This window comes from Nicotiana tomentosiformis, chromosome 11, assembly GCF_000390325.3.
Source record: "Nicotiana tomentosiformis chromosome 11, ASM39032v3, whole genome shotgun sequence".
Lineage (NCBI taxonomy): Eukaryota > Viridiplantae > Streptophyta > Magnoliopsida > Solanales > Solanaceae > Nicotiana > Nicotiana tomentosiformis.
Window position 1 is genome coordinate 56,501,051 of NC_090822.1, and position 72,089 is coordinate 56,573,139.

General features: G+C 39.3%; 3 protein-coding genes across 3 annotated transcripts; 1 reads left to right on the forward strand and 2 right to left on the reverse strand.

Moving 5' to 3' along the window:
• Nucleotides 1-13,114: 13,114 nt before the first annotated feature.
• On the reverse strand, nt 13,115-13,636 carry LOC138901490 (uncharacterized). The gene has a single exon (XM_070189260.1). The coding sequence runs from the start codon at nt 13,634-13,636 to the stop codon at nt 13,115-13,117; it is 522 nt and encodes a 173-aa protein (XP_070045361.1).
• Nucleotides 13,637-14,305: 669 nt separating this feature from the next.
• Nucleotides 14,306-14,665, reverse strand: LOC138901491 (uncharacterized). Its single transcript, XM_070189261.1, has one exon. It carries the CDS (start codon nt 14,663-14,665, stop codon nt 14,306-14,308), a length of 360 nt encoding a protein of 119 aa, XP_070045362.1.
• A 21,089-nt stretch (nt 14,666-35,754) lies between these two features.
• LOC138901492 (uncharacterized) lies at nt 35,755-36,171 on the forward strand. The gene has a single exon (XM_070189262.1). It carries the CDS (start codon nt 35,755-35,757, stop codon nt 36,169-36,171), a length of 417 nt encoding a protein of 138 aa, XP_070045363.1.
• The last annotated feature ends 35,918 nt before the right edge of the window (nt 36,172-72,089 follow it).

A 72,089-nucleotide genomic window follows, 5' to 3' on the forward strand; every position in this document is an offset into this window, starting at 1 on the left:
GGAAGAAGTTTCATTGGACTGACTGTGGCATTATGGCAATAAGAGAGTATTGGTATTGTGATTTATGGAATGTTTTAATCTATGGCTTTGAGCCAAGTGGGAGAGTCTGCTATTGACAATTTGATTTCATGGTTAGGTGTTAAATTTTAATTTTGGTCTGAGGCATACTTGTGGGTTAGCTATGATTTGCAGAAGTTGAGATCGAGGATGGCTCGAATAAGGAAATTCCTGGATAAGGATTATATTGAACGTATGAGTAAATGAAATTCGCGGGATAAGTAAGTTGTTATTGGGGAATGATGTAGTGTGCACGGAGTATGAATTTGATATGTGGTGTTAAAGTAGAGTTACTTCTTTGAGTGTTGTGGTGCTAATGGGGCACGTGTCTTTTGGCCCATTTGGGCGGTGCAATTAGATTTGAGCAAAGTGGGTGAATCCCGAGAAACATTTCAGTGGGTTGAGAATTATATATAGCAATTGAGAATATTTCTGGACTTGTGTATGGATAAAATCCGAGATTTGCGTTTGATTGTGCCTGGACTTGCAAAAATTCTATATGACTAAGGATTCTACATTTTTGTATAAGGAAGGTAAGAAGAACAATTTCAAATTCACATAAGGTATTCTAAGAGTGAGTGTTATAATTGTGGTATTTTTGAAGGTGCTTAAGAAAAATACAGTTGCTTATGGGCCGTAGGGCATTGTGGTTATTTGCTAAGGTTTGTAGGGTGAGTTGTGGTTAAAGATCATGGTATTTTAGCAAGAAGAAGTATCAATCTGAAGACAAATTTGGAAGGGACTTGGAGAAAATAGGACAACTGGGTAGTAGGTTTGATCAGTATGGTAATGGATATGATCGGTTCTTTGGGTGTTTATGATGTGGGGTTTTCTACAGGTTCTTTGTGGAAATACACCTGGACTTGGCGACCTGCGTGGCTTGGTCAAGTTAGAGGAATTTAGTTTTAAGGGCTTGATTCTGTGCAAATGGATTCCAAAGTATTCTTGATGGCTTCTACCTGTGTGGAGGACGTGTTATGTATTGTGATTAGCTCCTGGAAAGAAGCAAGAGAAAGGTTTATAACTAAAAGGGTATGTAAATTATTGGTGACTCAAAGTTGATAATAAGATTCTTGTGCTTTTCACATGATGGCAATATAGATGTTATGTGTTGTACGAAAGCTAGATTTTCATGTACAAGGTGGCAGTACAGTCTTGAAGAGAAGGTAACGAATGTTGGACAACATGGACGGTTTCAAATAACTAGATGAATACTATTACTACTTGGTGTTGTATGAGAAAGGGGCGGACTTCAGAAGGCGCGTTGTATTTTGACTTACGGATGTATAAATTAGTATTGTGGTACTCACATGGTTGATAGACTGCTGATATTCAAATTTTGTCAATTGGCACGAAAGAACTTTCAAAGTATTTCTCGTGGGATGATCGTGTATGAGCGATGTGTTAGACATTCGAGCGGTGGAGATGGAATCAAATATGGTGATTCACGTGTTCTATGGATTTGGAGATTGGGAGTTCCCAGGAGCAGATTGTTTCATAATTGTGGACTGTGAAGTTGTGGCCGGAGCTAGCCAGATGATAGAATGTGTTATGATTCAGTCATTATGGAGTTTCGAAAGAACTTTTATCTATTTGTGGGTAACCCGAGTTGATTTGGCGGTCCATTAGTAGGCCCAATTAAGATGTGTATTCTACACCAAGCCGGAATGGTTGACTTTATATTGCTATTGTTGAGGGATGTGTCATTCGGTTGATGTTGATCTTATTCGTGTTCTGCGATGATCTATGAGTTGCTCCTTTATGCTACGAGGAGTTGTGATTCATTGGTTATGTGCACAGATGGTGCGGTCCTATTTGACCTTTATAGCGTAATTTGAGTGTGATGAGTATTTGGGTATTGCATGATCGATAGCGTAATGGTTATGTCCTTTCAGGTTTTGTGTGGTATTTTTTTTCAATTGCCTCTTCGTCGTTATTACTTTGGAGTAGGGTGGCTCTGGGTATATAATATGAACCTTGTGTTAGAATCGGGTGATGGTTCTACGGTGTATGATGAATTTTCAGTATTTCGTTGTGGCGATACTTATTAATATTGCGGGGTAGTTCTCTCATTTGAGTCATTTTTCATGACTGAGTACATTTGAATTGTTGCGTATTGGTGCACAGATGGCACGGGTTGTGGCTCTGAGTTATATTGGTGCGGCATGTCTGTGGAAATAGTTGTGTTTAGTAATATAAGGTCATTGGACCTCGAATGTTTACTATCATGTTTGATTACGGTATGTTAGGGAGGATAATATTGAAAGTCGGCTCAAAAAGCGATTATGGTTCTGGTAGGGGCGAGAGAGCTCCGTGACTTGTTTATTTCGCGTGTTTCTTTTATTATCAATAGTGTACGAAGGTTTTGGGATGAGGTTTGGTTCGATATGGGTTTAATACTAGTATGCAGTTGGTTTTGGCGTAGTCACTGCGATCGGGAATGGTGCTACGAGCAAGCGAGTTGTGTGATATGTTGGTTGATTATATCCGTGGTGATAGTTATGGCTTGATACAGCTTGTTCAAACTCATAAAGTGTATAAATGTAAGATTCGCATCTTGAAAGAAATTCTAAAGGTTGGAAATTAAATTCCAAGGTTTATGGGTTAGAGTTAAATTAATGAATTCAGTTGGATTGTGTTGTCAAGCCTATATGGAATAGGGTGACGTGGGTTCAACCCCGGGTACGTGTGTGGTAAGATGGAACAGTGATTTGATGGCTTGGAAACAACTCTTGGCACGTTCGAGGACGAACGTATGTTTAAGTGGGGGAGAATGTAACGACCTGGCTGGTCGTTTCAAGTATTACAACCCCGTTTCCCCATTTAATTCTCAAATTGTACTTTATAGTTGTTGTTTGAATTGCCAGGGTAATTGGTTCGGGTCCAGTGAGATTTTGGAATGAATTGGAACATCTAGTTCCAAGGTTTAAAGCTTAAGTTAAAATAGTGATCGGATGTCGACTTATGTGTAAACGACCTCAGAATTTAATTCTGATGATTCCAACAGCTCCGTATGGTGATTTTGGACTTAGGAGCATGTCCGAAAATGTTTTTTTGGAGGTCCGTAGTGGAATTAGGCTTGAAATGCCAAAAGTTAAATTTTAGGGAAGGTTGCCCGGGGTTTGACTTTTTAATATCGAGGTCGGAATCATATTTTTGAAATTGGAATAGCTTTGTTATGCCATTTATGATTTGTACACAAAATTGGAGTTCATTCCGGATTGATTTGCTATGTTTAGGCATTTAACCTAGAATGTTCGATGTCATTCTTAAAGAATATGTGGTATCACCTTAAGCAAATGAGCTCCAAATTCAGTTTTGATTGAAGTATTAGATCCGTATTGAAATTACGGAGCCATATCAAAAAGAATCGTTGAATTCGGACATCGTATGAGAGAGTTATGCCTATTTTCATGTCTGGAATGATTTTTCATCGCCGCGAGCGCCTAGGGTAGCATGGGGCGCTAGCCCTGGCGCTGGGAATTTTGGGATGCTGGATACTGCGCCACAGGCAGTGCCCCACGCTACCTGTGAAGCCCGAAACAGCTGAGGGTCTATAAAACGGGGTTCTTGCCCATTTTTTTTACTCATTTTTGAGTTTATGGAGCTCGGTTTAGGCAATGTTTGGGCGATTTTCACGGGAAAACATTGGGGTAAGTGTTTCTTATCCTATATTGATTATATTTCATGATTCCATATTCATTTACATCATGAATCCGTGAATTTATGGAAGAAAATCAGATTTTTATAAAATCTTCCAAAAATATAAAATCAAGATTTGAAGGTCAATACGATGTCGGAATTTGATAATTTTTGTATGGTTGGACTCATATCGGAACGGGTGTTCTGATTTTGTAACTTTTGTCGTGTTCCAATATGTGGGCCCCACGGGCAATTTTTGAACTAAATTTTAGATTTTTATGGAAAATTAGCATTTTCATATGGAATTGATTCCTATACCTCGTGTTGATTGTATAGAATTATTTTGACTAAGATTCGAGGCGTTCGGAGGCCGAATCAAGAGGAAAAGGTTTATTGGAATAAAGAATTTGCTTGGATTGAGGTAAGTAACTCTTCTAATCTTGGAGTTGAGGGTATGAACCCTGAATATATGTATTTTGTGAATTGTTGGGAGGTGACGCACATGCTAGGTGACGAGCGTGTGGGCGTGCACTATAGTAACTGTGACATAATTGTTTATGTGGAATGTTATAGTTAAATAACCTTGATATTTTCCATGCGGTTTTATGTGTTAAAGAAATTGAGCTGAACAACATATTACAAATCATGCTAAGGCTATGTGCCAGTATTATTGGGACCCACAGAGGTCATATTGCTGTGAATTATTGTGTTAAATTAAAAGTTCATATTCAGTCATATTCATTTCATTGCATATCATAACTCAGTTTTATGACTCTATTTTGATGCATAAAAATGTTTTGGGCCGAATGCCCTGTTTTACTGAGATGCCCGAGTGGCTTGAGAGGTTTATGACTGAGTGAGGCTGAGAGCCTGATTTTATGTTGCATATTTATGGGATCGGGCCGCATGCCGCAGCATGTTGCATATTTATGGGATCGGGCTGCACGCCGCAGCATGTTGCATATTTATGGGATCGGGCTGCACGCCGCAACATGTTTGATATCGACCGAGGGCTTGATTGTGAGGATGGGTGTGGATCGGGGCTACCCACCTGCAGCATACTTTATTATTATCGCACGTGAGTTGTCCATGCAGATTATAGCGCTTGGGATGAAGGATCCCCTCCGGAGTCTGTACACACCCCCAATGAGCGCAGGTACCTACTGAGTGCGAGTGTCGAGTGACGAGTGCCGAGTGTTGAGTGACTGTGAGGCATGAGTGATTGTGAGGTATGCCCGAGTGGCAAGAGTGATTGTGAGGTATGCCCGAGTGGTAAGAGTGATTGTGAGGTATGCCCGAGTGGCACGATTGACTGTGAGGTTTGCCCGAGGGGCTGTATATGAGTGATGTTCTACCCGAGGGGCTGTTTATGATTTTATCACTGAATTGCATCGCATTGGCATGCACACATGACATACAAGCATAGAGATGTATTTTTCTTCATGCTGTACAACATCACATCATTCATGATTTCTCACACATTTTTGACAGATGGCATAGTGATGCATTTGTTTTACACGGGTTATCCAGAAGGAAAATGAAATATATTATTAATTATTGAGAATATTTTTGGAGAAATTTATTGTTTTCAAACTATTCATATTATTGGCAACTTCGGCAAACGATTTGGGTTTTTACTGATGTATTTGAAAGAAAGAACTACTATTTTTGAAATCATTATCTGGCTGAGTATTTTATCCCTGAGTTACTTCTGGTATTATTTGCTTTATGTTGTTATGGATTATTGTGTACTATTGGTTGTGGACCCGACTTTGGTAGAAGCTCGTTACTACTTTCAACCTATGGCTAGGTTTGTTACTTACTCAGTACATGGGGTCGGTTGTACTGATACTACACTTCTGCACATTGCGTGCAGATGTTGGTTGTTGTTGTTGCTGTGCTCGATGGTTGCGGGATTTGAAGATGTACTTGCGTTCCTATTGTAGCTGCCTTTTGTTCAGGGTAGCCTTAGATTTATAAAAGCTCTGTTTATGTATTATTCAAACAGACTATGTATTTATTTCATTTCCGCTTTGTATACTCTATTCTTAGAAGCTCATAATTTGTACTACCAGTTCTTGGGGAGATGTATCGGTTTTAGATATTTTCTTTTAATTAATTTCATTGGAATTGGATAGTTGGAAATTGGCTTACCTAACGGGTTGGGTTCGGTGCCATCACGACTAGTGGGATTTTGGGTCGTGACATTGTTCTTGCGTGGTTTCCATTGGTTAGCTATGAGACTAGGGTTGATCTTCTGTTCCTTACTATGGTGGACTTTAATATGATTTTGGATATGGATTTGTTATCTCTGTACCATGCTATTCTTGATTGTCACGCTAAGACCAAGACGCTGGCTGTGCTGGGGTTTCTAGGGTTAGAATGGAGAGGTTCTTTGGGTCATACCCCAAGTAGAGTGGTAACCTTTCTGAAGGATCAACGGATGGTTGAGAAGGGATGTTTGGTGTACTTAGCCATTGTTAGAGATGTCGGTGCTGATACTGATGGCGCGCCCCATTTTCTTGCAAAAGCGGGTTTCGACCTGTGACAACTCTTTTAAGTGAGTATTAAAAGAGAACAGTCGCCACCTAAAAATTTTATAGGTGCGTTAGGGCACATGTTTTCAAATAATTTTGTTTAACTAATATACATCACCAAAGATCGGGCAAGGGCTCAAATTACCTCAAGGAGAAGGTCTTAGGCAGGCACTCTTCGAGGTCCACAACTGTGGGTCCCGACCAAAGTTTTCGCTATGTGGGATTGTCGGATTATAATTGTCCTAAGTGGTCATATAAGTGAGGGAAGATAAGGAATTTAAAGGTTTTATTATAAACCGGTGTAGAGAAAATCGGACAACAGTTAAACTATATAGATAATCAGTATAAGTCTTTATAGGTTACAAGGTACAACGTTATTATTCTAAATTCAACGATTAGGTGTGAACAATAAACATATAAAGGAGGGTGGTCCTAAGTTTTTTAGCCTAAAGGATCACCCCGTGCAACATAAATAATATTCCGCAACTCCCTTAGGATAGGGGTTGCTCATATTATTCAGCGGGTACAGACTATCATCTCTTGCTACCCAATTACTATGTCAAAGTTGTTTACCTGAAGCATTCTAATTTAATTCTAAACCGTGTTTTATGCATGCACTACCTGTACCATGCCTATGGTCCAGGATGCTTTGGACCTAATATTTGGGTGGTTCAGGACTTCACGTAGGGTGCTCAAAATGATAAAACCTAGGCGCACATTCAAAACACATAAGACTTCACATAAAGAAAGTAAAGGACTCAAGTTAGCTTCCACACATAAACAATAAATGCACGCTGGCAGATTAGGCAGTAGACAGTTTCAGACGCATTAGAGTCATTAAGTCCTATAGACATGGTTTCTATATGATTCTGATTTCTAGTATTGTAGAGGTAGTACTGCAGCTTTAGATGAATTAATTTGCAGATTATAGGTATTGCAAACTATATAGGCATGTTTTCTAAACGATTTGTGCAACGAGATAGTGAAACAGTTCAATAATTTAGAATTACCATCGCTGATTTTATAGACATGCTTTCTAGGAGAGCGAGAGCATCCTATAGGCAGGATTTCTAACAGTTGGCATTCTGACTTGATTTTATAATCATTTATCCCTATAGGCATGTCATCTAGGTAGGGCAATATAATGAAAGTAACAGAAGCAACTGATTAATTAGTTAAAATCCTATAGTCATGGTATCTAGATTAGCATTAGCAAATGCATATCATTACATCCTATAGGCATGCTGTCTAATAATTAAACAAGTAATTATTGGCGTTTGATTCCTGTATACTTGATGTCTAATAGTGCACAACAGTAGGCATGGAAATAGGTATGACAATTACTCAAACCAACATACTTTGAACAGTGTACATGTATTTAGACAAGTTAAGTGAAGTGTGTGATTTCCTATAGGCGTGATTTCTACCAGTGTACAGAAATAAAGCATATCGAACAAAGTAGCAAACAAAGAAGGTAGATCCTATAGGCATGCTCTCTACCCATTTATGCAAAAATTAGGATACCCAACCCCCTTTTCACTAATTACCCCATCATTTGTTTACAAATTATTATAGGCCCAAAGATAAAAGAAGAAACAAACACAAATATTACAAAATCGAGGTGACTACAAGCCCAATAAATAGGTCAGACCCAAGAAGAAATAACCCAGCACTGCCTGGGCCTTCAACAGGCTCGTTCCTCACACAGGTAGCAAACCTAGAACCAAACTCAGCTCAAACATTGGATTGTATCGATTGCACAACCTAGGCCCACACTTGGACACATTTAAAACCGAGATGAAGTCCCACTTACCAAGCAATTGTGAGTTAACAACTTAACCAAACAAACCACACATTGCAATCACTTAAAGGATTCTGGGGCCTACTAATAGCGACTAGATGACAAAATTTACAGAAAAGTGTATTTGCATAGAAGCAAGCGTAACAGGGTTGATTAAACAAAAGAGCATGAAAACTAGGAGAATCAATAAGACTTAGCTTAAACATGGCAAGTTGATATAGCAAACTGACATTACTGGTTCAATCACTTAGCAGGGGATAACATGTTGAGCATGAACAACACATTGAGAGAGAGTTAGGGGAAAAAGGTCATTTGGGGGTTACAGGGTAAACATATACAATATGCACATGCCAAATGATTTTAGAATAGAGCATTAGCCTAAAAGGATTTTAAACCCTAAGAGTCTAAGTCATGAATGGTCAGGTAGAGTCATAGTCAGGGAATGACAATTATACATAACAAACAGGCAAGCAAGAAGTCAATAAGAAACCTAGTCATGTTGAGTATAACACAAAGATATGGTAGGAAGACATATTATCTTAAAGTTAAATAGAACATATAAACTTAGAACATAAGCCAATTGACCATGCATGAGCATGGAACCTAAGTGTATTGGGATTCAACTAAAACACAAGTGATACCAATGAATGCAGGGATGATCAAACACCAGAACTAAGCAACATGCTTGGTTAAAACATTGCGATATCAAATATGATTCATGTAGGCAGGTGAAAACAAGATCCACATAAAGGAATTATCAGTAAAAGTTCATTAAGGCAAACTCTGGGTGTGAATTAGCTCATCCCAAGAATATAAGGCATAGACTCGTAACAAGCAACAGGTGTAAGTAATTAGCTATACATAAACATAATGATCATACATCAATCAGGTTAGACACATATAATGGGCATGAATTAGAACTAGCAGTGGCAAGAGAACATATTAGGCTTAACATTCAGATAGTATTGTCACATAATTTACAGAGAAACAGCAGGTTATGCATAATGGATTTAGCAGGAAGAAAACAATTCTGAGCAATGACATAGTTTCCTAGAAATCAAACAAGGTGTGACAAACATCAAATAGGTTTAATTAAGAACCAAGTAAATGTCATGAATCAACTTTGCTAACTATACGAAAATCAGGACTTGAATAGATTTAAAACTACAGGATGGCAGTAAGACAAGCAGGCTTGTACACGAAGTGTCATAATATCAAAATTAGGCTAACTCAAAGAAATCCAAGTAACACTAGTGCACATGACATAAACACAATCAGAATGAAATAGAATTGAGAGAGCATAAAATACTAACAAGTTACGAACAATGCAAACAAAGAATGGGAAACTCAAAATCTCAGGGATAGCGACAATTGCTGGAGAACGATGAAACCCCAAATCCCTAGTGCTTTAGAGATCACAATAGCCTCAAAGTGTTCTTCCACCAGTGCTTGCACTGGAGGAGGCTAATGAGCAGATTACAATAGCCTTGGCTTTCAGCCGGCCAAAATCAAAGTCTTAGAACAATATAGAATGATTGAGAGTGGAAGAATAGTGGTAGTAACAGCAGTCAAGTGATAATCGTTGAGACCTAGAGGGGATCGGGAAATGGGGTTTATATAGTAGTATAAATTGAACGAACAAATAAGGAAATATATCAATTAAGCACAAATAAGGAAAGAAAATATCATATGCAAATTAGAATCAGTAGAGGAGATGGAGAATCACAAACCCTAGTTGGGTTCAATCGTCTGAAAATCGAACCAAAGGTGCAAATCGCTCCTTGTTGAGCGTATATAGAAGGAATACCGTCCAAAATCAAAATATTCGCGTTGTTCCAGTCCGATCTTGAAAGTGGTACTATCCACAGCTAGGCAAGTACCTAAGTAATGCCATAAACGAACGACCAATAATGGAGGAAGGCTAATAAGGTAAGTAGATCATAGATGGATTCCATTTCTAGGTCGGAATCAGAGAGAAATTAAGTAGTGGCTGCTAGGGTTTGCATAAGAGAGGAGAATGTTCGGGAGAGTGTAGAGGCGGCTAGTTGAGAGAAGTGGTCTCTAGGGTTAGGGTGAGGGGTTATAAGGAGAAAGGGCTGGTTTATTATGGGATGTTGATCATCTAAGATCAACGGCCAAGATCGAATAAGAAACAGAGCGGGTTAAACATAACGGGTTGCGATCGGCTTTTAAAAGGGGTCGTTTAGTTTGGGCTGCTGAAGAGTGAAATGGAATGCGCCAAAGGCTTTGGGCTTGGTTTTTTCCCGGAATTAGCCCTGTATTGGGATATAAATTAAATATGTAAAATTTATTTAAAATAATTTATAAAAAGTAATTAATAAATAATAAAAACATTATTTATGCATTAAAACACTTGAAAATAATAGCTTAATATTATAATAATATAAAAATTCTATTTTAGCACAAGTACTGTAATAAATATAATTATGTATTGAATATAGGCTATTATAGCAAAATTTGTGTAAATAACTCAAAAATACAAATATAATTATATGAAATGAAGCAAAATGTTATAAGACATACATATGGGTTTGAATAATAAATTTGGACGATTAAGTTATCACAAAATAATTTGAAAGGAAAATTAATAAATATTTGAGCAATTTAAATGCAAGAAAAATCAATTTTAATAATTTAAAAATTATGGAAAATTATAGAAAATACTTATATGATTCTTGTAAATTGAGTAATGATGCAAAATGATATTGTGAAAGTATATATAATATTTTTAAAAATATGAGGGCAAAGTTGGGTATTAACAACTGCCCCTCTTTACCCGGGAATGATGAAAGAGTTGTCGGATAAAGAAAATGATGATCAATTTTGTCCGAAATGAGTGAGGATGATGTATTTTTTGAAAATATGGGGGTCGAACCCTGGTTCTTGAATTGCCTATATATCCCTGGTGTTACGGGAATCAGGTCGCGTGTAGTTCTGGATCCAACGTCGAACGAAACCTGATGGAGTTATTATAAAAATGGTTATATGTTTCTAGGAAAGATATTTTGTATAGGATGGTGTTATGAGTAACGGATAATTTCTAGTGGAGCTATGAATGTGAACTTGAATGTTACAGATATTAGAGATAAACGTTTGGTCGGTTACAGGGCAAAGAGTAAACAATTACTGATTGTCGGTTACATTTGAGATAATCAAAGGATGTGAACGTTATGAACGGAAACCGGAGCAAGAATTGCTCCCGTTTGTATAATGGTTACCTCCCGAGTTACCTGCAAAACTTAAAATACGATGCACGCGAATATATGGGGTTATTGCGAAAATTTAAACATAATGCAAATTCCCTTGGGACCATGAGAGTTGTCTTTGGACGATGAGGATGATATCTTTCAACCATGATGTCCTGGGCCATGAAGCGTATAATAAGGAATTCGCAGGCCATGAAATGGTGTCCTCGGGCCATGAGTATGGTGCCTTTGGACTATGATGCCTTTGAATAATGATATGTAGTTTCGAGAGATCCTCAGGCCATGGAATGGTGTCTTCGGACTATGAGGATGATGACTTCAGACTATGACGCCTTCGGACAACGTGGCGATGTTCAACCCATGAAATGCAAAGATGTGGTGATATCGATCGTTTTATAGAGGGAACATGTGATGCTTAGTCATATGCGAGAACAAAACAACACCACGCTTAGACTTGTATGTGATGAGGGTAGTGCTTAGACCTATGCAAAGAAAGGCAATGTTTAGCCTTATGCAATATTGGCGACGGTGCTTAGCCTCATGCAAATATAATGGAGACAGTGCTTTCATGCAAATATAATGGAGACAGTGCTTAGTCTCATGCAAAGGAAGGTAGTGCTTAGCCTTATACGATAGTGGAGGAAATGCTTAGCCTCATGAAATGAATGAGGGTAGTGCTTAGCCCTATACAACAATAGAGGCAATGTTTAGCCTTATGCAATGATGAGGACAGTGCTTAACCCTATGGAAAGAATTAGGAAAGAGCTTAGCCCTATGCAATAATGGAGGCAATGTTTAGCCTCATGCAATGATGAGGGTAGTTCTTAGACCTTTACAAAGAATGAGGGCAGTGCATAGCCCTATTCAATAATGGAGGCAGTATTTAGCCTCATGCAATGACGAGGGCAGTGCTTAGACCTATGCAAAGAATGAGGGCAATGCTTAGACCTATACAATAATGGAGGCAGTGTTTAGCCTCATGCAATGATGAGGGTAGTTCTTAGACCTTTGCAAAGAATGAGGGCAGTGCATAGCCCTATTCAATAATGGAGGCAATGTTTAGCCTCATGCAATGACGAGGGCAGTGCTTAGCCCTATACAATAATGGAGGCAATGTTTATCCCCATACAGAGAAAGGCGAAGATTAAATTTGAGAAAGAAAGTGATTCTTAGCTTGACGCATTCGTGAAAGGAGATATATGTCGGTGAAGCTAATGGTCTTGTTGTATATTGTGGGCATGCTTGTCATGTCTGTTATGCCTGCATCCAAAGAAAAATCATGAGTTTTAGGGGAAAGGTTGGTCCGTGCCTTTGGTTCTTTATTTCGCCTTTGCTCCTTATCTTGATGCCTTGTTTGAGTCACCCTAGGTAACATATGGCTACTATAGAAAATGGAATTTTCAAAAATATGCATTTATGATAAATCATTTGTGATAAATGTAGTTGTTCAAAATCTGTGATGATACATAAAACAAATAATTTTGTTGAATCAGAGACTGTGACATATTTTGAGACATTGCAACCTACTCAGCTTGGAATTTTGAGGACCCTCCTCAAAATTCTGCCCCAGTCTCAATACATACTTCCGGTAATACACCTTTTGGCGATCTTTGATGTAATGAGATTGGCAAAACACGAAATCATGCCCCAGTTCCTGACTGTAGAGGGGAATGAAGATTGTATTATGATGTGACCGAACCCACATGGCAGCCTATGTATTCCCTCTTAAACGGAAATTGAGTCAAGCGTAGTTCATGTTACATCAAAAGAAAGTGCAAACATAATCTCAAACATAATATCTCTTCATTAGTTTTAATCAGGTCTACATTGATAGGTTTTGGCCATATTTCTCAATCCATTTCTGCGAGTATAAGCGCTCCTCCTATCAGTACTCGGTGAACCATGTAAGGTCCTTTCCAATTAGGTAAAAATTTCCCTTTTGCTTCATCCTGATGCGGGAAGATCCATTTCAAAACCAATTTCCCCGGTGTGAATTGCCTCGATCTGACCTTTTTGTTGAAAGCCCTTGCCATTCTATTCTGGTAGATTTGACTGTGACACATTGCATTCATCCTTATACCATCAATTAGAGCTAGTTTTTCATACCGGCTCCGTATCCATTCTGCATCACTGAGCTCGGCCTCCTGTATGATTCTTAGGGAAGGAATCTCCACCTCGGTGAGTATAACAACTTCAGTACCATAGACCAGTAGATAGGGGGTTTCCATAGTTGATGTACGAATTGTGGTGCGGTACCCGAGCAAAGCAAAGAGTATCTTCTCATGCAATTGTTTGTAGTTGTCCACCATCTTCCTTAATATCTTCTTGATATTCTTATTGGCGACTTCCACGGCTCCATTCATCTGCGTCATGTATTGTGTAGAATTTTGGTGCTTGATCTTGAATGTTTCACACATGGTTTTCATCAGGTCGCTATTGAGATTAGCGGCATTGTCGGTAATTATTGACTCAGGTACTCCAAATCGACAAATGATAGGATCCCGAACGAAATATGCTACGACCTTCTTAGTCACAGCTTTATATGAAGCGAATTCGACCCATTATGTGAAGTAATCTATAGCTACCAAAATGAACCTGTGTCCGTTCGAAGCAGCAGGTTCAATTGGTCTGATGACATCCATGCCCCAGGCAGAGAAGGGCCAGGGTGAACTCGTTGCATTGAGTTCGTTGGGTGACACCTGTATCATATCAGCATGTACCTGGCATTGGTGGCATTTCTGTGCATACTTGATGCAATTTGTCTTCATAGTCATCAAGAAATACCCTGCCCATAATCTTTTCCTGGCCAAAATGAATGTGTTCATGTGAGGTCCGCAGGTTCCGGTGTGTATTTATTCGAGCAATCTAGATGCCTCCTTGGCATCGACACATCTCAGCAATCCCAAGTTAGGAGTCCATCTATACATAATTACTTTGCTCTGAAAAATGTGATTGGCCAATCTTCTAAGCGTGCACTTCTGAGTGTGTGTGGAATTTTCTGGGCATTTTCCTTTCTCCAAATACTTCTTGATATCGTGGAACTATGGATTTCCGTCAAACTCTTCTTCAACATGAGCACAATAAGCTGGCTGCTTACGAATCTCTATCGGGATAGGATCAATGAAATTCTTGTCTGGATGTTGTATCATGGAAGACAAGGTAGCCAATGCAACTGCTAACTCATTCTGAATCCTCGAAACATGCTTGAATTCTATCTTCGTGAACCTATTGATTAACTCTTGCACACAATGTAGGTATGGTAATATTTTAGTGTTCTTAGTAGCCAATTCTCCTAGCACTTGGCATACCAATAGATCTGAATCTCCAATTACCAGCAACTCCTGAACATTCATGTCGATGTCCAATCTGAGTCCCAAGATACAAGCCTCATATTCTGCCATATTGTTGGTGCATGGGAACCTGAGCTCTGTGGATACCGTGATAGTATTGATCGGTTTCTGATACTAAAACAGCTCCGATGCCCACTCCCTTGAAGTTGGCTGCTCCATCAAAAAACATCCTTAACCGTCATATGTTTTGGCAATATCTTTCACCCACAAATGATACTTCCTCGTCGGGAAAATACATCTCCAATGGTTCGTATTCTCCGTCTACGGGATTCTCTGCCAAGTGATCAACAATTCTTGCACCTTGACCTCCTTTTGAGTCACATAGATAATGTCGAACACACTTAGTGATATCTGCCACTTTGTTAACTAACCCGTAGGCATGGATTTCAGGAAGATGTATTTTAGTGGATCCATCCTTGATATGAGGTACGTAGTGTATGCATAGAGGTAGTGTCTCAATTTCTGGGCTATCCATGTCAAAGCACAACAGGTGCACTCTAGCAAAGAGTAACGGGCTTCGTAAGGTGTGAACTTCTTACTCATATCATATATTGCTTGATTTTTCTCCCGGTTTCATCATGTTTTAACAGGACACAACCAAAGGCTCCATCCAACACGGATAGATACAGCAGCAAAGGTCTTCTTGGCTCTGGCAGGACCAACACGGGCGACTTAGACAAATACTCCTTCATTTTGTCAAAAGCCTTTTGACATTCTTCGGTCCAGCTCATCGCAACATCTTTCCTCAGCATTTTAAAGATCGGCTCCCATATCACCGTTGACTGTGCTATAAAACGGCTGATATAATTGAGGCATCCCAGAAAACTCATCACATCCTTGTTGTTCTTCGTCGTTGGCAAGTCCTAAATAGTTTTGATTTTTGATGGGTCTAGCTCAATAACGCAGCGACTGATGATGAAACCCATCAACTTCCCAGTAGGGACTCCAAACGCACACTTTTCCAAATTTAGCTTCAAATTGTACTTTCGAAGCCAGTTGAAAAACTTCCTCAGGTCTGTTATATGATCTGAACTCCTCTTTGACTTATTGATGACGTCGTCCATGTACACTTCTATTTCCTTATGTATCATGTCATGGAAAAGGGTAGTCATGGCCCTTATATAGGTGGCCCCAGCGTTCTTCAAATAGAATGGCATCATTTTGTAACAATATATCCCGCACGGCTTGATGAAAGCTGTCTTCTTAGCGTCTTCTTCGTCCATCCAAATCTGGTGATATCCTACGAAGCAATCCACGAAGTATTGAAGTTCATGCTTGGCACAGTTGTCAATTAGTATGTGTATGTTAGGTAATGGGAAATCATCCTTAGGAATTTCTCTATTCAGATCTCGATAGTTAACGCACACTCTGACTTTCCCATCCTTCTTTGGAACCGGCACAATGTTGGCTAGCCAGATTGGGTACTCGACCACTCGAAGGACCTTTGCTTTTATTTGATTGGTAACCTCTTTCTTTCTCTTCAGACTCATATCTTTCTTGAATTTCCTGAGCTTCGGCTTTACCGGTGGACACATGGGGTTGGTAGGTAGCTTGTGAGCTACTATGGATGTGCTTAACCCAGTCATGTCGTCGTATGACCATGCGAAAATATCCTCATATTCCTTTAGGAATATGATGTACTCCTCTTTTTCTGATGGTGATAGATGAATGTTTATGAAAGTTTCTTTGACTGTTTTAGAATCCTCTAAGTTAATTGCCTCAGTTTTTTCCAAATTGGACGTTGGTTTGTTCTCAAATTTTTCTTCTTCTTTGACAATTTCCTCAGGTATTACATCATCTTCCAAATATTCCAAATCACTTTCCTTATGTTGCGTTGTCTCTACATGTCACATTCATAGGTTCATCAGGATATATAATAATTACGCTGAAAAAGAATGTAGAAAGATAATATTAAATAAACAAAAAGTAATAATGTATTAATAAAACTTAAAATTGTCAACAGGTACGACTCGATGGCTCGATTAATTATTTCATAATAAAACTAAAAATGTCTTAAATGCCCAAAACCAATTTTAAAATAATTCATGTTAATTCTACCAAGGCTACCCAGGTACTCGACGAGCCCGGGATGGTGCAACAGTCTAGTTCTTGAGAACAACTCCTTCTCCCACTACCTGAATGGTAAGGTCTTCCTCCTCCTCCTCCTCTGAAATTGCACTACAGCCCATATCTTCCTCGTCCAGAAATAGCTTCCTTATACCGGCTAGAACCTCGTCTTCCTTAGGTCCCCAAATCACATCAGTCTGGTGGAATGTCTGGTGCAGTAGTGGTATGGGTTGTTCTAATGGATAGTAATCGACATGCCATGGCAGTGTCCAATCCTGATATTCTTTCACGGTATATTCATACCTGAGACCGAAGGTTGTGCCATGATATTGTGGTTGTATTGGTTTGGTAATCCCTTAAAGTTTTGGGCCAATACCCTTGCCTGATTCATACCCCAACCACAACAGTATGCTCTCTATCTTGTTACTCAACCATTGACCCTTCTCAATTGTGTTTACTCACTCAATGCGGTGGTATGTTTCTCCTGCCAATTTCCTCCTGTTTTTGATAACCGGCACAGTCTGGTTGGTATAGATAGGGTTACTTCCATCTCCGTGAATAATCACCTCTTGATGATTCCATTCGAACTTCACAACCTGATGCAGAGTATCTATGGTCATCCTAATAACAAGTTGTAGATGGCAGATATGTCTAGCACTTGGAATTTGACATCGAACCAGGTCGGGCCCATCTGCAGGTCAAGATTGATTTCTACAATAGTGGCTTGAGACCCATCGAACGCCTTCACACTCTTGCTTCCCATCCGTATCTCATGTAGGCCTTTACCCAGCATTTTCAAAGTGGTCAGCGGGCATATATTCAGACTCGAACCCCCATCTATCAAAACCCTGGCAATGAACTTGTATCCATATTGCACAGTGATGTGCAATGCTTTGTTATGACTGAACCCCTCTGGTGGTAGCTCATCTTCGTGGAAAGTAATCTTGTGGATCTCCAATACCTGTCCTACCATATTGGCCATCTCCCCACTAGTGATAACGGCAGGCACATGAGCTTCACTTAATACCTTCATCAAGGCATTCTTGTGCGCATCTGAATTTTGCAATAGCGATAGGATGGATATTTGGGCGGGAGTCTTATTCAGGTGATCAACAATAGAGTATTCCCTCGCCTATACCTTCCTCCAAAGATCACCAGTGCCTGTCTCCACGGCAGGTAGCTTAGATGTGGTCTCTTTGCTTGTTTCTCCAAGATTCTCAGGTGTATAAACTCTGCTAGTTCTGGTTATACCTTGCGCAACACCTGTCTCTTCCATCTTGGATTTTTCTTTTCTTATCACCTCTGCCATATAATCCCATGGAATAACATCAGACTTATAAGACGGCATTGGAGCTACTAGCATAGTGAAAGGTGTAGCTACCTCAACCTCAAACGGTGCCTGGGTTTTCACCACAATCAACGAGAGGGTGAAAAGAGATGTTTTAAGAGCATCCCCCTCTAGAATAATTCCGTTAGATCCCTTCTGATCCTATTCCTCATCAGTTTCTATCATATTCACTCTCTCGCCCCTATCATCAGGAAGAGGGTTATTATGGATATTTAACGTGACCTCTTTTGCTTGTTTAACTTTGGTGTCAATCAACGTCTGGATCTTGTACTTCAACATGCGGCATTCATAAATGGTATATCACCCTTTATGCCTGAATGGTAGGATGGTTTGTTGGGGTTAACCCATTGGGAAGGGTTTTCAACAACAGCAGGAATATGAGTGACATAACCAGCAGCCTTTAGTCTCTCATACAGTTGGGCTATGGGTTCAGCAATAAGGGTGTATTGTCTGGGAGTTCTGTGGTCAGAGTTTGGTCGTGGCTTCGGGTAGTTTTGGCAGGGTGGAGGAGGTGAATGGTAATATGCAATTTGGGTGTTATAGTCATGGTAGGTTGTGGCAGGGTATTGGTAATTTGGAAGTGAGGGTTGATATGTGGGTGGAGGTATTTGGTAGGTAAGAGGAGACTTAGGTCCCTAGGCTACCATTACGACACCCACTTCTTTCTTCTTCGAGATACCTCCTAATTACAAGGCTTTATTTGTGGCTTGTAGTGCCTCAAAATGGGTCACCATTCCGCTCTTGATTCCTTCTTCTATCCTTTCCCCCATGTTGATGATGTCTGAGAACTTGTGATTCTCTATAACTATCAATCTTTCATAATACTACGGATCCTGAGCTCTGACAAAGAACTTGTTCATTTGTTCTTCTTCAAGTGGTGGCCTCACCTTGGCGGCCTCAAATCTCCAACGAGTAGCATACTCGCGGAAGGTTTCGGTCGGCTTCTTATTGAGATTCTGGATATAGAAAACGCCGGGCACATTCTCTGTGTTGAATATGAATCTATCCATAAAATTAGATGCAATGCTCACCCAATTCTCCCACTTCTTCGGATTCTGGCTGATATACTATGATAATGCATCTCCTGTAAGACTTTGTATAAATAGTTTCATGAGAATTTGTTCATTCTTGCCTACTCCCACAAGTTTGTCACCGTAAGTTCTCATATGCACCTTAGGATCACTGGTGCCATCAAACATCTCAAACTTAGGAGGTTTGTAACCCTTTGATAGTTCTACATCTGGCTGGATACACAAATCTTCATAGTTCAAACCTTCAACACCCTTCCCGCCTTCAACACTCTAGACTCTCCATGTCAGTTTCTTGAGTTCCTCTGCCATGTTTCTAATGAGCTGGTCCTTCTCGGTCGGCACAAGTATGTATAGGGTTCATTGTGGGGTATGGAGTAAGTTTTCCACGTATATCGGGTTGCCTTGACAAGTTCTTGGAACTTGGGTATATGGGTGATCATTGATCGAAGTTTGAGGAGGATCGGAGGTGAGTTGTGGTGCGTTTTAAGGGGTGTGATAGGTGGTGGTTTGCGGATACTGGGTTGGATGATGGTGGTGTTGTTGAGAGGTTTGCGCAGGTGGTGGGTTAAAGTTTTTAGGAGGCGTGGGATTGTGATACCGGTGCATTGCGAGAGGGTTTTGTGGAGATATGGGTGGTGGATTTTGGTTTTAGGTGTTTTGCGGTGGTGTTTGGTTCTGAGTGGTTATGTTTTGCTAGTTGATGTCAGGAACATTTAGAGTAAGGGAGAGCTTTGCAAGATTTCGGACCTTCTCAGGCTCACCCTACAGCTCCAAGATTTTTTGTTCCAAACGTAGGACCAACTCACTCTGTCCTGGAGTACTTTTTTCGTCCGAGGTTTCAACATTTTCTGCCATGGTAGCATTGTCTTTTCGGTTACCACTTAGATCATCCATCTTCCCTTTTCCTTTGCCTTTGCCTTTGCTTTTCGGATCTCTAGGTAGAGGAGGAGGTGGAGGACCTCTAGATATGGTGTGGTATACTGATGAGGCCAGAATGCATGAACCAATCTTGGTGAATGGGAGTAATAAAAGGAAAGAAAAAGAAAACAAAAGGTAACTAAGTCAGTAAGATGAAGTAAAAGAGTGTTTGCAATATTTAAGTAGGTATCATGTAAGGTCATGCAATAATTCGCGTCCTAATTTGGGGACCTTATTGTGCCTGAGGTAGGCCTAAGCGACACATAGACTTGAAAATTCATGCCAGCTTTGCCTCGTTCCATTAATGCGATAATAAGCCAAATCAATATTTCACTAAATCAAAATAATGACTATAAATCCACTAACGACATTAAGCCTTATTACATCGAAATCTAATGAAATCTAATCTATAAAGAAGTAAAGAACATTATCTCCTAGTCTACTTGGTCCTGAAGGATCTTCTCCGTGATTGGCTCTTTTGACTCTATCAATCACATTTCCTAGATCGCGCATGTTAAGTAGCAAGTAAGCCTTTGCCAGCTTCCCTCCTACAGCATCGTCCATGCCTTGACAATCCCAAAGCCTTTTTTGCATCATCCCCTCTAGCTTTATCCATCCTTGCTCTAGATACTCTAACCTCTCTATCGACTTATTTGCAATCTCTTTCCACTCTCTGATCGCCTCCATATCCACCTTATGTTGTTCTAGATGCTTAGCTTCAAATTCGAACATTCTTTTACTTAGCCTTTTGTATTTCACATGTGCCTCAGCCACTTCATCTATGATCTTATCTTTCAGATTGACCCCCGGTTTGGCATCCCCTGTTATGTCGTCTTCCAACCATGAGAGATAGTAGTACATATGGCCGGCGTGATACCTATCTGGATCAATAGTATCTCCCTCTACGATGATCTTTTGGTTCCACATATGTTGGGCTTCAAACATGAATGCGATGACATCTCCTTTGAAATCTGCTTTATACTGAACCATGTTAGAAACTCGAGGTATGACTTGTTTCCTCCTAGCTTGCCTCATTACCCTTATAGGAGCATAAGGGTAGATACCCAGTAGCCCGATTAGTACTAAGTAAGTAGTGTTTTTGGACCTGATGATGAACTCGATACTAGGAAACCACTCAAACATCCAATGCACTTGCTCGCCCGTCAGATTACTGAAGAAACACACCCATCCTACAGCATTTCCAAGCTTTGCAAACATGTCTGGAATGAATGTAATCTTTTTTGGATGATGACTGGTTATTTAGTCATTCAATAGCCTTCGTAGAAACTCCAAATGGTAATCACCCCTCTGAAAGTGTTCCAATAGCCAAACTTGTAGCAAACGATTACAACCCTTGAAGTGTTTGAACCCATGCTTGCACCGATCCCGAGCGCGGTACATCTTAGCTAAGATCATTGGGATGATAGTGTACTCCTACCCCTCGATACCCTGTATTAAGGTCCTAGCGACCATGGCTAAGAGAGTATGGATTCTTCCGCCTTGCGTCGGAAAGATCAACAAACCCATGAAACAGACTATCAAGACATAGACCCCGCGGTGCACCCATCCCAAAGAGGTAACAACTAGCTCCTCATAATGAAGGCAATGTGATTTGCTATTCCCATAATGCTCATACAAAGGGGATATATGATTCATTCAGGCAGACTAGTACGTCGTTCTTCTTAAAACCCAGCATTTTCAGAAACCGCATAGGGTGCGATTTTTTGGCACCAATAGTCATGGACTATCCCATGGTAACTTGGCGAAGCCCCCTATTTCTTCGAGGAGATGAGTCATTTCTATATTGCCAAATTGGAAACCAGCTCTCTTTTCATCCCAGAACATGGTGGCAGCGACGATCAGTCCCCTGTTTGGTTGAATATTCAGCAAAGATTTCAGGCTACCTAGTACTCGTCTTACATGGTTTCTGTCACAGGGTGCAAGGCCGTTCCACCAGTCGATTAGTAGAGGTAGGATATTCTGGACCATACCAAACCTGGGATTTCTTGCTTCATTTCCTATAAACAAATAAAGGTTAGCCCTTTCCCCCTCCAGATTCGACAATTTATGCAATAATGATCAACATGTTGGCACATTTTTTCCAAGTAATGCACATAATATGATGGTGTCCTTTGGGATTATAGAAATCCCGTTGGACTTTGGACAAGGTTCATCTAAGCGGGTTGATGTGTCAATGATGTCTCAACCCGTACTAGGTTTAGCGTGATGCATGTATATTTCAAATCAGAGTGTGGTTTCTAGAAGAGTCTAGACTGGTACTCTCAAGTGGACAACTTGAGAGGGAAAGGCACGGGATCGTTGACTGCACCGCTGATCGACTAGTCTACCGCTAATAAGCCTTTCCGGTTTAAAAGGGTATTTTTAGGAAAGCGCGGACACTCATCAGACTCCGCTATATTGATAATAAGCACTAGTTGAGTATGATGTTGTAACCATGCTTTATGCAAAAATAGTAACACGTTGCCAGATATTTGCATGATGAAGGTGCATAAAAACAGCAAATAATATGAACATAAGAAAGAAAAGAAAAAGAAAAGACAAAAGAGAGAAGTCAGTTTAACTCATGAAAATGTGTGAGAATTAAGTGAAGAAAATAGGGGATAGGGACGGGAGAGACGTGATATAGCAATATTAAACAAGATGAGGGGAAGCGGAGAGGGGATGCACATGTCATAGCAGTTTAAGCGAATAAAGGAAATAGAGAAAGGATGTGTATGTCATAGACATTTAAGCAAGTAAAGGAAACAGGGAGGGGATGTACATGTTATAGCAATTTTAAAAAAGTAAGGGAAATAGGGAAGGGATGTGCATGTCATAGAAACTTAAGTAAATAAAAGGAAATAAAGGAGGGGATGCGTATATTATCAAGTAATCCGTTAATTCACATAAGTCAACTTCATTATAGTAAGAGCCTGCCTAAGTTTATCCCCAACAGAGTCGCCATGCTGTTGCGTCCCATTTTCTCACGAAAGTGGGTTTCGATATGTGACAACTCTTTTAAATGGGTATTAAAAGAGAAGAGTCACCACCTAACGATTTTTAAGGTGTGTTAGGGCACCTATTTGAAAATAATTATTTTTAACTAGTCTACGTCATCAAAGATCGGGTAAGGGCTCAAATTACCTCATGAGAAGGTGTTAGGCACTCTTTGAGGTCCACAACTATGGGTCCCAGCCGAAGTTTACGCTATGTGGGATTGTCGGATTATAATTTTCCTGAGTGATCATATAAGTGAGGGAAGACAATGAATTTAAAGGATCTATTATAAACCAGTGTAGAGAAAATCGGACAACAATTAAACTATAAAGATAATCAGTGCAAGTTTTTAGAGGTTACAAGGTGCAACTTAATTATTCTAAATTCAACGACTAGGTACAAACAATAAACATATAAAGGAGGGGACTCCTAGGAGGCTTCGGACCAACTATTTGGGTGGTTCTATACTTCACTTAGGGTGCTCAAAATGATAAAAACTAGGCGCACATTCAAAACACATAAGACTTCACATAAAGATAATAAAGACCTCAAGTTAGCCTCTACGCATAAACAACAAATGTAAGCGGGCAGATTAGGCAGTAGACAGTTTCAAACGCATTAGAGTCATTAAGTCCTATAGCCATGGTTTCTATATGATTCTGATTTCCAGTATTGTAGAGGTAGTACTGCAGCTTTAGACTAATAACTTTGCAGATTATAGGTATTGCAAACCCTATAGACATGATCTCTAAATGATTTGTGCAACTAGACAGTGAAACAGTTTGATAATGCAGAATTACTAGTGCTGATTTTATAGATAGGCTTTGTGGACAAGGGAGAGCATCCTATAGGCAAGATTTCTAATAGTTGGCATTCTTACTTGAATTTATAATACTTTATACCTATAGGCATTTCATCTAGGTAAGGCAGTATAATAAAAGTAACAGAAGCAGCTGATTAATTAGTTAAAATCTTATAGTCATGGTATCTAGATGAGCATTAGCAAAGGCATGTATCATTACATCCTATAGGCATGCTGTCTAATAATAAAACAAGTAATTATTGGCGTTTTATTCCCATAGACTTGTTGTCTAATAGCGCACAACAGTAGGCATGGAATCAGGTATGACAATTACTCAAACCAACATGCTTTGAATAGTGTATAGGTATTTAGACAAGTTAAGTGAAGTGTGTGATTTCCTATAGGCATGATTTCTACCAGTGTACAGAAATAAAGCATATCATACAAAGTAGCAAACAAAGTAGGTAGATCCTAAAGGCATGCTCTCTACCCATTTATTAAAGAATTAGGATACCCAACCCCCTTTTTCACTAATTCCCACATTGTTTGTTTACAAATTATTACAGGCCCAAAGATAAAAGAAGAAACAAACTCAAATATTACAAAATCAAGGTTACTACAAGCCCAGCAAATAGGGCAGACCCAAGAAGAAATAACCCAGCACTGCCTGGGCCTTCAACAGGATCGCTCCTCACGCAGGTAGCAAACCTGGAACCAAACTCAGCTCAAACATTGGGGTGTATCGATTACACAGCCCAAGCCCACACTTGGACCCATATCAAACCCAAATGGAGTTCCACTTACCAAGAAATTGCGAGTTAACAACTTAACCAAACAAACCACAGATAGTAATTACTTAAAGGATTATGGGGCCTACTAACAACGAGTAGATTGCAGAATTTACAGAAAAATGTATTTGCATTTTTAGAAGCAAGTGTAACAGGATTGATTAGACAAAAGAACATGAAAACTAGGAGAATAAATAGGGCTTAGCTTCAACATGGCAAGTTGATATTGCAAACTGACATTGCAGGTTCAATCACTTAGCAGGGTATAGCATGTTGAGCATGAACAACACATTGAGAGAGAGAGTTAGGGGAAAAGGTCATTTGGGGGTTACAGGGTAAACATATATAAGATGTACATGCCAAATGAGTTCATAATAGAGAACTAGCCTAAAAGGATTTTAAAACCTAGGAATCTAAGTCATGAATGGTCAGGCAGAGACATAGTCAGGGAATGACAATTATACATAACAAACAGGCAAGCAAGAAGTCAATAAGATGCTGAGTATAACAGAAAGATATGATAGGAAGAAATATTATCTTAAAGTTAAATAGAACATACACACTTAGAACATAAGTCAGTCGACCATGCATGATCATGGAACCTAAGTGTATTGGGATTCAACTAGAACACAAGCAATACCAATGAATGTAGGGATTATCAAACACCAGAACTAAGCAACATGATTTGTTAAAACACTGCGACATCAAATATGGTTCATTTAAGCAGGTTAAAACAAGGTCCACATAAAGGAATTATCAGTAAAAGTTCATTAAGGCAAACTCTGGGTATGAATTAGCTGCTTCCAAAAATCTAAGGCATAGACTCGTAACAAGCAACATGTGTAAGTAACTAGCTATTCATAAACATAATGATCAGAAATCAATCAAGTTGGACACATATAATGGGCATGCATTAGAACTAGCAGTGGTAAGAAAACATATTAGGCTAAGCATTTAGACAACATTGTCACATAATTTGCAGAGAACCAGCAGGTTATTCATAATGGATTCAGCTGGAAGAAAGCAATTCTGAGCAATGACATAGTTTCCAAGAAATCAAACAAGGTGCGACAAACATCAAACATGTTTAATTACAAACCAAGTAAATGTCATGAATCAACTTGGCTAACTATGCGAAAATCAGGACCTAACCAGAGTTGAAACTACATGACAACATTAAGACAAGCAGGATTGTACATGAAGTGTCATAACATCAAAATTACGCTAACTCGAAGAAATCCAAGTAACACTAGAGGGGAAAGAGGGTTTATATAGTAGTATAAATTGAACGAGCAAACTAGGAAATATATCAATTAAGCACAAATAAGGAAAGGAAATATCACATGCAAATCAGAATTGGTAGAGGGGATGGAGAATCTCAAACCCTAGTTGGGTTCAATGGTCTGAAAATCGAACCAAAGGTGCAAATCGCTCCTTGTTGAGCGTATATAGACGGAATACCGCCCAAAATCCAAAGATTCGAGTCGTTCCAGTCCGATCTTGAAAGTGGTACTTGCCTAACTCCAATAATGGGAGAAGGCTAATAAGGTAAGTAGATCATAGATAGATTCCATTTCTAGGTTATAATCGGAGAGAAATCAAGCAGCGACGGCTAGGGTTTGTAAAAGAGAGAAGAAGATTCGAGAGAGTCTAGAGGCGGCTGGTTGAGAGAAGTGGTATCTAGGGTTAGGGTGAGGGTTTGTAAGGAGAAAGGGCTGGTTTATTATGGGTCGTTGATGTCGTTGATCATTTAAGGTCAACGACCAAGATCAAATAGGAAACGAGGCAGGTTAAACGTAACAGAACGTGGCCGGATTTTAAAAGGGGGTCCTTTGGTTGGGCTGTTGAAGAGTGAAATGGAATGGGCCAAAGGTTTTGGGCCTAATTTTGGTCCGGAATTAGCCCTATATTGGGTTATAAATTAAATATGCGAAATGTATTTAAAATAATTTATAAAAAATAATTAATAAATAATAAAAGTAGTATTTATGCAGTAAAATGCTTGAAAATAATAGCTTAACATTATAAAAATATAAAAATACTATTTTATCACAAGTAATGTAATAAATATAATTATGTATAGAATATAGGCTATTATTGCAAATATTGTGTAAATAACTCAAAAATACAAATATAATAATGAAGCAAAATAATATAAGACATACATGTGGGTGTAAATAATAAATTTTGACGATTAAGTTATCACAAAATTTGAAAGGACAGTTAATAAATATTTGAGATATTTAAATGCAAGAAAAATCAATTTTAAAGCTTTAAATATTATGGAAAACTATAGAAAATACTTATATGACTCTAGTAAATTGAGTAATGATGCAAAATGATATTTTGAAGGTATATATATTATTTTTTAAAATATGAAGGCAAAATTGGGTATCAACAACTCCTATGGTTGATTCAGTTCCTGTAGTGAGGAAGTTTCCAGATGCGTTCCCCACAGACCTACCGGGCATGCCACTCGATAGGTATATTCATTTTGGTATTGACTAGGTACTGGGTACTCAGCCAATATCTATTCCACTGTATCTCATGCCTCCAACATAGTTGCAGGAATTAGAGAAGCAATTGCAGGAATTGTTAGATAAAAGTTTCATCAGACCGAATGTTTCACCTTGGGGTGCACCAGTATTGTTTGTGAAGAAGAAAGATGTTTCCATGAGGATGTGCATTGACTACATGCAATTAAACAAGGTTACCATCAAGAATAAGTATCCACTTCTACGCATTGATGATTTGTTTGATCAGCTTTAGGTTTCTAGGGTGTCTCCAAGATTGACTTGAGATCAAAGTACCATCAGTTGAAGATCAAGGCTTCAGACATTCCTTAGACGGCCTTCAGGACTCGTTATGGGCATTATGAGTTCTTGGTGATATCTTTTGGCTTGACTAATGCCCCAACAGTATTCATGCATTTTATGAAAAATGTGTTCCAAACTTATTTGGACTCTTTTGTCATTGTATTCATTGATGACATTCTGGTATATTCCCGTAGTGAGGAGGAGCACGAGAAACATTTGAGGATGGTGCTCCAGGTTTAGAGGGAGAAGAAGTTATATTCCAAATTCTCTAAATATGAGTTCTTGTTGAATTTGGTGGAATTGTTGGGCCACATCGTGTCTAGTGAGGGGAATAAAGTGGATCCGAAGAAGATTGAGGCAGTTCTGAGTTGGCCCAGACCTTTTATAATCATGGAGATTAGGAGTTTTGGGCTTTGGCTAGGTATTACCATCAATTTGTGGAGGGGTTTTCATCCTTTGTAGCCACATTGACTAAGTTGACTTAGAAGGGTTCTCTATTCAGGTGGTCTAACGAGTGTGGGAAGAGTTTTCAGAAGCTCAAGACTGCCTTGACCACAACTTCAGTTTTGGCTTTACCTTCGGGATTAGGATCATATACCGTTTATTGTGATGCTTCACACATTGGCCTCGGGTGTGTGTTGATGCATGATGGTAGGGTGATTTCCTATGCTTCGCATCAGTTGAAGCCCCGTGAGAAGAACGCGCTCAAGATTTGGAGGCATTACTTATATGGCGTGCCTTGTGAGGTGTATATGGATCGTCAGAGTCTCCATCATCTATTTAAATAGAAAGATTTGAATTTGAGGCAGCGGAGGTGGTTAGAGCCGTTAAAGGATTATGATATCACTATTCTATATCATCTACGGAAGGCCAATGTAGTGGCATACACCTTGACTATGAAGGCGAAGATCATGGGGGGTTTAGAATTCATTCTAGTTAGGGAGACGCCTTTAGCTATGGATTGTTCAGGCATTTGGCAATAGATTGGTAAGATTGGATATTTTGGAGCCGAGTAAATTCCTTACTTGTGTTGTATCACAGTCATCCTTGTTTGAGAATATTAAGGCTCGCCGGTATGATGATCCCTACTTGCTTGTCCTTAAGGACACGATGCAACATGGTGATGCTAAGGATGTGACTATTGGTGATGATGGGGTATTTTGGCTTTCGGGTCGAGTTTGTGTTCCTAATTTCGATGGCTTGAGAGAGTTTATTCTTGAGGATGCACATATCTCGCGGTATTTCATTCTCCAGATTCTATGAAAATGTATCGTGGCATATTATTGGTAGAGGGGGATGAAGAAGTACATTGTTGGGCATGTTTCTAGGTGTTTAAATTACCAACAGGTCAAGTATGAGCATAAAATATCGTTTTGTTTGGCTCAGAAGAATTGTATACTTAAGTGGAAGTGGGAGCGCATTACCATGGACTTCGTGGTCGGGTTGTCATGGACCTTGAGGAAGTTTGATGCCATTTGGGTCATTGTGGATCGGTTGACCATGTCGGCGCTCATCTCGGTCATGACTCCTACAATTCGGAGCAGTTGGTTAGGATCTATATCAGGGAGATTGTTAGCCTGCATGGTGTACCTATTTCTATCATCTCAGACTGTGGCACTCAGTCTACTTTGCACTTTTGGAGGGCAGTTCAATGTAAGTTCAGCACGCAGGTTGAGTTGAGTAGTGCATTTCACCCTCAGACGGACAAGCAGTCCGAGTGGACCATTCAAATCTTGGAGGATATGTTGAAGGCATGCACTATTGATTTCTGTCATGACCCAAATCTGTGATAGGTCAAGACTGCACCTAACGCCGCCGTTAGGCAAGCCCACAAGTGTAACTACAATTGATTTACCCCTTTTTAACTATTTTAATACGAAAGTTTTTCCTTTTTAGAGAACACTTTAAACTAGAATTCATGCAACTTTGACAAATCTTTTTATACAAAATACCAACATAATAAGTGCATACTCTACGGTGGTAGAAATGACAAGTACAATAGTACATAAGTGCTGCAAATCCTCAAAACCTGGCGTCACAAGTACATGAGCAATCTAGAGAATATACAAAACTACTAAAAACTAATGTCCGAAAATAATAAACAGGAATAATAAATAAGGTGGAAGGAGACTCCCATGTTGCAGATCATATCAAGGCAAGTAGCTCACCACTAAGTCTCCGTAGATGATCGGTTAAGCACCCGTGTAACCACTGGGGGAACCTATCTCAGTACCTGCACATCAGCGCAGAAATGTAGCGTGTGTACGAAAAACAATGCGTACCCAGTAAGTATCTAGTCTAACCTCAAAAAAGTATTGACGAGGGGTCAACTTGATACTTACTAGAAGTCAATAATAATAATAAAAGTGCATAAAGTAGACATGGTGAGCATATAACATGTATTAATGAGACGAATAAAAGAAACGACAATAAATACAACAGGAGTCTTTAACGCGTCACCAACATCTTATAACTGGCCGTGAAGGCCCTAACTCAATTATATCCAAACTCGAACCTATTTCGATTATTAAGCACGAAGTTGCCGAGGTGAACGACCCGATCCCATAAGAATAGTGGTACATAGTACTGCCGAGGCGAATGGTCTGATCCATAAGAATATTGTTACCATCATACTGCCTGGGCGAACGGCCCGATCCCATAAGAATAGTGTTATCATACTTCCAAGGCGAACGACCCGGCCCCATTAGGGTGGGTTATCATACTGCCGAGGCAAACAACCCAATCCCATTAGAGTAGAAAAGTTTACCTTGCTCGCGGAAGTACTTGCGAGACTAGAAGACATGAATTTTTTTTATAGTTATTAAGTATTCTTCAATTTTACGAAATAAGAAGGCTAAGTCGATAATTTCAACTTTAAATCCCCAGTCTCAGCTCTATTCAAGACAGTTAATACGCATGATAAACACAACAGTACAATTAAAAGCATAATGTGGATCTAAGTCTACCCAGACATATCATGGACTATAGCTACACACGGACTCTCGTCACCTCATGCGTACGTAGCTCCCCACACAAGTAATACACAACAAAGATGCACCTAAAGGGATGAGTTCCGTTTTACAAGTTTAGGCAAGAGACTTACCTCGTTCTAAAGCTCACTTCCGGTCCACTAAGCTGCTCTTTCCCCAAGTAGATGCCGAACAATCCGAAACTAGTCAAATATTATATAATTTAATCAATATATACTCAAAACTTTATAATTTGGCTATTAGAGTAATTACCCAACCTAAATTGGAAGATTACTAAAATTCACCCTCGGCCCAAGTGCCCGGATTCCGGAAATATTTTAAGATAATTGTTACCCATAGCCTCACGAACTCAAATATTTAATTTTTACTTAATTCCATAACCATTTTCGTGGTCAAATCCCATTTTTATCAAAACCTAGGTTTTTCAACTAAACCCATAATTTCTTCAATTTGCATGTTAAGAATCTGCCCAAAATCCGCGTATTAAACTCATATTAAGTAGTCATTACTTAACTCACGATGATGGGTGAAAACTCCCTCTCCAAGAGCTCCATAATCGACCACCCCAAGTGAAAATGAGAGAAAAAGAACCTAAGTCTAATTTAAATGCACCCTCATTGCCCCCAGCGAATTCGCACCTGTGGAAGCATCGCCGCTTCTGCGGGGCTTCTCCTGCAGTCGATTATCTGCATCTGCGGAAAATGCACGACCCAGGACTGATCGCAATGCGGCCAAGCTCCGCATCTGTGAGCCTGCTTCTGTGGCTCGCCTCGCGCACCTGCGACCATGGCCATTCCGCCTCCCTCCGCATCTGCGGTCCCTCTATCGCAGAAGCGAATTTACTTCTGCAGAAACACTGGCCAACCCACTCCCAGCTGCTTCTCCGTTCATTAGCTCGCTTCTGCGAGCTGGCACCTGTGGCTAATTCCATGCAGGTGTGAAAACACCAGACCTGAAGCCACCAGCAGCCCCTTATGTCTAAATTTGAGTCCGATTCCAATCTGTTTCGCATCTGGGACCCCATCCAATCATACTCACACATCCAAAAACATAATATAGACTAGCTCACATGGTCAAAACTCCAAAACAACATCTAAAATTACAAATTTGGATGCCAAAACGCATGAATTTGACATGAAGCTCAAAAATTTCTAAAAACACTTCCGCGTGTCTGATTCCTATCAAATCAACTCGGAATGACGCCAAATTTTGCGTGCAAGTCTTAAATCACCATATGGAACTATTCTCAAGCTCGAAATCCCAAACGGACCTCAATAACACCAAAGCCTACCCTAAACCAAACTTAAAGAACTTAAAACCTTCAATGCACCAACTTTCAACATTAAGCGCCGAAACGCTCTCGGTTCATCCAAAACCTAATCCAAAACGTCGTTTATTCTAAAGTCGTTTATTCAAAACGTTGACTCAAGTCAAACATGGCCATTATGGGCCATTATTAAGGAACTAAGTGTTTCGATTTCAACCCGAACCCTTCCCAACCCGAACCAACTATCCCCGCAGGTCACAAAATAGTAAAAAAAACATACATGGAGTCTTAATTAGGGGAACGCAGACCTAGAAAGCTAAACGACCAGTCGGGTCGTTACATTCTCCACCTCTTAAATGAACATTCGCCCTCGAACGGTTTTAGAATCATCATGGAGTGCTGAAAAAGTGTAGATATCTGCTCCTCATGTCCTCCTCGGCTTCCCAAGTTGCTTCCTTGACTAGTTGACCTCTCTAGTAGACCTTCACCATAGCAATATTCTTGGACCTCAACTGGCAAACTTGTCTGTCCACAATGGCAACTGGCTCCTCTTCATAGCCCAAACTCTCATCTAGCTGAACCGTGTTGTATTATAGCATGTGCAACCTGTCGGCATGATACCTACGGAGCATAGACACATGGAAGACCGGATGAATTCCCGATAGACTAGGAGACAAGCCAAGCTCATAAGCAACCTCCCCAACTCGCCTCAACACCTCAAATGGGCCAATAAAACTTGTGCTTGGCTTGCCCTTCTTCCCGAACCTCATGATTTCCTTCATCGGCGAAACTTTCAAGAGAACCTTCTCGCCTACCATAAATGATAAATCACACGCCTCTGATCCGCGTAACTCTTCCATCTGGACTGTGTTGTGCGAAGTCGATCCTGAATCAACTTTACCTTATCCAAGGTATCTTTTACTAAATCGCTACCATATAACTTAGCCTCGCCGAGCTCAAACTATCCGATGAGCGAACGACATTGCCAACTATATAAAGCCTCGAATGGAGCCATCTCGATGTTGGATTGATAACTGTTGTTATAAGAAAACTCGGCCAAGGGCAAGAATCTAACCCACTGACCTCCAAAGTCACTGACACATGTTCTGAGCATATCCTCCAGAATCTGGACTGTCTGCTCTAACTGCCCGTCGGTCTACGGATGAAAAGTTGTGCTGAGCTTTACTCGGGTACCCAACTCACTCTGTACTGCCCTCCACAAATGCGAAGTTGTTACAACCCAAACCACAGGGCCGCGACGGGCACCTGGTTCCTTACACAACCGAGTACCAATATAACATATCTTTCTTGTCATACCATCATGGGTAAGTGGGCCACAAGGGTCATCATGAGATAACAGGAATAAAACATAGGGGAATACTAGACATAGGACGACCCAACATGATATAGAAACTTATACATGTGACATACGGGACTATAAGGCCGACATGATCATTTATATACTCAAAACATAGGCCGATAAGGCCATACAAGTATCCATATATATGACATCTATCTACAAGCCTCTAAGAGTATATAAATATCATAATGGTCGGAACAGGGCCCAGCCATACCAATCAATACATGTCCAAATCATACTGACCATATAGGAAACTCCGGAGCAAGTGAAGTGCACAAACACCTTCCGCTGAGCTGATAGCCTACTAGGAGAACTCTCAACCTGTCTATCGGGACCTGTGGACATGAAACACAATGTCTCCAGGAAAAATGGATACCAGTACAAATAAAGTACCGAGTATGTAAGGCATGAAAATAATATATAAAAGACATGAAAGAAACATGGAGTAAAGAACTCAACTTATATTTCTGAATAGCTATGTGAATCAGGAAAAATTTATAATATCATGCATGTGCATATAAATATCATACCATGCATAGGTATATGCGTACATAACATCATCAAGCCTCTGAGGTCATCCCATCATATCATCTCAGCCACTGTGGGCGAAATCAATAACGTATACCAGCTGATCAGGTGGCGGTGCGTATATAATTCCATAACCTTTCCCCATACCCCATATACATATAATATATGCGTATATAACGCCATATGGTCATGGGTCAATGTACAAGTATAAATGGATGCAATGCATAATGAAGTAAGTCAATAAGCTTTCTCGGAATGTCATAAGATCAATATGCCTACGGATACACTTTAGCAACTTACGTATTTTTTGGATACCCATGAACAGAAGATATAATAATAGGACACATGGAAAATTAAGACATAGGCACCCCTAGTATTTCTAAAAATAAAATCATTTATGAAAGTTGCGTGCTTGCTCGTTTCATTTGTATCATATGGATCATGCCAAAAGGGAAAGAAGGGATAACCTTAACATACCTCAAGTCGTCAATGTAACTCAACAACAAGCTTATGACAACTAGCGCACCAACCCTATAACAAAGAAATATGTTTACAACTTAGATGATGGTGGTATATCACGTATCTCAAATGATAACTCGATTCTAAAATAAAACGGGCAGCATTTCCTCTTATTTCACTACTCCCTCAAGCCTACTATAGGCGATATACAAACACACTACAATCAGCAATGCAAAAACAATCCAACTACAATTTGGGACCTTCAATAGAACATAAACCCCAAATATACCATAACACACCCAGTCAATCAGTTATCAATTAACCTAAAATTGCAACGACGAGCGGCCAGCCTACTACCTTACCACATGTGGCATTTCTCCACGCCCTTCATACTTCCAAACTCCATAAATCTGCAGCACAATAGGCCAACATGAGTGGACTACAAAACAGTCCACTAAAAGTGAAATAAATCAAACTCACTGCTTCCGATCACGTCCCGTGAGTTCTAACTGTTAGGAAACGAATTTATCAACTTTCTTTGATATATAAAAGCTTAAATACAGACATTAGATGTTTTCCTAACTATGAATTGCCTTCCAAAACTCAAACTACAAAGAACAAGAGAGGTGATATAGCGATACTTACGTCGTAGGGATCGTTCTAATGTTATCGCTTCTTGATTTCGTGCTCGTTAAGCTAATATACTTTGAAACCCTAGAAGAGAGCTTGTGGATATGTTTATGGATGTTCTCAGGTCGTGTTCTATGAAAAAATGAAGATAAACACGGCCTAAGACCTATATATATATATATATATATATATATATATATATATATATATATCATGTTTGGAAAGGTCAAAGAGGTTCTAGCTTGGCACCCTCTCATTGGCCCATCTTCCAACGCTTATATCTTATTATCCGGATGTTGTATGAACAAACGGTTAAGAGTGTTGGAAACTATATTCCAAGACCTTCAATTTTGTATATAATATGTCCCAAAAGATATCCCATAAAGCACACGAAAAATATTGCTCAAAAAGCAGGTTAAGATCGAGCATCAGAAACCCGGTGGATTATTGTAGGCTATAGAGATTCCGACTTGGAAATGGGAATTGATTAATATGGATTTCATTATAGGCTTCTGCATAAGTTCGATTCTATATGGGTTATTGTTGATAGACTTACAAAATCAGCCCAGTTTCTGCCTGTCAGGACTACGTATGCAACAGAGGATTATGCAAGGCTTTACATTAAGGAGATAGTACGACTTCATGGTGTCCCTAAATCTATTATCTCAGATAGAGGTGCTCAATTTACAGCTAATTTCTGGAGGTCCTTCCAAAAAGGATTGGGGACTCAGGTAAGTCTTAGTATAATATTTCATCCCCAAACAGACGGACAAGCTGAGCGTACTATTCAGACACTGGAGGATGTGCTACGGGCTTGTGTGATGGACTTCAGGGGTAGCTGGGATGATCATCTTCCACTTATTGAGTTTGCATATAATAATAGTTATCATTCTAGCATTCAGATGGCTCCACACGAATCTTTGTACGGACAGAAGTGTAGGTCTCATATCAGATGGTTCGAGATTGGGGAAACTAAGTTAGTAGGACCAGAGTTGATACAACCGGTAGTTAAGAAGATTAATCTTATAAAGGAAAGGCTATTATTAGCAGCTCAGGGTCGTTATAAGGCCTATGCAGATAATCGACGACGAGACTTGGAGTTTCAGGTAGACGACTAGGTATTCCTAAAGGTATCACTGATGAAAGGCATTATGAGATTCGGTAAAAAAGGAAAGCTTATCCCTCTATACATCGGACCTTATAAGATCATACGCAGAGTAGGCCAGGTAGCATATGAGTTAGACTTACCTTCCAACTTGGAGTCTGTACATCCAGCTTTTCATGTGTCTATGCTCCGCAAGTGTATTGGAGATCCTTCTAGAGTCGTTCCAGTTGACAATATTCAGGTCACAGAGCAACTATCATATGAGGAAGCTCCCATTGCTATACTAGATAGACAAGTTCAGAGATTGAGAATTAAGGACGTAGCTTCAATTAAAATACTTTGGAGGAACAAGAATGTGGAGGAGATGACTTGGAAAGCTGAAAGAGATATGAAGTCTAGAGATCCTCACTTGTTTCCGCTTCCGGAAGAGGATCGGACTGAGACATCATAGCCTTTAGGTACATATATGGTACTTGATTCTTATGTTAGTTATTGTCATTGGTCGTGTGAGGCCATTGGTGTTATTGATGATTGTAGCCCTGTGTGGCTTTGTGTTTTTGGGTTTTATGTCTGACAGGTTGGTAGTAGTACCATTATAGAGGAGACTCTGCCAAAATTTCTATAGATCTCTAGGAGTTTAACATTCGAGGACAAATGTTTCTAAGGGGGGAGATTGTTACACCCTGTGCGTCCCAAGGTGACATATAATGAATATGAGACTTGTTAATCATGATTTAAATAGGTTTAAAGTCTTAATATGGCTATATATTATGTTTTGATAGAAAATATAAAGTTTGGCAAAAGTCAGATTTAAGTTGCGGAAAACCGACAAAGGATTTGCCTTGTAACGGAGCTTTTTGAGCAATACATTTCGTGTGCTATATGGGATCTCTTTTGGGACATATTATATACAAAATTGAAGATCTTGGGACAATTAGGGCACTGAGCAAAAAACTCTGCTATATCCTTTTTCATTCCGTCCCACCAGTATATTTCCCTGATATCATGATACATCTTTGTCGCTCCTGGATGAATAGAATAAAGAAAATAGTGAGCTTATCCCATAATCTGCTGGCGCAACCATGCCACATTAGGAAAATATAATCGACCTCGATATCTGAGAACTCCATCTCTGGTAATATCAAATGGTGCATTCAGCACAGGATCCTCATACTGGCGTTCCTTCACTTCAGTTACTAAAGAGGATGTTGTTGTGTCCTGAATATTAACTCCGGTATGACCTGAGCCTATTAATCAAACTCCAAGACTAGCTAGCTAATGAATCTCATTGGCTATCCCACTCTTCTCTGGTTGTAAATATGATAGGCTACCCATAGATCTACGGCTGAGGGCGTCGACTACTATATTCGCCTTCCCCGGATGGTATAATATATCAAAGTCATAGTCTTTCAGTAGCTCCAACCATCTCCTTTGGTGTAAATTTAATTCCTTTCGCTTGAAGATATTTTGAAGGCTCTTATGATCCGTATAGATATCAACATGAATGCCATACAAATAGTGCCTCTACATCTTTAGTGCATGAATCACCACGGCTAACTCTAAATCATGGGTCGGGTAATTCTTCTCGTGCTTTCTTAGTTGTCTTCAAACATAAGCAATTACTTTTCATGGTCGTTCTGCCACTTGTTGCATTAATAAATAGCTTATCTCATAGCCCATAAGTACTGGAATTTCCTGTAACTCATATGATCTCAAATGTCATCTTTTGATTCTTTTTCTTCCCGTTCATTAGCCACGATAGGTGCCACTTTTTTATGGAGTGCATACAATGTTGTTGTGAGACTGTTGTTACAAGACCATTTCCTCTTTATGTCACTATACTTAAGTTGAAGCCTTCTTCCTTATTCCCTCAGCTAGTCTTTCTTTGTAGTACTTAAGAGAGACCATATGGCTCTTGTAAAGCTGCGAGCTTATTAAATCGTATACCCGAAAGAATTTTTGTTGTTCTTACTCACCTATAATTATCCTTAATTACTTACCTTCATGCCCTTGTGCTCGTAAGGTTGATTCTAAACTGAAATTTTTGACAGTCTTCTCGGTGGCACTGTTTTTTTTATTTTCGCAACACTTATACGATACCTTTAACAACCCCAACTCCTATCTGAATATTTCTCAAGGATTATGATGTCATCATATTTACGAGACTGAATTTCCTATGTTGGGTTTCACTATGTTTATCTTGCACAACCTGCTGATTTGTCTGTATCCTCTTGTTTAACCATGGCTAGGCTCTTCCTGAATCAACTACTTACTACTCGTTAGTCCATTCTCATATCTATATTCTGCATAATCTCTCTTTGGTTATATCCTTTGTCTTAACTTACCCCGCACACTGGCTCTTTATTTATCCAGTGTTCACTTGCACTTATTTATCCATAACATCTAGTGATGGAACCCTTACTGCCTCTCCCCGTCGTCATGCTTACATAATGTTTTGGAGTCGTATCATATCCATAGGATCTGAATAAATGCAATCTCATTCCTTTCACCTTTCTACCACCTTCTACCTTTACTATTCCACATTTACATGCACCACATAACTCCGACTTAATACCATATCACACCATATTCCCCCTTTCAGGGGAGTACTAACATTTAATGCTATGAAGATTTACCTATAAATGTTGTACCTCTTCATCTTTGGCGTCTTTTCATATTTCCACACACTTTTACTTGCCTTGTGGTAACCTTTCTCTACCATGGATAACTGAATTTCTTACGAACGAAGGTGACACCTAGTGTAACTTGCACACTTAGTCCCTTAAGCTTAACTCTGCTCCCAGTTCTTACTTTAGGGAAGCGTTTTCTTGAATGACCTTTAAAGGTTATTCTTTTGTTGTCCTTTCAATTATCGCCGAAACGCGATCTTTGAAATTCACACGATGCCGACTATTATCAAATCCTTCAGTCTCGAATTCATGTTCAGTTTATCTTATTCACTAGCCCATACTAATTTCTATTACTTCGGGGGTCTAACTTTTCCTTCTGGTAATCACGAACGAGTCACCAATTCATTTCTCGGAATGGGGACATGACTCTATGGCTTATACTCTTTTAATGTCTCAAGGCCTGTGACCTCTTGTCTTTTCCTTCACTGGACTATAGAATCTGTACTCCTGTCATATTTTGATTTACTGTTATCATCCATTTATCACATCTTACTCATAATGCTTCATTTACTTTCTTATTATTCTCCTGCTAATATTTTTGTCTATCACCTTATTATGAAAACTTCAACAAAACATTCTTTCACTTTTATCCCCCTTGATTCACCTCACTAGCTCTTCGGGTCGCCTAACACTCTCTCTTTACTAGGGATGGAAGCCATACAAAGGTAAATATTTATCCCGTCTAAGATTCCAATGCCAATCTTCTGAAATTTTTGAACATTCTAGTATTCATATCTGATTGTACTATTCTAGAGTGCACCATCTGGGTGTCTCACAATGAGAACTATTACCACATTTGCAATATCCTTCGTAAATGTGAGCAAATGATAATAATCCATCCATAATTTTGGGTTACTCTAACCCCAGTTGGATGCTGATATCCCATTCTTCTCTTAAATTATATATGTTAGCTCCCACAGGACATAACTGAAATAGGTGTTGTCAAGTGAATATATCTTTGTTATTGTTAAAAGTATCTCAAAATGCTTATATTTCTCTGCCTGAATTGTAAATACAGATAATCTTCACTATCTGGGTACCTCGTTTCCTTCTTCACCTAGATTCTTTTACTTGTTGAAACTTGTATATACCTTATGATTCTCTCATTGCTTTTTACCGTTGGGGTGGATAGATATTCATGCCTTAGGGCTCCTTATCAAGAAACTTACCCGTCGTAGTACACACATAATCTACTGAAGACCTTACATTTACTCATCATAAGCATGATGCAAAATCGAGTTCCAGTGACTCAACTCTTCCACAACCACATTCAATCTCTTATCAACTGTCTTTCTGGATGTAGATGCCGTTGTATAACGAATAAAATAGAATTTTGGAGTTTGAATTTCTTATAATTGAGCTCTACCATACGATCTAGAGTAAGAAGAAAGAGTGACGGTCCTAAATGCCCTATAGCCTCCTGCTTATAAGTGTGGTGCACAACATACCCATAAAAATGACTCTGCTAGACACGGCGTATAGACTCCCTAGGACAGAACTGCTCTAATACCACATTTGTCACAACCCAAACTGCAGGGCCGCGACGGGCACCCGGTGCCTTACACAACCGAGTACCAACGTAACATATCTTTCTTATCATACCATCATGGGTAAGTGGTCCAGAAGGGCGGTCATGAGATAACGGGAATAAAACATAAGGGAATACTAGACATAGGATGACCCAACATGATATAGAAACTTAATCATGTAACGTACGGGCCTATAGGGCCAACATGATCATTTCTATACTCAAAACATAGGCCGATAAGGCCATACAAGTATCCATATACATGACATTTGTCTACAAGCCTTTAAGAGTATATAAATGCCATAAAGGTCAGGACAGAGCCCCGCCATACCAATCAATACATGTCCAAATCATACTGACCAAATAGAAAACTCCGGAGCAAGTGGAGTGCACAAACACCTTCCGCTGAGCTGATAGCCTACTAGGAGAACTCTCAACCTGTCTATCGGGACCTGCATGCATGAAACGCAGCGTCCCTAGGTAAAAGGGACGTCGGTACAAATAAAGTACCGAGTATGTAAGGCATGAAAGTAGTATATAAAAGACATAAAAGAAACATGGAGTAAAGAACTCAACCTGTAATTCTGAAGAGCTCTGTGAATCATGAAAAATTTATAATGTCATGCATGTGCATATAAATGTCATATCATGCATAGGTATATGCATACATAACATCGTCAAGCCTCTGAGGTCATCCCATCATATTATCTCAGCCACTGTGGGCCAAATCATCAATGTATACCAGCTAATCAGGTGGTGGTGCGTATATAACGCCATAACCTTTCCCCATACCGCATATACATATAATGTATGCGTATATAACGTCTTCTGGTCATAGGTCAATGTACATGTATAAATGAATGCAATGCATAATGAAGTAAGTCAATAAGATTTCTCGAAATGTCATAAGATCAATATGCCTTCGGATAAACTTTAGCAACTTACATATTTTTCGGGTACCCATGAACAAAAGATATAATAATAGGACACATGGGGAATCAAGACATAGGCACCCCTAGTACTTCTAAGAATAGAATCATTTATGAAAGTTGTGTGCTTTCTCGTTTCATTTGTTTCATATGGATCATGCCAAAAGGAAAGAAGGGATAGCCTTAACATACCTCAAGTCGTCAATGCAATTCAACAACAAGCTTATGACAACTAGCACACCAACCCTATACAAAGAAATACATTTACAACTTAGATGGCGGTGGTATATCATGTATCTCAAATGATAACTCGATTCTAAATTAAAACGGGCAGCATTTCCCGTGATTTCACTGCTCCCTCAAGCATACCATAGGCGAGATACAAACACAATACAATCAGCAACTATAAAATAACCCAACTACAATGCGGGACCTTCAATACAACAAAACCTCCAAATATACCATAACCTACACAATCAATAAGTTATCAATTAATCTAAAATTGAAACGATGAGCGACCAGCCTACTACCCTACCACATATGGCGTTTCTCCACGCCCTTCATCCTTTCAAACTCCATAAATCTGCAGCGCAATAGGCCAACACGAGTGGACTACAAAACAGTCCACTAAAAGTGAAATAAATCGAACTCACTGCTTCCGATCACCGTCCCGTGAGTTCTAACTGTTAGGAAACGAATTTATCAACCTTCTTTGATATATAAAATCTTAAATACAGATAGTAGACGTTTTTCTAACTATGAAGTACCTTCCAAAACTCAAACTACAAAGAAAACGATAGGCGATATAGCGATACTTACGTCGTAGGGATCGTTCTAATGTTATCACTTCTTGATTTCGTGCCCGGGATGCTAATATCCTTTGAAACCCTAGAAGAGAGCTTGTGGATATGTTTATGGATATTCTCAGGTCGTGTTCTATGGAAAAATGAAGATAAACACGGCCTAAGACCTATATATATCAAGTTTGGAAAAGTCAAAGAGGTGCTAGCTTGGCACCCTCTCATTGGCCCATTTTCCGACGCTTATATCATTTTATCTGGATGTCGTATGAAGGAATGGTTAAGAGCGTTGGAAACTACATTCCAATACCTTCAATCTGGTATATAATATGTCCCAAAAGAGGCACCATATAGTACACGAAATGTATTTCTTAAAAAGCTCTATTACAAGGCAAATCCTTTGTCAGTTTTTCCGGAACTTAAATTTGACTTTTCCCAAACTTTATATTTTCTATCCAAACATCATATATAGTCATATTAAGACTATTAACCTATTTAAATCATGATTAAAAAGTCTCATATTCATTATACGTCACCTTGGGACGCACAGGGTGTAACAAAAGTAAATTGAGGGCCTCTATCTGATATGATGGAAACAGGCACACCATGCAACCGAACAATCTCCTCAATGTAAATTTGGGCCAACCTCTCCGAAGAGTAAGTAGTCACCACCAAAATAAAATGTGCCGACTTGGTCAACCTATCAACAATGACCCAAATAGAATTAAACTTCCTCATTCGCAGTAACCCAACAACGAAGTCCATACTGATGCGCTCCCACTTCCATTCTGGTATAACCATCTGCTGGAGTAGGCCACCTGGCCTTTGGTGCTCATACTTGACCTGCTAGCAGTTTAGACACCTTGCCACATACTCGCCTATGTCCTCTTCATCCGCCGACACTAATAATGCTGCCTCAGGTCACGATACATCGTCGTAGCCCTTGGATAAATAGAATACCGAGAACTCTGCGCCTCCTCAAGAATTTTCTCCCTCAAGCCATCAACCTTAGGAACACATAGGCGACCTTGGAGCCGCAGAACACCACCCTCACCGACAGTAACCTCCTTGGCACCACCCTATAGTACAGTCTCTCTGAGAACTTGATTCACTCAAGTAATGAAGACCTAGCCACGAATTATGCAAGAATCCGACTGGGCTCTGAAATATCCAACCTCATGAGTCAGTTAGCTAAGGACTGAATGTCCAAAGCCAAAAGTATCTCCTCTATCAGAATGAATGCCAAACTACCCGTACTCTCGACCTTTTTGCTCAAGGCATCCGCGACCGCATTCTCCTTGCCTGGATGGTAAAAGATGGTAATATCATAGTCCTTTAGTAACTCAAGCCACCTGTGCTGCCACAAATTAAGATCCCTTTGCTTGAACAAATGCTGCAAGCTGCGATGATCAGTGTAAACCTCACAAGACACCCCATAAAGATAATGCCTCTAGATCTTAAGAGCATGAACTATCGCGGCCAACTCCAAATCATGCACGGGGTAGTTTTTCTCGTGGGGCTTCAGCTGACGTGAAGCATATGCAATAACTCGCCCCTCCTACATTAGTACATAACCAAGGCCAACACGTGAAGCATTGCAATACACAGTATACATCCCTAAACCGGAAGGTAACACTAAAACCGGTGTTGTAGTCAAAGCCGACTTGAGCTTCTGAAAGCTCGCCTTGCAATCGTTGGACCATCTAAACGGAGCACACTTCTGGGTCAATCTAGTCAAGAGTGATGCAATAGATGAGAAACATCTACAAACCGATGATAATATCCTACTAACCCCAAGAAACTCCTGATCTCGGTCGCCGTGGTAGGACGAGGCCAACCCTGAATTACCTCAATCTTCTTGGGATCCACCTTAATGCCCTCACCTGATACTACATGCCCCAAGAAAGCCTCGGAATCCAACCAAAACTCACACTAGGAGAACTTAGCATAAAGCTTCTGTTCCCGCAAGGTCTGAAGCACTAATCTCAAATTCTGCTCGTGCTCCACCATACAACGCCAGTAGATCAATATGTCATCAATGAACGCAATGACAAATGAATCAAGATATGGCCTGAACACTCGGTTCACCAAATCTATGAACGTTGTCGGGGAGTTAGCCAAATCGAAGGACATTACCAAAAACTCATAGTGGTCATATCTAGTTCGGAAAGCCGCCTTCGAATATCCGAAGCATGAATCTTCAGTTGATGATACCCAGATCTCAAGTCGATCTTAAACAACACCCTGGCACCCTGCAACTGGACAAACAAATCATCAATACACGGCAACGGGTACTTTTTCTTAATGGTGACTTTGTTCAACTGGCGGTAATCAATGCACATCCGCATACTCTCATCCCTCTTCTTCACAAACAAAATAGGTGTGCCCCAAGGCAACACGCTAGGTCTAACACCCCTTCTCAAGAAACTCCTAAAGCCACTCCCTTAACTCTCTCAGCTCTTTGGGAGCCATACGATAAGGCGAAGTAGAAATAGGCTGGGTACTGGGCACCAAATCAATGCCAAAATTGATATCCCGATCCGGCAGCATACCTGGTAGATCAGTAGGAAATAAATTGAAAAACTCTCATCCTACCGATAAAGAATCTATCGTGGGAATCTCTGCAGTAATATCCCGAACAAAGGCCAAGTAAGCCAAACAACCCTTCTCAACTATGTATCGAGCCTTCAAGAAAGAAATAACCCAGATGGAAGTACCGACAGACAAACCCCTCTACTCTAATCTGGGAAATTTAGGCATCGCCAATATAACAGTCTTGATATGCCAATCAAGAATGGAATGGTACGGGGACAACCAATCCAAGCCCAAGATAACCTCAAAATCAACCACATCGAGCAATAGAAGATTCGCTCGGGTCTCATACCCACTGAAAGTCACCACACAGAACCGATAAACCCAATCCACAACAACAGAATCACCCACTAGCATGGACACATATACATGAACACCCAAAGACTCGCGAGACACATCAAAATAAAGAAAAAATAGAGAAGAAACATAGGAGTAAGTAGACCCAGGATCAAATAATATCGAGGAATCCCTTCGGTAAATGGAAATAGTACATGTGATCACAACATTAGAGGCGATTACCTCTGACCTGGAGGGGATAGCATAGAATCTAGCCGGAGCGCCACCTGACTGGCTTCCACCTCTAGTACTATCATACCCAAACCTCGGGGAGCGCGACCGACGCTCAACCAAGATAACCCGGCCAAGCAAGCCTGCTAGATACTTTCTACCTGACCTTGCCCATGAATAAAGTGGAGATGTACTCCATTAATTAAACATTGAAAGGATTTCATAAACAACACCCATTTCATTACTAGTAGAAGCTTCATTTACAATTCCCAAAATATTATAATTTTATAGATATAACAAAAAACATGTTTTCCAACTACCAACACTTCTAGTTCAATTCCCATTATCAAACACCACCCACAACCTATTTACGGAGCCTTTAAGTACAATAGAAGAGTAGTATGGAAGTGCCGGTAATACGACCCTAGCTATACCTCAAAACATAATGTAGAACATCAAATGGCATCAGGCCTGGAATAGAGTAGGGCTCACCAAAACCTGCTGAACAGGGAGTAACGGCTAACGAGGACCGAAGTTGCCCGCTGATAAACCACCTATATCCATTGAAGATGCAGCGCCCCCGGCAAAAGGGACGTTAGTTCATATGGAATAGTACTAGTATGAATGCCAATGTAAGAAAGGGAAACCATGGAAACAACATGTAACAATCAATGATATCCAAGTGCCAAGTTAAAACATAACAATTTTCAAAATGCGGAGACAATACTATGAAAATGATAATCAATAAAGATAATATTTTTTTTGGTTGGGATATCCTTAGTACAGATATACCACCGTGAAATTAGCAAGGTGTACGATCATGGCCTGATCGGCTAAGCCATCTCACCAGAGACATCCAATCATGATACCACCATACTTTTAGCACGGAGTCCGATCTCAGCCAGATCGGCTAAGCTGTCTCGCCAGACACATCCATTCACAATCATAAAAATCACTACATAAAACGACCATGCCGCCTCACCCCAATGTGTGTGGGTGGAGGTGTAATCACAATCATAATCACTACAATGTGTGTGGCATGGCGTCCGATCTCGACTTGATCGGCTAGGTCGTCTCACCGGAATGCTGTGTGGATTGACATCACCCTTTGCTAGCAAGCATCTCATCCCAATTAAGGGGAATATTCTCATCACATCAATTTTATCCCAATTAAGGGGAATAATCACAATGCACTCCTACACCGACATGTGTAGTTTCGGGGTTAGGTTATTTCAACCTACCCTTTCTTGATGACAAGTGATACTCCGAAAAACATTTTTTTGATTTTTCATACAAGGGAAACATAAATAAAACTGCATTTATCTCAAAACCTTTCACACCATATATAGATTCATTGGTACTTTCAACCACTTACACATCATTATTTCACTGGCTCTCTTGGCCATACATATGATTCTTCATTCATGGCACGATGACCGTATTTCGTATTCCACACTTTCATACCTTTCCTTTCATGGGTCATCATCAAAAATATCAACATATAGCATATTCCAAAAATCACAACTTTAGATTCATTAGTAATGAAGACTTTAAAAACAATAGATTTCTTTCCAAGAAGTGGAGTAAAATGATTGGCAATCGAAGCGCAAGTTAAAATCATAAACGAGTAACACACCATTTATTCTTGAAATACTTTTTCCCAAAAAGGCAATACACAATTTCAACTCATGAATATGTAAGAGCTCAAAACACATTGGATATACTTACAAAGCATAACAATAGTTAAAACAGCCACATTTGGGCATGACTTGAGTGCATAAGCTTTTAGGAAAATCTATTTTCGAAATAGTTTTGGAAAAGTTGAATCAAGGCTCATTTCATAAGCTTTCTCACATCATCTCATTTCATTGGCACCACTAGCCACAAGTACAACTTTCGTTCTTGGTACGATGGCCACACTTTATATCTCCAACTCACGTCTTTCAGTTTCAAGCATCTTTATAGATTATCAACAATATGAGTATTTGAAATCAAGGCCTTAAGTATATATATGAGTAATAGGAGTTTTAGATGCATGGAGTATTCTTTCCAAGTTAAGCATAATGGACTTTCATTTGAAACACGACTCAAAGCCATAACATTTTAATACATATATCATTCTTGAACACATTCCCGAAAGATAACATAATGTGATAGGAACATTCAGAACACATTTTAAAATACATAATTCTCGACGCTTTTGCTTACCCGGTACATTCAAATTTATTGGGAACAACTCGGAATATGGGAATAAGGAACTTGAGCCAACCATACTTGATATTTACGGGAACATCATGGAATTCAATTCTAAGAGAGTAGTTTAGCCAACATACCTTGTTTGAGTTTTCCTGAAGGTACTACAATTCCCCAACACCTCTAGAAATATCAATCTATAGGAAGATAGCAAAAATCGGATAATAATTAGAAGGATTTTCATGACATAAGTCTCTTGGGAATTTTGTCAAACACCTATTGTGCTAAATCATCTACAAATCTTTACAACTATAATACTTTCCTCCATCAAAAAATTTGAACAAGAAACTACCAATAATAGTTCAACAACCTCCCCACCACCCTTACGGGTACACTCATGTACAAAGAGCAACTCCCACACCCAGGAATCATACTTCTCATAACATATTTTTAGTCCAAATCCCGAAATTTAGGGCTAGGGAGTAGAACCTTACCTATTAGATGAAGATTGTGTGGATTTCTCCCATGAATCTACAAATCATGAGCAAGAATTTGAAGCATGAAGATGTTGGTGCCCTCCATTCTCTCTCTAGAATAGGTCTCTCCTCACTATAAAATTAGATTTTACCTTGTAAAATGACCCACTAAGGCCTTGTATCAAAATAGGGTCGGATAAAACAATATCCAAAAATGACCCCCGAAGTAAATTATGTGACACAATTATGTGGCAACAGAATCGTTATGTGGGCAGCAGAATCATTATGTGGCCAGCAGAATCGTTATGTGGGGAGCAAAATTTTTATGCAGCCAGCAGAATGGTTATGCGGCCCGTAGAATCATTCTGCGGCCAGTAGAATTGTATTTTCAAAATTTACCCATTTCTGTTCCACTCTGTGATGCTTATGCGGTTCGCGAAATAGTTTTGCGGTCGCGAAATTGACCACAGAATTGCCTTCTTCTGCCAAAAATTCCCATCAACACTTTAGTGCATTCTTCAACCCAAACAGTTCGTACCATGGCTCGTTTTCTACAATCCTTAAACCTATTAGCCTACCTCGGCACCACGAAATCTTAAATTCCTTGGAAATATTTTACGGGGCTTTACATTATCCCCCACTTAGGATCATTCATCCTCGAATGAAAAGTAGAGTCCACCCTACATGCCCAACATAACTCGTCTCTTCTTTCACACATCTTAAGCTCCCAAATTCTGATTAACTCCCAAATGTTTCAGAAATTTTGGCAGAGTTTCCCCTGTAAGTAGACCTATCCACCTGCCATAGAATCACCAAAACTACCCTAACAATACATCCACAACTCGTCAAAGCATTACAATATATATCAACAACACTAATCTAAGCATTCCTGGTGTTATATTATCAAAAGTGGTATACGTACATGAATTGCACATATTTTAATCATAACACATAAAAAGTATCTTTCGAACCAAACAAACTGGCTATACAAACAACTGAGAATACTTTCTTTCCACAATACTCTCGGCCTTCGAGGTGACCCTCTCGACTCACAGACTTCGCCATAGCACATTAACGGAGGCAATCTCAACTCTCGGACTTATCTAACAAGGATGACAATTAGGTACCTCTCATAAGCCAATTACCCATTAACCTTACCTTCAATAGCTTCCACCGAAGTGACTGACAAATGATTTCAAACCAACTTCTGGAACCTAGATGCATGATGCATCGGGTGTATGGAGGACAACGATGGGGAAACATCATACTCATAGTTTGGCCTATTTCCTTTAAGATTCCATAAGGCCTAATGTGAACTACACCTATTTCACCTTCCTTAATAATTTACCTAATATCTTCATGGAGAAAACCTTGAGAATATCCCGTTCACTTCCTTCGACTCTAAATCTCTATGTCAAACACCCAAACTAAACCTTTGGCGACCTTCAACAATTATTCTAAGATGTGCTAGCATGAATATGACCATAGTGTTTCCTACCCAATATGTTTGACCATTGAATGATGCTTCTTCTTTGACATGTTTGAGCCTTCAACCCCCATAGGTTTAATACAAAGACAAACAACGGGGTTTCAAAATACATGAAGTTGCATTACGCTCTTAACAGTATTTGATACAAATAATCTATGCCACAATCCCAAGAAGTTGAAAAATAAATTGAACACTTATGAGATTATTATCATTTTATCAGCTTAACCCCTCCTGATATTTGATCCTATATAGGAGGACTAGAGATACCAAAAAACTTGTCTTTCAAATCAATATGCTCATGATATGTACCAGAATCTAAAACATCCACCTGAAGTGGGGAGGGAAAGGTCGTGATCAGTCTACTTAACTTTCAACCACACACGAGTGAAGCCACGTAGCTAGGACTTCTTAATATTTGGATGAAATCATGCATTCGGTCTTGACAGAGAGCCTATTAAGGATCCTTATATGAAAGGATGTGTTACGACAACATATGGAAGGATGTGATCTCTCATGGTTATCCAACAAGTGTCGAGAAACTAGCACAATTAATTTAATAACTATGGAACACAGCCAGAACATGTTGCAGAGGTGTAAAGAGGAAATGAACATTTGTTATGAGCTGGACACGTTTCTGCTATAATAACTCTCAAATGGCAATACCAGGCCAAGTCATGGGCAACTACAATACTAGGAACAAAGTGAGTTACTCATTGAGGCATAATCTAGGTGGACATAAAAGTTATACTCAGATGGGAGAACAATAGATATTCCTATGACGAATTTGTGAGGATCCCAAGTTTTAGAGGAACTTTATGCGGACAAGTGACCCCTTTCAATTGACACGTACACATATGATAGGTGCTGAGATATGCTCTCATGTTACTAGACAGTGAAAAGGTTTCATGATAATATTCACAAAGGATAAAGTGACTGTTCAAACCATAGGAGCCACATACACCGGAGAGAGAAAGAGTGGCTCAAGAAGGATTTCAGCACTAGATTGCTTTACATTGGATTCGATACTAGATAGGAAAAAATTATGATGGTGTGTGCGCAGGCACAAGTGAGAAGATGTTATCCATATAAATCAAAAGGTCCTGTAAGAAATCCATCAGGTATAGTCCCTTGTTAAGAATTTAGGGAAGTAAGTGGGAAGTATTATCCTAGGGTTATAACTCAATTCAAGGAAATAATTATAGAGCTCAATTCCACAAGAGGTCAAAAATAAGAGAATTGTGATCAAGAGGCTTCACAAATAATGCATCCCGTTCAAAGAGTAGGTGCATGCAATATTTTATGATTCAAAGTTTTGGGTAAGACCACATTTATGTAGTCCCCTTCAATATGGATGTACATATACAACAAGGAAAATAATGTAGTGTTCACAATGAGGTAGCAAGGGTGACTTACTTTGTGATTTTATATTGACAGGGCAGTACCTTAATTGAGGCCCCTCGACTCGCGACATACCCGCGAATGACATCTCCTTCACTTCACGCAATAGAGATGAGGTCCGTTAAGCTGACTCATCCACACTTACCTGACTTTTACCCTTTTTTGCATATATCATAAGCATTCTCCTTATTCTTCCTCCAAGCCTTCATGGAGGGAGTAACAATCTATGTACTGTTTACTGCGTGGGCCTTTGGAATTCCCCAAGCCTACCACCCCTAACACGCTCCTAAGCATACTCACAACACGACAAAAAATATTTCTGCCCGTATATCGGGCAAACCGAGCTAGGTGTACCCAACCTAGGGAATTTGTTCTTCTTGTTCCCCCTCTTTCCACAACCATAACATATTTCTAGAGTAATCCAACACGTCCCCAAGTGGCGCTTCTTACAAATCAAACATTCTGGCTTATTGGTACGAACAACCCTCTTTCGTTTCGTAGGTGCCCTAACCACATGATTTGGTGGCGTGGTGACATTAATAGGAACAGGGACACTTCCCCTAGCATCTAGTTCTTTCAATCCCTCCTCACTGCCTCGAACTCGTGGATTACTCATCTGGAAAATGAGACATGACGAGAAGATTAGTTTCCTATCTTGAGCTCTATCACACGATCTGGAGTACCAAAGAAGGGTGACATGCCTAAATGCCCATGTAGCCTCCTAATTATTGAAGTGGTCGACAACACACCAATAATAAGGACTCTACCAGACACGGCTTCAAGACATCCTAGGATACTTTAAAAACCTTAGGCTCTGATACTAAGTTTGTCACACCCCGACCTCGAGGAGCGCGATCGGCGCTCAACCAAGATAACCCGGTCAAGCAAGCCTGCTAGATACTTTCTACCTGACCTTGCCCATGAATAGAGTGGAGATGTACTCCATTAATTAAACATTAAAAGAATTTCATAAACAACACTCATTTCATTATCATTAGCAGCTTCATTTATAATTCCCAAAATATTACAAATTTATAGATATAATAAAAATCATGTTTGCCAAATACCAACACTTCTAGTTCAATTCCCAACATCAAACACCACCTACAACCAGTCGACGGAGCCTCTAAGTACAACAGAAGAGTAGTATGGAAGTGCCGGCAACAAGGCCCCGGCTATACCTCAAAACACAATGTACAACATCAAATGACATTAGGCTCGGAATAGAGTAAGGCTCACCAAAACATACTGAATAGGGAGTAACTGCTAACGAGGACCAAGGCTGCCCGCTGATGAACCACTTGCATCTATTAAAGATCCAGCGCCCTCGGCAAAAGGGACGTTAGTATATATGGAATAGTACTAGTATGTAAATCTAAATGTTCTCTTTCATAATGGAATGCCAATGTAAGAAAGCGACAACCATAAGGGTAATATTGTTTTTGGTTATATCCAAGTGCCAAGTTAAAACATATTAATTTTTAAAATACGGAGATAATACTGTAAAAATGATAATCAAAATATAAGGATAATATTGTTTTTGGTTGGGAAATCATTAGTACCGATATACCACCGTAAAACTAGCACGGAGTCCGATCACGGCCCAATCGGCCAAGCCGTCTTACTAGAGACATCCAATCACAATACCACCGTACTTTTAGCACGGATGTCTGATCTCTGCCCGATCGGCTAAGCCGTCTCACTAGAGACATCCAATCACAGTCATAAAAATCTCTTCACAAAGTGGCGATGCCGCCTGACCCCAATGTGTGCGGGTGGAGGTTTAATAACAATCACCACCATGTGTGCAGCATGGCGTCCGATCTCGACTCGATCGGCTAGGTCATCTCACCACAATGCCGTGTGGATTGACATCACCCTTTGCTAGCAATCATCTAATCCCAATTAAGGGGAATATTCTAATCACATCAATCTCACCCCAATTAAGGGGAATAATCACAATGCACTCCTACACCGGCACGAGTAGTTTCGGGGTTAGGTTATTTCAACTTACCCTTCCTCGGTGACTAGCGATACTCCCACAATTTTTTTTTTGATTTTTCATACAAGGGAAACATAAATACAACTACATTTATCTCAAACCCGTTCACATCATATAGAGCTTCATTGGTACTTTAAACCACTTCCACATCATTATTTCACTAGCTCTCCATACATATGATTCTTCATTCATGGCACGATGGCCGTATTTCGTATTCCACACTTTCATACCTTTCCTTTCATGGATCATCATCATAAATACCAACACATAGCATATTCCATAAATCACAACTTTAGGTTCATTAGTAATGAAGACTCTAAACACAGTAGATTTCTTTCCAAGAAGTGGAGTAAAATGATTGGCAATGAAAGCGTAAGTTAAAATCATAAACGAGCAACACACCATTTATTCTTGAAATACTTTTCCCCAAAAGGGCAATACATAATTTCAACTCATGAATATGTAAGAGCTCAAAATACATTGGAAATACTTACAAAGCATAGGATTAGTTAAAACAGCCACATTTGGGCATGACTTGAGTACATAAGCTTTTATGCAAATCTATTTTGGAAGTAATTTTGGAAAAGTTGAATCAAGGCTCATTTAATAACCTTTCTCACATTATCTCATTTCATTGGCACTACTAAGTATAACTTTCATTCTTGGAACGGTTGCCACACTTTATATCTCCAACTCACGTCTTTCACTTCCAAGCATCTTTATAGATTATCAATAATATGAGAATTCGAAATCAAGGCCTTAAGTATATATATAAGCAATAGGAGTTTTAGACATTTGGAGTATTCTTTCCAAGTTAAGAATAATGGACTTTCATTTGAAACACGACTCAAAGCCATAACATTTTAATACACATATCATTCTTGAACACATTCCCGAAGGATAACATAATGTGGTAGGCAAATTCGGAACACTTTTTGAATACATAATTCTCGACACTTTGCTTACTCAGGACAATCAAATTTATTGGGAACAGCTCGGAACATAGGAATAAGGAACTTGAACCAACCATACTTGATACTTACGGGAACATAATTGAATTCAATTCTGAGAAAGTAGTTTAGCCAATATATCTTGTTTGAGCTTTCCTTAAGGTACTACAATGCCCCAACACCTCTAGCAATATCAATCTATAGGAAGATAGCGAAATAGGATAATAATTAGAAGGATTCTCATGACATAAGTCTCTTGGAAATTTTGTCAAACACCTATTATGCAAAATCATCTACAAAGCTCTACAATGATAATATGTTCCTCCCTCAACTAAGTTCAACAAGAAACTACCAAAAATAGTTCAACAACCTCCCTAGCACCCTTATGGGTACACACTCATGCACAAAGAGCAACTTCCACACCTAAGAATCATAATTCTCATGACCTACTTTTAGTCCAAATCCCGAAATTTAAGGCTAGGGAGTAGAACCTTACCTATTAGATGAAGATCTTGTAGATTTATCCCATGAATCTCCAAAGCTTGAGCAAGAATTTGAAGCATGAATATGTTGGTGCCCTCCCTTCTCTCTCTAGAATAACTCTCTCCTCTCTAAAAAAAAAATCAAATTTTACCTTGTAAAATGACCCCCAAGGCCTTATATCAAAATAAGGTCGGATAAGAAGATTTCCAAAAATGACCCCCGAAGTCAATTATGAGGTGCAATTATGTGGTAGCATAATCGTTATGTAGGCAGTAGAATTGTTATGTGGGCAACATAATCGATTATGTGGCTAGAAGAATCGTTATATGGGCAGCAGAATTTTTATACACCCAGCAGAATAGTTATGCGGCCCACAGAATCATTCTGCGGCCACCAGAATTGTATTTTCAAAATTGTTCTATTTCTGTTCCACTATGCGATGCTTATGCGGTCCGCTGAATAGTTCTTATGCGATGCTTATGCGGTCCACTATGCGATGCTTATGCGGTTGCAAAATTGACCGTAGAATCGCCTTCTTCTGCCAAATATTCCCATCAATACTTCAGTGCATTCTTCAACCCAAAACGTCTGTACTGTGGCTTGTTTTCTACAATCCTGAAACCCATTAGCCTACCTCAGCACCACAAAATCTTAAAATCCTTGGCGAAATTTTACGGGGCTTTACAAGGACGACCCCTGGCCACCTACCCTCCGCCTCTGGCCGGGCGGGCAGGCGGTGTGGTAGCTGGTGCGGTAAGCATGAGCCGATAGTCCTGTTGCTCGGCCTTGCCCCGATGTCTGGGACAAAACCTCTTCACGTGGCCAAGATCACTAGACTTGGAGAGGGGCAACTTTTGAAGAGGATAATCACATTAGGCAATTGGGTAAATAATTTTCACTAGATTTTGATATTATAGCTTGATTTCTCATGGAGTTTTACACCAAATCATGGAATTTGGAAGATGTTTTTTTTTTTGGGGGGGGGGGGGGGGGCGTTTACTATTTTTTTAAATAAAAGTTTTGGGATTTGAGAGTTGATATAGACTTAGTTTTGAAATTTAATAACATATTTGAACTCATGGAGTTACGGGTAGTCGGAATCTACCCCTTGACTTGGGTTATGACTGTGTGGGCCCCGGGTTATCTTTTGTCGACTTTTTAGGAATTGGGTAAAGATTGGGTCTTTATTGTTTGAATTGATTCCTTTAGCATTATTTGATGTTAATAATTTTTTTTCCCTATATTTGATCCGGGTAGAGGTGGTTTTTAAAGGAAAGACTATATTAGAAAATTGATTTGATGTAAGTATCTTACCTAATCTTGTGTGAGGTAATAACCCTTAGGGATGGACTTATTTGTCTGATTGAAATGCATATGTTGCAACATACATGCGCGGTGACGAGCATATATGCGGGTGTTATGTCTGAAAAATGACTAGATTAGACTCTAGGCTTCTACTGTGCCTTGATTTGATTGTGTGCTCTTTATGATACATGTATAATTCATTGTATGCGACATGAGCTTATCCTTTCATACTAGAGATCATGTTTTGGGATTATAGTTTCCTAATTAGCTAGGATGGGCATTTGCGGAATTGTTGCAAAACATTGATTTAGTTGTAGTCGTACTTATATGTTGAACACTTATTTGCATTTTATTATTGTCATGTACTTGTGCCTTTTATTGGTGAGTTATGAAGATATGCCTCTTGATGATTATTTGTTATCTTGCACTATTGTGATTATGTCACATGTGGAATTATTGGGCGGATTGATTTGGTGTTGGCACGAGGTTTCTGTCGTGCGAGTGTGATTGATATTGTTATTGTGTCGGGATACGGAGCGATAAAGGTGATTATTGTTATTGCGGAGCGATAAGGGTGGATATTGTTATTATGGAATGATGATAATGGATATTGTTATTACGGAGCAATAACAGTGGATATTATTATTACATATCAATAAGGGTGGGTATTGTTACTGTGACAAATGTGAAGTACGAGGTGACATATGCCTCTGTTTCTATTTGATGGTTTGTCAGAAATGGATTTCTTTACTTTGAGTTGTTATCACGTACTTTAACGAAATTGTTGGTATTGTACTTTGTTATATATATATATATATATATATATATATATTTGTTGCAGTTTTTATTATATATTGCACGTGTTCTTTGACTAGTGAGTATCACATGAACCTCGTCACTACTTCACTGAAGTTAGTCTTGATACATTACGGGTACTGATTGTGGTGTACTCATACTATACTTATGCATAATTTTGTGCAGATTCATGTGCTGGAGTTAGCGGACCTCGTGAGTGAGCTTGTGTCGGATCGAGAGTATTCAAGTTAGAGCCACATGGACGCTGCAGACCCTTGGAGTCCCCCTTCTCTTAAATATATATTGTTGTATTTACTTTCAAATTGTATTATACTTATTGAGACTCGCTATGTATTCTGTTTAGAGCTCATGACTCGGTATTATCTGGTTTTGAGAAGTTGACTTATGTATCCATACTTTCGCTTTATTGAGACTTTATTTCGTAGTTTTTGTTAACTCAGAGTTATTATATCACATTTCGGTGTTTTGTATCATTTTGTGATTGAGTTATCTAGTCTTAGAGGTAAGGTGTCATCATAAACTTTGGTGGGACTTTTGGGTTGTGACATCAAATCCTCAATCGGCATAGTTAAAGCAAGAAGCAAAAGGCAACATATTAGTAGCACGGAAACACTCGTCATGCATACTCACTCTTCCTCACAAGCACGCAAACACCCTTTGTGCTATATCTCTCAACCTTATAGCACGGAAGTATCAGTCGTGCAATATTTCTCATCCTCGCAGCACAGAAGCACCTGTGTGCAATATCTCTCAACCTCATAGCACAGAAGCACATATCTCCCATAACATTCATCCTCACCAAGAACACATAAAATCAGTACCAAACAAGGTAATGAGCAACAACAACATCAACAAGAGTGATTAAATATAACATATCACAAAAGAGATATCCATCATTTTTGCACCAATAGACAAACAAACATTTCAAAAATTTCCAATGCCCAATATTTCAACAATTCCAACATAACTGCCAACATTAATAACATCAAACAATTTCACGATCTATTTGAAGAAAGTAAAACATAATAGGTAAAAGAAATGTGACATAAATAAATCTAGTAAATCTAGTTCTACCCGCATGCTTAACCCATAGCAAACTCATATACATTTGTCACCTTGCATATACTGTCAGGCCCCAAACTCGGGGAGCGCGACTGGCGCTCAACCGAGTGAACCCGGCCGAGCAAGCCTATTAGATTTTCTTCTACCCAAAAACATCCATGAATAAAGAGGAGATGCACTCCATTAATCAAACACTGAAAATATTTTATTAAATACTCTCACTTCATTCCATTAGCAACTTCATTCATAATTTCCAAAGTATTACAAGTTTTTAGATATAATGGAAAACTTGTTTATCAAATAGACACATTTCTAATTCAATTCCCAATATCATACACTACCCACAACTTGTCTACGGGGCCTCTAAATATGACAGAAGAATAGTGTGGAAGTGCCGGCAATAAGGCCCCAGTTATACCTCAAGACACAAAGTGTAACATCAAGTGACATCGAGCCCGGAATAGAGTAGGGCTCACCAAAACCTGTTGAATAGGGAGTAACTGCTAACGAGGACCAAAGTTGCCCACTGCTGAATCACCTGCATCCATTGAAGATGCAGCGCCCCCGGCAAAAGGGACGTTAGTACATATGGAATAGTACTAGTATGTAAAGCTAACTGTCCTCTTTCAAAATAGAATGCCAATGTAAGAAAAGGAAAACCGTGGAAACAACAATAAAAAATCAATGATATTCAAATGCCAAGTTAAAACATAATAATTTCTAAAATATGAAGATAACATTGTGAAGTGATAATAAAAATCTGATGATAATATGTTTTTTTTTGTTGGGAGATCTTTAGCACCGATATACCACTGTTCGCAATACCACTGTTCACAATACACATGTTCACAATACCAATGTTCAAAATACCAATGTTCACAATACCAATATTCATAATACCAATGTTCACAATACCAATACCACCGTACTTTTAGAACGGAGTCCGATCACGACCCAATCGGCTAGGCCATCTCATTAGAGACATCAACCACAATCACTATCAATACCAATACCACCGTAATTTTAGCACGGAGTCTGATCATGACCCGACCGGCTAGGTTATCTCATTAGAGACATCAACCACAATTACAATCAATACCAATACCACCGTAAATTTAGCACGGAGTCCGATACACGACCCTATCGGCTAGGCTATCTCATTAGAGACATCAACAACAATTTCAATCACAATCTCTGTGCAAATATACCACCGTGAATCTAGTACGGAGTCCGATCACGACCCAATTGGTTAGGCTGTCTTATTTTGATGACATCAACCAAAATCACAATTTTAATTTCAATTTCTAGCACAATCACCACCATGTGTGCGGCATGGTGCCCGATCACGACCTGATCGGCTAGGCTATCTTATTCGAGACATCAACCCTTTTATATCAATCAATCTTATCCCAATTAAGAGGAATAATTTTATCACATCAATCTCATCCCAAATAAGAGGAATAATTCACAAAAACAACATAGGTGCAAATGTATTTACCTCATCATCTTCCACATTGTATAAATCTCCACTAGTATTTTCAACCAATAACAACAACAATATTTCCTTGGCTTTTTTGGCCATTCACAAAGTCATTTATTCAAGGCACGGTGGCCATATTTCTTATTCCACACTTTCATTTCTTCCCTCTCATGTATCATCATCATAAATATCAACATGCATATAATATTTCGAAAATCACAACTTTAAGTTTGTTAGAAATGAACAATCTAAGAACAATAGATTTCTTTCCGAGAAATGGAGTAAAATAATTGACAATTGATGCGCAAGTTAAAATCATCAACAAATAACACACCATTTATTCTTGACACATTTCCCCCCAAAAAGGGCAATACACAATGTCCGCTCATGAATATGTAAGAACGCAAAACATATTGAAAATACTCACAAATCATAGCGTCTGTTAAAACAGCCACATATAGGCATGACTTGAGTCTATAAGCTTTTTGGTAATTCTATTTTTGAAGTCAATTTGGAATAGTTGAATCGAGGCTCATTTGATAACCTTTCTCACATCATTTCATTTCATTGGCATCATTGGCCACAAGTATAACTTTCACTCTTGGCACGTTGGCCACACTTTATATCCCCAATTCACTTATTTCACTTCCAATCATCTTTATAGATTCCACAATAAGATATTTCCAATCAAGCCTTTAGGTACACATATGAGCAATTAAGAGTCTTAAGCATATTGTGATTTTCTCACATAAGTTGGCATCATAACCTTCATTTGAAATACAACTCAAAGACATAGCATTTAAATACACAAATCATTCTTGAACACATTCCCAAAAGATAACATAATGTGATAGGAATAGTCAGAACACGTTTTGAATACATAATTCTCGACACTTTGCTTATTCGGGACAATCGAATTTATTGGGAACAACTCGGAATATAGAATAAGGAACTTGAGACAACCATACTTGAAACTTATGAAACAGCATTGAATTAAATTCTAAGAGAGTAGTTTAGCCAACATACATTGCTTTGAGCTTTCCTTAAATTACTACAACGATCCAGAAAATCTAGCAATCCCAATCTATTTTGAGATATAACAAAATTGAACCATAATTAGGAAGCTATTTAAGGTCTCAGCTCATTTGAGCATTTTATCAAACACTAGGTTAAACTACAAGGTTCATCTACAAGATTTTCTTCACTCCACAATGCAATCTTTACTTATTTGAGCTCAACAATCTTCCCACAAACCTTATTAGTACAAGCATGTATAAATAATACTCTTACACCCAAGAATCATACTCCCAATCACCCATCATTTACCCCAAGCTCGAAGATCTTGTGAGATTTTCTTGTTGGATTTCAAAGCTTGGGCAAGATCTTGATGAACAAAATACTTCATCTACTTTCTCTCTCTAGAACACTCTCACTTCTCTCTAAAAAACCTCAGATAATTGCCCCAAAATAAGCCCCAAAGCCTATTTATCAAAATGGGGTCGAGTTATGAAAATAGAAAAATTAAACCTCCGAAATCAGGTCTGCGGTCGCAGAATGGACCGCAGAATGGCTATGCGGGTCGCACAATGCACCGCAAAATTGGTGCCAAAAACTGGGCTGTAGTGGTCCATTCTGTGACCAGTTTTGCGGTCGCAGAAGCAGTTTCGCGATCGCATAATGATTCTGCGGTCGCACATCTGACCGCAGAATCACATTTTTCTAGCCTTTGGTAATTTAGTCATAACTTCTTGTAGGATTATCCAAATAACAAACGATTTGAAGCGTTGGAAACTAGACTCAAAGGGCTTTAATTTTATAGGTAGATCACCTCCTAAGTAGATATAGTTTGGTAGAATCATGCATTTGAAGTAGAATCCTATGCGATCTCACTTGAAACTTTATCCCATCATAAAATTTTCAACTTGACTTAGCCTTGGGGCTCTTCTTAGACCATAAATCATTCTTAAAGCACCTCATACATATATTATCTTTTTCATTTGATATCATTAGTATAATAGCCCTTGTTTGCACACAAAATAATATAATTAGCGCACATCAACATTCTTAATAGCGCTTAAGTTCTTCAAAATTTTCCGGGGTGTTACATTTTCCCCCACTTAAGAACATCCGTCCGCGAATGTTTTACAAGTCACTTATAATAATATAATTATCATCCTTTTACCTCCAGCCATTATACATAGGCGCTTATGACTACATGGGTCTTATACTTCCTTTCCAAAATCTCAACTTACTTATGGCCCTTAAAATTTGGCTATCTTTACAAATTCTTAAAAATTTCGACAGAGTTTCCCCTGTAACTAGGCCTATCCACCTGTCAGATAATCACCAAAATCAACCTATCAACACATCCACAACTTGACAAAGCATCACCATGTATATCAACATCACAAATCTCATCATTACAGGCATTATATTATCAAGAGTGATATCTGGACATGAGCTGTACATATTTAAATTATAACACATAGAAAGTACCTTTCAAATCACAATCATTTGACTATACACTCAAGTGAGAACATTTTATTTCCTTAACACTTTTGTCCCTCAAGGTCGCCTCCTCGACTTACCGACTTCGCCATAACACATTAACGGAGGCAATCTCAATCCCCGGACTTTTCGAACAAGGATAGCAAATAGTTGCTCTCATAATCCAATTATCCATTAACTTCACCTTCTTAGACATAGACAAATGAAACACCGGTTACACGGAGAACAATAATAGGGAAACATCATACTCATAGTTTGGCCTATTTTCTTCGAGATTTCATAAGGCCTAATGTGACTACATGTACTTTACCTTCCTTAACAATTCACACAATATATTCATAGAGAAATCTTTAGAATAACCCGTTCACTTTCTTCCACTCTGACTCCCTACGCCGAACACCCAAACTAAACCTTTGGTGACCTCCAACAATTACTTTAAGATGTGCTAGCATGAATATTAACATAAAACATCCTATCCAATATGTTTGTTCACTGGATGACGCTTCTTCTTTGATATGCTTGAACCTTCAACCCCCATAGATTTAATACAAGAAGGAACAACGGGGTCCGATGTTTGGCTGGAATTATTCAAGAATCCATCAATGGGCTAAGCAGAGTATTTCATGAGGTTATATATCCTAAAATACATGAAGCTTACTACTGATAACGCTGACAAGATTAATCATAGTGATGACATCATTGATTCAACTAATGAGGCATAGAGTTAACTAGTATATCGGCAATAGAAATCCTTAAAGAGGAATAGTCAAGTACGTGACACCAGTTACCTACTTGAGTGTAGGGAAAAATTGTTTAATTTGAAATAAGAATATTCTGGCACCCTGAATGTGATATAGGTTTCAAAATATATGAAGTTGCATTATGCTCTTAACAGCAACTAGCACATGGAATCTATGCCACAAGCCTACGCGGATGAAAAAGAAGTTGAACACTTGTGATATTATTATCATTCTAACAGATTAACCCATTTTCGATAGTTGATCCTATATGAGAGAGCTAGAGATGCGACAAACTTGTCTTTCAAATCAATATACTCATGATATGTGCCCAAAATCTAGAAGCATCTAATTTCAACCTTTCACGAGTGAAACCACAAAGCGGGGACATCTAAATATTTGGGATGAAATCATGTATTGGTTAGAGAAAATGATATTTTTGTATGAGATAGGCATGTTTCTGCGATAATAACTCTCAAGATACAATACCAGGCCACTTCATGGAAGACTACAATACTAGGTACAAAGTGAGCTACTTATTGTGAGATGATCTAGATGAACATGAAAGTCATACTGATATGGGTAAACAACAAGATCTTCCTGTGACGAATTTGTGATAAATCTCAAATTTCTCAGAAACTTTATGCGGACAAGTGGCCCCTTTCAATTGACATGTACGCACATGATAGGTGCTTATATATGCTGTCATATTACTAGACAGTGGAAAGGATTCATGATAATATACACAAAGGAACAAAGTGATTGTTTAAACCATAGAAGCGACATACACCAGAGAGAAAAAGAGTGGCTCAAGAAGGACCTCAACACTAGGCTGTTTTACATTAGATTTGATACCACATAGGTAAATATTATGGTAGTGCGTGCAAAGGCACAAGTGAGCAGATGTTATCCATTTGAATCAAAATGTTCTGTAAGAAATTCATCAGGTATGGTCTCTTGTTGAGAATTTAGGAAATCAAGTGAGAAGTATTACTCCTAGAGTTATAACTCAATTCAAGGACATAATTATAGAGCTCAATTCCATAATAGCCTGTAAATAAGAGAATTTGTGATAGAGTGGATTCATGAATAATGCGTCTCGTTCAAGGAGTAGGTATATGCAACATTTTGTGATTCAACATTTTGGTTAAGACCATATTGATGTACTAAGGAGTGACTTACTTGATGACTTTAGATTGACAGGGTAGTACCATAATTGATGCCCCTCTACTCCACATCCAAAACATACATTAGTACCATAGTGACATAACCCCGAATGACATCTCATACACGTCACATAACGAGGATGGGGTCCGCTAAACTAACTCGCCCCACGTACCTGATATTTACCCTTTTTGCGTACATCATAAGCATTCCCCTTAGTCTTCCTCCAAGACTTCATGATGGGAGTAACAATCTCTGCAACAGCTCGTTGTATGGACTTTTGGAATTGCCCAAATCTACCACCCCTAACACGCTTCTGAGCATACTCACAACAAGACGCAAATTATTTTTGCCCGCATATCGGGCAGACCTGGATGGGTGTTTCCAACCTAAGGTCATTTGTTCTTCTTGTGCCCCCTCTTTACACAACCATAACATGTTTCAAGAGTCATCTAACATAAACCCGAGTGGCTATTATTTCATATCAAACATTCCGGCTTATTGGTACAAACAACCCTCTTTCGTTTCTTACGTTCTCTCACCACATGATCTAGTGGTGTGGTGACATTAATAGGAACAGGGACATTTTCCCTAACAACTAGTCCTTTAATTTCCTTCTCGCTTCCTCGAACCCGTGGGTTACTCATATGAAAAATGAGACATGACAAGGAAATTAGCTTCCTATCTTGAATTCTAGTAGCCTCCTCATTATAGATGTGGTCGACAACACACCGATAAGAAGGACTCTACTAGATACAGCTCCGAGACATCCTAGGACACTTTAAAACCTTAGGCTCTGATACCAAGTTTGTCACGCCCCAAACTCGGGGAGCGCGACCGGCGCTCAACCGAGTGACCCAGCTAAGTAAGCCTATTAGATTTCCTTCTACCCAAACTCATCCATGAATGAAGAGGAGATGCACTCCATTAATCAAACACTGAAAATATTTTATTAACAACTCCCATTTCATTACATTAGCAGTTTCATTCATAATTTCCAAAGTATTACAAGTTTATAGATATAATGAAAAACATGTTTCCCAAATAGCAACATTTCTAGTTTAATTTCCAACATCATACACCACCCACAACCTGTTTACGGAACCCCTAGATATGATAGAAGAATAGTATGAAAGTGCCGATAATAAGGCCCCGGCTATACCTCAATACACAAAGTGTAACATCAAGTGACATCGGGCCCGGAATAGAGTAGGGCTCACCAAAACCTGCTGAATAGGGAGTAACTGCTAATGAGGACCAAAGTTGCCCGCTGCTGAATCACCAGCATCCATTGAAGATGCGGCGCCCCCGGCAAAAGGGACGTTAGTACAAATGAAATAGTACTAGTATGCAAAGCTAACTGTTCTCTTTCAAAATAGAATGCATATGTAAGAACGGGAAAACCGTGGAAACAACAATCAATAATCAATGATATTCAAATGCCAAGTTAAAACATAATAATTTCTAAAATATGAAGATAACATTGTGAAGTGATAATCAAATATGATGATAATATTATTTGTTTTGTTGGGAGATCTTTAGCACTGATATACCACTGTTCGCAATACCACTGTTCACAATACCAATACCATTGTACTTTTAGCACGGAGTCCGATCACGACCCGATCGGCTAGGCCATCTCATTAGAGACATCAACCACAATCACTATCAATACCAATACCACTGTAATCTTAGCACGGAGTCCGATCACGACCTGACCGGCTAGGCTATCTCATTAGAGACATCAACCACAATTACTATCAATACCAATACCACTGTAATTTTTGCACGGAGTCCGATCACGACCCGATCGGCTAGGCTATCTCATTTGAGACATCAACCACAATTTCAATTATAATCTCTGTGCAAAATATACCATCGTGAATCTAGCACGGAGTCCGATCACGACCCGATCGGTTAGGCTGTCTTATTTTGATGACATCAACCAAAATCACAATTTCAATTTTAATTTCCAGCACAATCACCACCATGTGAGTGGCATGGTGTCCGATCACGACCCAATCGGCCGGGCTATCTTATTCGAGACATCAGCCCTTTTATATCAATCAATCTTATCCCAATTAAGAGGAATAATTTTATCACATCAATCTCATCCCAAATAAGAGGAATAATTCACAAAAGTAACATAGGTACAAATGTATTTACCTCATCATCTTTCACATTGTATAAATCTCCACAAGTATTTTCAACCAATAACAACAACAATATTTTCTTGGCTCTTTTGGCCATTGAAAAGGTCCTTTATTTAAGGCACGGTGGCCATATTTGTTATTCCATACTTTCATTTCTTCCCTCTCATGTATCATCATCATAAATATCAACATACATATAATATTCCGAAAATCACAACTTTAAGTTCATTAGAAATGAAATATTTAAGCACAATAGATTTCTTTCCGAGAAATGGAGTAAAATAATTGGCAATTGATGCGCAAGTTAAAATCATCAATAAATAACACACCATTTATTCTTGACATATTTTCCCCCAAAAAGGGCAATACACAATTTTCACTCACGAATATGTAAGAACGCAAAACACATTGAAAATACTCACAAATCATAGCGTCTGTTAAAACAGCCACATATAGGCATGACTTGAGTTTATAAGGTTTTAGCCAATTCTATTTTCGTCAATTCGGAATAGTTGAATCGAGGCTGATTTCATAACCTTTCTCACATCATTTCATTTCATTGGCATCATTGGCCACAAGTATAACTTTCACTCTTGGCATATTGGCCACACTTTATATCTCCAATTCACTTATTTCACTTCTAACCATCTTTATAGATTATCCACAATAAGACATTTTCAATCAAACCTTTAGGTACACATATGAGCAATTAAGAGTCTTAACCATATTTGGGATTTTCTCACATAATTTGGCATCATAACTTTCATTTGAAACACAACTCATAGACATAGCATTTTGATACACATATCATTCTTGAACACGTTCTCAAAAGATAACATAATGTGATAGGAACATTCGGAACACATTTTGAATACATAATTCTCGACACTTTGCTTATTCGTGATAATCGAATTTATTGGGAACAACTCGGAACATAGAATAAGCAACTTGAGACAACCATACTTGAAACTTATGAAAACATCATTGAATTCAATTCTAATAGAGTAGTTTAGCCAACATACCTTGCTTTGAGCTTTCCTTAAATTACTACAACGTTCCAGAAATTCTAGCAATCCCAATCTATTTTGAGACATAACAAAATTGAACCATAATTAGGAAGATATTCATGGTCTCAGCTCATTTGAGCATTTTATCAAACACTAGGTGTGCAAATCTAACTACAACGTTCTTCTACAAGATTTTCTTCACTGCACAACCCAATCTTTACTTATTTGAGCTCAACAATCTTCCCACACACCTTATTAGTACAAGCATGTATAAATAATACTCTTACACCCAAGAATCATACTTCCAACCACTCATCTTTTACCCGAAACTCGAAATTGAAGACGAGGGGTTTAAATTTTCCCTCTTAGATGAAGATCTTGTGAGATTTTCTTGTTGGATTTCAAAGCTTGGGCAAGATCTTGATGAACAAAACACTTCATCTACTTTCTCTCTCTAGAACACTCTCACTTCTCTTTAAGAAACCTCAGATTATTGCCCCAAAATTAGCCCCAAAGCCTATTTATCAAAATGGGGTCGAGTTATGAAAATAGAAAAATTAACCCTCCGAAAACAGGCCTGCGGTCACATTATGGACCGTAGAATGGCTATGCGGGTCGCACAATGCACCGCAAAATCGGTGCCAAAAACTGGGCTGTACTTGTCCATTATGCGACCAGTTTTGCAGTCGCAGAAGCAGTTTTGCGATCGCATAATGATTCTGCGGTTGCACATCTGACCGCAGAATCACATTTTTTCAGCCTTTGGTAATTTGTTCATAACTTCTTGTAGAAGTGTCCAAATGACGAACGGTTTAATGTATTGGAAACAAGACTCAAAGGGGTTTAATATGATAGGTAGATCACCTCCTAAGTAGTTATATGGTAGCAGCATGCCTTTGAACTAGGATCTTATGTGAACTCACTTGAAACTTTATCCCATCATAAACTATTCAACTTGACTTAGCCTTGGAACTCTTCTTAGACCATAAACCATTGTTAATGCACCTCATACATATATTATTATGATCAATTGATATAATTCTTATAATAGCCCTTGTCTGCACACAAAATAATATAATTAGCGCACATCAACTTTCTTAATAGCGCTTAAGTACTTAGAAATTTTTCGGGGTGTTACATATACGCCATCCCCAACACATATAGCAACATAATAAATAGACCCAATTACATCTTAATTCCTACAAATCAAGGTTACTAATAGCCTGTTTGGCCAAACTGGAAAAATCAGCTTATTTTGAGAAGTGTTTTTTTCAAAAGTGCTTTTCGAAAAAGTACTTTTGGCGAAAAGCAGTTTGTGTTTGGCTAATCAAATTGAAAAGCACTTTTAAAAATTAATTTGTATTTGGCCAAGCCAAAGTGGTTTTAAGTGTTAAATTACAAATAAGGACATGAAAAGATTTACTTAATAGTTAATATTATATAAGTAGATAAATAATTACAAATTTTTATTATTAAAGATAATAATTAAGTTTTTTATTTTATTTAAGTAAAATATAAAAATAAAATTGAAAGGTACTTTATTCTTTCAGGATAATTTAAATATATCAAAAAAGCATTCAATAAATATGATAGTTCATCCCAAAAGTCATTTTATATTACTTAATAGTTTAAACTAAGTAAGGTTATTTTCGTATATATAATATTTTGCAAAGGGTATTTTTGATAGGAAGAAAAGTCAAAACTGCTTCTGCTTCTGCTTCTAGAGAGAAGCAACTTCTTTCTCCTTCTTCAAAACAGCTTCTGCTTCTAGCCAAAAGCCTTTTTTTCCCAAAAAACATCTTGGCCAAACATCTCAAATTGAGGAAAAAAGCACTTTTTGAAAACAACAAAAAGCACTTTTGCATGGTGAGAAGCTTGGCCAAATAAGCTATAAGACACTTTCCTCTTTTCGGAACAATTCAACCTTCCAAAATAACTTTTCCTTTAGGACACGCCTCAAAACCACTCGATCTAACTAATTAATACTCAAAAAAGTCAAAACAAGATTTAGAAACTACCCTTGTGTAAAAAAGGTCCAATCTTTGATATATTTAGAAAAGTCAACCCGAGTCCACTTGGTCGAATTCCAAAATATTACCCATTCTTCCCCAAGTCCAAATATGTGATTTGTTTCGAGATTCGACTTCAATTCAAGGTCTAAATCTCTAAAATATAAAATCCAAAATTTCTACCCAAAAACCTTATTTCTACTCTACAAAATCTTAGATTTAAGGATGAAAATCTATGAAAAAATGGAAATTGATCAAAAGCATGTTAAAGTTACTAAGAATTGATGTTCGAAAGAAAGTTCTCTTCAAAAATCGTCTCCCACAAAGCCTAGGCATAAAAATGGAATAAAATGAAAATAAATCATGAAATCCCTTATTTTTATCCAGATGCAGATACTGAAATTATGAACTCTCTTATTCACAATTGCGGCATTCCCACAAATGGGGTCTGGCGAGGATAATGTGTACGCAGACCTTACCCCTACTCCAGAGAAGTAGAGAGGCTGTTTCTGATAGACCATCGGCACAATAAGATAAAAACGTGATAATGTAGCAGTAACAGCAACGAAATCCAGAAATCTAACACCAGCAACGTAATAACCTGAAAAGGAAGAGAAAAGTAATAACACTAAGCAGCTACAATGGCATAGTACTACAGACGCGATGAATAATATGGACACAACAAGATCCACTAAAATCTGAAGACAAAACACTTCCAAACTAGCTTCCTACAACCTAACCTACAACCCTAATGAAGTACTAAGGACATAACTGGAGCCACTAGCAACCTAAAACAAAACAATTTTAGACTAGCCTCCTATCTCCTAACCTACAACCCTAATGCTCGACCTCCAGAACTTCCTATCAAGGGCCATGTCCTCAGAAATCTGTAGTCGTACCATGTCCTGCTTGATCACCTCTCCCTAATATTTCTTAGGTCGTCCTCTACCCCTCCCCATACGTGTCGCGGTCAGCCATTCACACCTCCTAACCGGAGCATCCAGGCTTCTCCTCTACATGTGCCCAAACCATCTAAGCCTAGATTCTCGCATCTTGTCTTCCATGGGAGCCACGCCCACCTTCACCCGGATATCTTCATTCCTAATCTTATCTAGCTGAGTGTGCCCGCACATCCAACTCAGCATCCTCATTTATGCAACATTCATCTTCTGGATATGGGAGTTTTTAACTAGCCAACACTCTACACCATACAACATGGTCGGCCTAACCACCGCTCTATAGAACTTACCTTTAAGTTCTCGAGGCACCTATACGGTGTGTGACATCCTCATCAATCTCCCCATCCCCCTGGATAACCGACCCCAGGTACTTGAAGCTCCCTTTCTTGGGGATGACTTGAGAGGTAAGCCTCACGTCCATGTCCGTTTCTCCTGACACGCTGCTGAACTTGCACTCCATGTATTTTTTCTTAGCCCTGCTCAGCTTGAAGACTCAAGGGTCTGTCTCCAAACCTCCAACCTCTCGTTAACACTGCCTTGTGTCTCATGAATCAGAACTATATCATCAGCGAATAACATACACCATTGCACCTCCCCCTGAATTCGGTTTATCAGTGTGTCCATCGCCGAGCAAATAAGAACGTGCTGAGGGCAGATCCTTGGTGTAACCCCATAACAGCCAAAAAATGCTCCGAGTCACCCCCATTTTCCTAACCCGAGTCTTAGCTCCATCGTATATGTCCTTAATCACTATAATATAAGCCACCGGAACTCCTTTCACCTCCATGCATTTCTAAAGAACTTCCCTAGGGATTTTGTCGTATGCTTTTTCCAAGTCAATAAACACCATATGCAAATCCTTCTTCCTATCCCTGTACAGTTCAACCAACCTCCGAATAAGATGGATAGCTTCCGTGGTAAAATGACCATGCATGGACCCAAACTGATTATTTGATACTAGCCTTCTCGCCCTCACTTCCACTACCCTCTCCCACACTTTCATGGTATGACTCAGTAACTTGATGCCCCTATAGTTGTTACAATTCTGGATATCGCCTTTGTTCCTGTATAGAGGAATCATCGTACTCCACCTCCAGTCCTCTGGCATCTCCTTGGTCTAGAAAATAACATCAAACAACCGAGCTAACCACTCCAATCCTACTCTACCTACATACCTCCAAAATTCTATCGGAATTTCGTCTAGCTCGGTCACTCTGCCCCAGCTCATCTTATGCATAGCCCCCACGACCCCCTCGACCTTAATGCACCCACAATAGCTAAAATCATGGTGACTCTCGGAGTGTTCCAATTCACCTAGCACAATGTCTTTGTCCCCTTCGTCATTCAGCAGCTTATAAAGTACGTCTACCATCTCTGCTTAATCTGAGTGTCTTCCATCAACACTCTGCCTTCCTCGTCCATGATGCACCTCACTTGGTCTAAATCATGAGCCGTCCTCTCTCTCGCCTTGGCTAGCCGGAACAGCTTCTTTTCCCCGCCTTTGTCCCCCAGCTCTTCCTACAGGCAACCAAACGATGCATTCTTAGCTTCTGTGACCACTACCTTAACCACCCTCCTAGATTCCTTATAACTATCTATGTTCCACCGCCTCTCCTCATCGTATGTACTCTCCACTAACATCTGGTATGCCGCTTTCTTTTTTTCCACCTTTCCTTGGACCTTGACGTTCCACCACCAGTCGCCCCTGTGACTGCCCGAGTAACCCTTCAAGACCCCTAACACCTCTCTCACCGCTTCCCTTATACAGTTCGCAATCATAGTCCACATACCGCTTGCAATACCACTACTCCTCAAGGTCCCCAAAGCCAACAACCTCGCCTCCAGCACATGAGATTTATCCTTTGTCAAGGCACCCCACCTAATGCTCGGGCGACTCCGAACCACCTTATTCTTCCTCTTTATCATGATGTCGACGTCCATCACTAAGAGTAAATGTTGAGTCGCGAGTGTCTCACTTGGGATAACCTTACAATCTGAGTCTTAGCCACCGTACTCTGAAAAGTAGCCAAATGCTCCTTCCTCTTGGGAAAACTAGAGTTCGCAATCACCAACTCAAAAGCTATAGTGAAATTTAAACTGGATAAAAGCTTTGGGGCAGAAGTGATCGAAGCCAAGTGTGACTCCCTCCTTGTGGTGAACCAAGTTAATGGGAAGTTTGAAGTCAGAGAGGAATGAATGCAAAGATACCTGGATAAACTCCAGGTAACATTACATCGGTTTAAGGAGTGGACTTTACAACACGTACCTCGGGACCAAAACAGTGAGGCTCGCTAACTTGGGATCATCGGTAGAAAATGATGAGTTCAGTTCGAAAGCGGTCATACAACTCATGAGATCGATAATGGAAGAAGGTCATACCGAGATAAACTCAACAAGCCTAACTTGGGACTGGATAAATAAGTATATATAGTATCTAAAGATCGGAAAATTACCTTCAGATCCCAAGGAACTTTGCGCACGATGGTAGCCCGGTTCAGCATGTCTGAGGACGGTACCCTATTCCGGAGAATGTTCAATGGTCCACTCACAATATGTCTAGGACCAGGAGATATCGAGTATATTCTGAGAGAAATCCACGAAAGCACCTACGAAAATAATTCGGGCACCGAGTCGTTAGTTCAAAAATAGTCAGAGTCGGCTACTACTGGATCGACATGGAAAAGGACGCGAAGGAATTCGTACGAAAATGTGACGAATGTCAAAGGCATGCTCCGATGATTCACCAGCCTGGGGAGCTGCTACATTCGGTCTTGTCACCCTCATTGTTCATGAAATTGGGGATGTACATCGTCGGCCCCCTTCTATGGGCACCCGGTAAGGCTCAATTTATATTGTTTATGACTGACTATTTTTCTAAATGGGTGGAAGCCCAGGCATTTGAGAAAGTCAGGGAGAAGGAAGTCATCGATTTCATCTGGGACCATATAATATGCCGGTTCAGAATGCTGGCCGAGATCATGTGTGACAATGGAAAACATTTCATCGGCAGCAAAGTAAGCAAGTTTTTCGAAGACCATAAGTTCAAAAGGATCCTCTCAACACCTTATCACCCTAGTGGGAACGGGAAAGAGGAGTCTACGAACAAAACCATACTCCAAAACCTCAGGAAGA

Excerpts from the sequence above, each read along its gene's own strand:
- LOC138901490 (XM_070189260.1), bottom strand. The coding sequence starts at position 13,636 with ATGACGCAGATGAATGGAGCCGTGGAAGTCGCCAATAAGAATATCAAG.
- LOC138901491 (XM_070189261.1), bottom strand. The coding sequence starts at position 14,665 with ATGGCAGAATATGAGGCTTGTATCTTGGGACTCAGATTGGACATCGAC.
- LOC138901492 (XM_070189262.1), top strand. The coding sequence starts at position 35,755 with ATGAAAGGCATTATGAGATTCGGTAAAAAAGGAAAGCTTATCCCTCTA.